This window comes from Odocoileus virginianus, chromosome 6 (assembly GCF_023699985.2).
Source record: "Odocoileus virginianus isolate 20LAN1187 ecotype Illinois chromosome 6, Ovbor_1.2, whole genome shotgun sequence".
Taxonomy (NCBI): Eukaryota; Metazoa; Chordata; class Mammalia; order Artiodactyla; family Cervidae; genus Odocoileus; species Odocoileus virginianus.
Genome location: NC_069679.1, coordinates 74,773,277 through 74,844,768, shown reverse-complemented (window position 1 = coordinate 74,844,768; position 71,492 = coordinate 74,773,277). Strand labels below are relative to the sequence as shown.

At 49.9% G+C, this 71,492-nt stretch overlaps 1 protein-coding gene across 1 annotated transcript; it reads right to left on the bottom strand.

The window, feature by feature from the left end:
• Positions 1 to 11,620: 11,620 nt before the first annotated feature.
• On the bottom strand, positions 11,621 to 66,851 carry ESRRB (estrogen related receptor beta). The gene is made up of 6 exons (XM_020892317.2): positions 66,449 to 66,851; positions 47,234 to 47,350; positions 28,577 to 28,687; positions 27,388 to 27,549; positions 17,701 to 17,970; positions 11,621 to 12,099 (listed from the first exon to the last, which is right to left on the bottom strand). Exons 1-6 carry the CDS (start codon positions 66,843 to 66,845, stop codon positions 11,855 to 11,857), a joined length of 1,302 nt encoding a protein of 433 aa, XP_020747976.1. The 5' UTR covers positions 66,846 to 66,851; the 3' UTR covers positions 11,621 to 11,854.
• Positions 66,852 to 71,492: the final 4,641 nt, after the last annotated feature.

The window sequence follows — 71,492 nt, the reverse complement described above, 5'->3', positions numbered from 1 at the left end:
TTTGTCCTTGAAGTTACACAAGCTGCATCTGGAGCATCACTTAGAAGACCACTGGTTGAGATAACAGATGGTGGGCTTGGGTTGAAGAGCCCCACCCCACCTCCAATCAGGCATTCAGTTTCCCCAGTTTTCCTGGGACAGAGTGATCAGGCACAGGGCATCCTCTCCACTCCCCAAGAAGGATTTAATTCCCTGTCCCTGAGCTTGGCATCTCCTTGTTTAGAGCTTGTCCTTCAATCGCCTGCAGCAGCATCCCACACCCTATAACCCCATCCAAGAGCAGCTAGCCCGGGGCAGGGGTGTGTGTGTCTGTGTGTCTGTGTGTGCACGCGTGCTGACTTAGCTCATCCCTACTTCTGGCCACAGACGTGGACCCACTCACCCACCCCTCCCACACCAGGGCTGAGCTCCCTCTCCCCGGGCACCTGATCGAGCCCCTCTCCTGGGTGGCAAGCTGTCACGCACCCTTGTGCTGCCCCCTCAGCCTGCCGTCACCGCGTGCACTCGATTAGGGGATCTGAGTGACTTACAGGGGCTCCTCTTCCCCAGGGTCGGTATTTGCATAGGGTGATGGATGTTGAGATGTCATCTAAACACATCTGCACTTTGCATTTTAAACAAAGCAATTTCCAGAGGAAGCTGGGGGAGCTTTGTCTCCTTCCAGGAACATTTCCTCTGAGTCAAATTCTCTCTCTCTTTTTTTTTTTTGGTGGTGGGGGGCAGTACTTTTCACATCTGTCCCAGGTCGCTTTCCTCTACTTGTCTCCTGTTTACTCCCCTCCCCCACCCCACTCTCCTGTAGTGACTGCGGTGTGGAGCAGGGGATTACTTGCATCATAGGATGCAGAGGACATAGGATGTAGGGCCAGGCAGGGACCACCCACCTCCTCCTCCGTGCCAGACACTGGCACCCACTCCCCATGTCCACACTGCAGGGGACCTGTGAACAGGAAAGTGACCTTAGACAGAACCAACCACATACCAGGCATGATTTGAGGGACACAAAATACCTGCTCCCCGCATCGCTGTCCACCTCCACCTCCCAGGATACCCTCAGATTCTCTGTGTTTAATTTGGGGACGTAAGATCCCTTCTGTCTAAGCTCTGACCTCTGATAGCATATAACCAAGGCTTTTCCTCTGATAAATGAGTCTACCCCTTCCATCCAGGGGACCTTTAGAATGATGATAGAAATATCCCTACAGTATTGGCCTATGAGGCTAGGCTGAATGTTTTCAAAGCCAAGCGGAAAATAACAAGGTATGAAGTTCCTGGAATTTTGTTCCTAGTAGTGTGGCTTCCCTTGGTGGCTCAGATGGTAAAGAATCTGCCTGCAAAGCAGAAGACCTGGGTTTGATCCCTGGGTCAGAAAGATCCCTTGGGGAAGGGAATGGCTACCCACTCAGTATTCTTGCCTGGAGAATTCTATAAAAAGAGGAGTCTGGAGGGTTACAGTCCATGGGGTCAAAAAGAGTCAAACATGACTGAGCGACTAACACAGGTTCACACACACACAATGCGGCCCCAGCTCAGTGACCTACAAGGGGCGTGATTTTGGGCAAGTCACTTAACTGGCATAGCAAGGCCCCCTCCAGAGGCCCCACTGCAATTGTACATGTGAGCTGCATGGCACAGAAGAAGCCTCCCTGTCCAGCTGGAAATATTGAATATTAGTGAGATGACCCGGATGGGCAGCAAGTTGGCCCTGGCAGGGGAAGGAGCAGACACCTGCTTCATGTGGCTTCTGTGAGGTCTTGTGGCTCCCTGATGTGGGAGAGATCAGGGAAAGGACACTTACTGAGGGCCTGCTCTGTGTCTGGCCCTTAAATAATTAGTCTGAAATACGGTGTGGTGGTTAAGAGGAGAGATTTTAATTGAACTAAATACAGTGAGAAGAAAAAAGTGAAAAGGACTCTTGAGAGTCCCTTGGACTGCAAGGAGATCCACCCAGTCCATCCTAAAGGAAATCACTCCTGAGTGTTCATTGGAAGGACTGATGCTGAAGCTGAAACTCCAATACTTTGGCCACCTGACACGAAGAGCTGACTCATTGGAAAAGACCCTGATGCTGGGAAAGATTGAGGGCAGGAGGAGACCGGATGACAGAAGATAAGATGGTTGGATGGCATCACCGACTCAGTGGACATGGGTTTGGGTGGACTCCGGGAGTTGGTGATGGACAGGGAGGCTTGGAGTGCTGTGGTTCACGGGGTCACAGAGTCAGACACGACTGAGCGACTGAACTGAACTGAACTGAACGGTGAAAAGTGAAAGTGAAAGTGACAGTCACTTAGTCGTGTCCAACTCTTTTCAACCCCATGGACTACACAGTCCATGGAATTCTCCAGGCCAGAATACTGGAGTGGGTAACCTTTCCCTTCTCCAGGGGATATTCCCAACCCAGGAATCAAACCCAGGTCTCCTGCCTTGTAGGTGGATTTTTTACCAGCTGAGCCACAAGAGAAGGCTCTAACTCAACACAGACTTGCATTCCACTCTGAGCTCTGTGACCTTATGTGAGTTGACAAAACTTTCTGAGCTTTAGTTACTCATAACGTGAAGACAGCAGTCTTCACGTCAAATACCCATCATGAGGAACAAACAGGATAATATGTGTAATTGTCTGGGATGCAGCTGGGGTCCCACGAAGAAGTAACCTATTAGCATCTTTACAGGGTATGGTAAGCTCCATTGTGCAGATGGAAAGGGAGGGGAGATGCCTAGCTGTGGCCACACTACCAGTGAGAGCAGAGCAGGGACTTCCGAGCCTAGGCCAGTCTGAATCCAAAGCCTGTGCTTCACGTCCATAACCGGTCCATGAGGACGGAAAGCTTGACCCACTGTCTGTAGATGGGAAAGACAGATCTGACAATGGCCCTTCTCTGCTTGGAACACTGCCAGACTTTCCCACTTGTTTTTGGATAGACAGCAGTGTCCTCAACTAGGCTGATGGTGCCACGTTCAATCTGGCCCCTCTGATTTCCAGCCTTCTCTCTTCTGCCCCTTTGCCACCAACTAACCAATCAATCCCTTATAGCTCAGTGGGTAAAGAATCTACCTGAAAGGCAGGAGACTCAGGTTCGATTCCTGGGTTGGGAAGATTCCCTGGAGAAGGAAATGGCAACCCACTCCAGTATTCTTGCCTGGAGAATCCCATGGGCAGAAGAGCCTGACAGGTTACAGCCCATGGGGTCTCAAGAGTTGGACATGACTCAATGACTAAACCAACCAACCAACCAATCAAATGGTCTTCTTCCAGTTTCTTGGGCAAGCTCAGAGCACATCAACGCCTCTCTGTATGTGTCTCTCTCCCGGAATGCTCTCCCCAACCTCACCTGGCTTCCCCCTCCCCTACAGGTCGCAGCCTCTACCTGCTCCTGGAGGATGGCTGCTTACACAAACCCTGCTCCTCCAAAGACCAGGTTGGTTGCCCTGTTACACATGCTCATATGCTGCTGAAAGTCTCCTGGATAAGATGCCCTCATAAACCACTAATTTGATGTCTATCTTCTCTGCTAAACCAGGGGTCCCCACCATACCCCAAAATCTAGTCCTATGCCAGGTGATGAATGAATGAGTAAAGAGAGGGAGCCAAAGTCACTATAATTTGTCAGGCCTCACTTAGAAAAGATGGTACATCCTGGATCAGAAAAGATTTGCCTTCTGGGTGTTCCCCTAAAACAGCCACCGCCTTTTGAGTCTGGAGGTGGGTCCTTGGAAGGGCACTTCCTGGGTCTGTGGAACCACAGTGTATACAGTGGAACCTCAGGGCAGCTTAAGGGGTCAGCTCGGATTCCAGGTAGCATCTGTTCTTTGGGGGTGAAGTGAATTTGCATCCGAGGCAAAATGAAGTATATGACATGGTGAGGTTTTCAGTCTTCCTCCACTGCACTCTGCCCATGCCCTCTGCTCAAGGAGAGACTTTGCTTGTTGGATCAGCTTCTAGCTCCTCTTTAGCTTGTGCAGGAAAGTGGAAAGAAACTGGAGAGGCTGAGATGATCTAGGTAACAAAGAGCTGAATCAGGGATGGGACAGCTGAGAAGGGGCACCCCGAAGGTTGAGTTAGGGGGAGCTGGGCTGGGACAGATTGCACATGAAAGACTTCCCTGAGCAGGTGTTACCTAAGAGAGAGAGAGATGAAAAAAGGTTTCTGATGAAGTTTTGCTGTGCGTTGATCATTTAACACCCTGCTAGTGGTGGTAAGGGTATGCCAAGGGTAAGACTAATGTCGCTTTTTAATTATTTGTGGTGGCTGGACTGTTGTTTCTTTGGAAGTGACCAAAGAACGGGCATTGAATGTGGTATTGTGTCTTTATTTGGAACATGTAATTTAATGAGTCTTGAGAGTAGGGCCCAGTGTAGTCTGTGTGGCCCGTGTGTTGCTCTGGAGTCTTCTCTCCTTTATGTCAGACCCTGGCTCAGCCTTGCTCCAAACTTGACTGTAGGGCTTGTCATGTGCGTCTGTGGGAGGAGGGGATGGGAGGCCCTTGTGATCCATCCTCTCCATAGGGGAGGTGGGAAGAGACTCTTCAGTAGCTGAGTGAGAGCCACAGTGCCCTGGCTTTGGCTTGTGACAGCTGCCAAGGGGATCTTTGCACCGATGAGCTAAGGACTGGGGCTGAGAAGTGGGGAAATGGTTGCAGAACTTCCTGGAAAAAATAAGTTGGAAAAAGGTCTCTAGAGACTCCTAACCCTTCCTCTTGTAGAGAAGATTTGGCTTCCAAACCATAACACATGGGACTTTGAATGGCTATGCCCCAGGTTCCCAGCCCATCCCAGGCCAGGGAAGGAAATGATAACAGAAAGCCCACAGAGCCAAACATGTAAGGACAGTCATGGGGAGGGTCACGTGGGGCCAAGAGGAAGAGAAGGTGAAGGCACCTACGTTCTCATTCTTAACATCCTTAAACAGGGGGCACATGGTCCACTACAAAGGCTCCCCACTGCTTCCAGACATGAAGCCATAGGTGCTATCTTTCTTTCCCCCAAAATGTTTGCATATAAATGGCAACCAGATCAGCCTGACTGCAGAAACCGCAGAGCTGAAGCCCTCTCTCCTCGCACCCCTAGACTGAGTCTGAGTAGGAACAGTTCACACAGAGTGTGGGATGCTTGCACCGGACAGACCTGTCGGGGCCAGAGCAAGACCAGGTGAGGGAGAGGTGGCATCTTGGGGCGGGAAGAGCTTGGGAATGACAGTTGACACCTCCAAATTCTGTTCCTTGCAACCATAGGGTTATTTCTTTTCCTGATAATGCCCAGAATATGTGTAAATCAGGGTTTCTCAACCTCAAGACTCTTGACATTTGGGGTCAGATTGTCCTTTGTAGTGGGCCTGGCCTGTGCAATGTGTGATGTCCAGCAGCATCCCTGGCTTGCACCCGAGATACCAGTAGTGCCCCCAGTGTGGCTAAAAAGATGTCTCCAGATATTGCCAGGTATACCCTTGGGGGCAAAATTGGCCCCATTTGTGAACTTCTAGTCTAAATGTTGAAGCTGAAACTCAAATATTTTGGCCACCTGATGCGAAGAGCTGACTCATTGGAAAAGACCCTGGTGCTGGGAAAGATTGAGGGCCAGAGGAGAAGGGGATGACAGAGGATGAGATGGTTGGATGGCATCACCAACTCAATGGACATGGGTTTGGGTAGATTCTGGCAGTTGGTGATGGACCAGGGAGGCCTGGCGTGCTGCAGTTCATGGGGTAGCAAAGAGTTGGATGCGACTGAGCGACTGAACTGAACTGAACTGAGTCTAAATCAAATCAAGCAGTCCATCACCCCACAGTTTTTGAGACTCAAGGGTGAGATTATAATTTAGGCTCATTTCTCACAGCTGTCAAGTAGGGGTACAAAATGGTAATTACTAAGCCCCTTCTGCTCCCCCAAATCTGTGTTTCTAAGATGAATTCTACTCTACTGCCTTTGAGGCTAGGTAGAGAGTAAAGGTGGCTGTTGGCTAGATGAAAGAAAGAGTTCATGGCTGGTGAAGATGGTCTGTGCTAATATCTGCTCCCTAGGGAGGGTCATTCTTTCTTCCCTATTTAGCCAACCCCAAACCTGGCACCTTCTTGATGTCGCTCCTGGATTGTCAATAGCCTCTCAGATTAACAGAGTTAATTCTCCCAGCCAGCCCCTAGAGTTGCCTTCACTGAGTATTCTCACCTCAGTGGATGACAACACTATGTTTCTAGTTGTTGGGGCTAGAATCTCTGAAATCACATATGTCCCCCTTTTCCCCTACACACTCCATATCCAGCATTATCACCAAATTCTGGTGGCTTCAAAACTGATCCAAGACCCAAGCACTTCTTAGCCCCTGCTCTTCCCCTACCCTGGTCTAAGCCGTGGTCACCCCACCTGTGGTCTCCTAATTGGTCTTCCTGCTTCCATCCTTGTCCTTCTCTGACCTGTCATCAACACATCAGCCAAAGGCTCCTGTTGAGATGAGATCATAGCGCTTCTTTAATCAAAATCTTCCACTTAAAGTGAAAGCCACACTTCCTGCGGCCTCAGACCCCCTGGTGATTTGTGCTCCCTCCCCCATGCCCCTCCCGTTCCTTCCACCACACTCGTTTTCCTGATGTTCACTGAGCACATCGGCATACTCCTACCTCAGGGCCTTTGTACGTGCCAGTCCCCCTGCTTCTGCAGGAAGAGTTCTGGAGAGTTCTTCCTACAGATGCCCACGTGACCCTCACCTCTCGACTTACTGTTCATCGAAACATTCTCAGTGAGGCTGCCCTGGCCACTCCTTCTAAAATGACATCCCCACTTTCTTTTCTTGTTCCATCACCGCTCCCCCCCACAGCCTGTCTTTTCCCCTCATGGAACTTATCACATTCTAACCAACTACATGACCTGGCTACTTTCTGTGCTCATTGTCTTTCTCTTCCCCCCACTAGACTGTGTGCACCATGAAGACAGAGATCATGCCTTTTCTCTTTACTGGGGGAGTTTCTTTGCCCAGAAAAGTGTCTGGCACAGAACAGACCCTCAGTAAATGTTTGTTGAATGAATGAATGACCCTCAGTTATGTTTTTTCCCCCTTTGATGCTTCAAATCCTTTGCTAACACATTGGGGATATTTGGGAGGACAAATGAAGAGAGATAAAGAAATGGATGAAAAAATGAGCTATTGGCTAGTCTATCACAATTATCTAGGCAAACCAAAGTACAGAAAATCTTAAAATATAGTCCAATGAAAATGTCTAATTTTTTATGACATTATATAATGTATAATTATATATATACCTATAATGTATAATGTAGCATGAATACCAGCTGTGTGTGTGGGACGGGCATGGGTATACATACATGTATACATGCCCCAAATGTAGGTAAATTGAGAATTTACCGAAAATAATCCACATTGGGTACTTCCACTTCCACAAATACTTATTTCATGCTCAAGACTTGCTAGGTGTTGAGTTCAGACTGCCATGTGCCTCCTCTCTTCCAAGAGCTTCAGGGAACGTGACTGCTCACTGAAAGTTGATCAGACCTTGAGCTGTCTAGGCATGTGGGTTCTGTGGGTATAATAGTTGGTTGGTTGCCTCCTAGACTTTCAAACCAACTCTTTTTGTGAGGCTGCTAGATTGATGTCTGGGACTGGCCCCACCCCAAGGTGGTCACAGTGAGGATAGGCACAAAATTCACTGGGATTCAGAATGAAGCCCAGATATTTTCCATGGTTGTAGGAAGATTTTTTCCTCTCTACTTATGATGCAAAATAAAAAGTTGGCAGTCTTCTTGTTACTATTAAAGAGGCTAGTTTGAAGACAAAGCATACAGACAGAAGAGGGCAGAACCAAGAGAATCGGAGGCATAGAGCCAGAGTCCTTTGACTTTGTGAACCTCGGGACCAAACCCTACCTGATGCCTGCCCCCATTTATAGATTTCACATCTATCCAATGCAGTGAGTCCTGTAAGCCCATATAAGCTGGGGTGTTTTTTACTCGCAACAAAAAGCATCCTGATATAGTCTTCTTGATTTCTTTCAGGCTCTTCCTTCTGCCTCTCACAGGACCTGAGTGTGTGCTGGTACAATACAAGGGCTTTCTGCACTGTCTGTGCCATGTGCATACACACACAGACGCACTTCAAAGTCCTAAGGCGATGGATTGTGTCTGGTTCACATACATCTGATGCTCCATTTTTCTGACACTAATGAAAATAATAAAGGGCCTCACTTTTATTGTTTCAAAGCCTGAAAAGAAGTAGAAGGGATTTTCAGACCGCTTAATTTACATCCCTGAATCTTGCTGCTTAACACATTTTATGCCCATTTGAACCCCCAGAGAACCCTAAGTCCTAGTTGGTTCTTCCGATGGCCTCTCCTAGCATCAGCCTGAGACCTGCGGGCAGTGCTGTCCAGGGGACAGCCCGCCAGCCAAGATAATGTGTTAAGAGACTCTCTTGATAGGCCGTTCCTTATTTATTAGATTCCAGATACATGGGACCAGGATGGAAAGACTCCTAGGGCATTCGGGAGGACACATACAGAGGTGGGAGTACGTACAGGGGGGTGACGCAATGAGGGACCGTCATTTTAAAAAATATATACATCTTAAGAAGCCATTCCAGCCACATTATCCTTATTAGAAAATAAAACAATCTCCACATAGTGCTTTTCTTTGGTGCTCTTCCGTGGGCATGGGCCTCTGTCCCCTCGCCACGACCCCCTCCGCCTTCTGTCTTCGAGGGGGTGGGGGGAGTCTGGAGGGAAGGGTGGCCCCTGACCCGGGGGCAGGTGCAGACTCTGGCTCTTCTACGGCCCTGCCATGGCCTCCCACCCAACATCCGGCTCTGGTCTTCCTAGTCGGTTCTTGCCCTGGGGAATCACTGAAGCTTCCTCTGTACCAAAACTGCGAGCCCTTATCAAGGTTCACACGTGCCAAAGCCAGTCTAGAATCTAGAGAGAAAGTGGGGACACGGGCACCAAACAAAACCCAGCCAATATCACCTTCTCCGTGTTTGGATTTTTTTTTTTCCATTTTATTTCTTGGTTCATTTCAATGACCTGTATCATGAGAGTACAACTGAGAAAGGCTATGTCCTCTTTACAGATTTTCCAGGAACAGTGGATTTGGGGGGAAACTTCAGTTTTGTTCTGTTTAGAGGGGATGGGGTGTCCTAAATTCTCCTCATTTCACATCCTCCGCTAAGTCACCCCCCCAACCTCCTCCCTACTTCCCAGGGAGGTCCCAAAAGCTGGCTAGGCTCCCAACTAAGAAGCTGGCCCATAAACTTCTCTGAATGCCAACGGATCCACCAAGTACACACCACGGCCTTCCCCACTGAACAGACTTCTGATCGTTCCTGGTACATTTCCTGTTGCCATGAGAGATTTTTAATATAAAAGCAGCAGCCACCTCAGTGGCACCAAGCCATCAGGACCATGGCCCCCCTTTTCCTATAAGGGGGCTCTAACGCTGGCACAGTGGCAGACGCATGGGCTCTGGCAAGGCAAAGCTGCCCTGTACATGCAACACCCGCCCACCACAAACCAATTGTTGCACTGTTAATCAGAGGTGCTTTTTCTAGAAAAGATGGACAGTGAAGACCAGCTGTGAACTAGCCCTTGCGGCGACTCACAGCTCAGGTCCTCACGCTCGAGCAGTGACCACCCTACACAGAACGGAGGTGATGAGATGCGACCCTCTGCTCCCTGCCTCCTTGAGCACACAACACAGCGAGAGGCTGGGGGAGGCTCCCACACAGCAGATCCCCATCTCTCCAGGCAGATGTCAAGGAATGGCCCCCAACAGCTAAGTAGGCCTGGATTTTACTCCTGGTCCCTCAGAGGTGCCTGTGCATTTATCTGCCCAGATCGGAGACTGCACAGGACGCTAGTAGCCACCCTGGATCATTCCAGTGTTGCCGGACAAGTGACTCTGGCCTTGAAAACCCCATAGGCAAAAAAGGGAGGGAGCATACTTCGCTGGTCTGTGAAGTCTCTTGGAACCCCTGACATTTTCTCCATGAAGGTATCTGAGAGCAGCGGATGGGATTTACCCAGCTCTCACACCTGGGGTGACCTTAGCACATCCTGGCAGAAGTTGTTCAGGAGCCGTGTCTGGGTGTGAAGAGGCAGAACCAGTGGTAGCTGCTTCCCTTGGAAGGCTGCGAGGCTGTGGAACAGGACTCCTGGTCCCCTGGTTCTGGGGCTGGGTGGGTGGGAACTGCCTACCTCTCAAAGTGGCGACAGGTCAGGGTAGAATGTGTGTGGACTCCCCAGGTGTCCCTGGCAGGACTGCTCCGATCCCTGCTTTAGAAGACAGCTGACTGGAAGGATGCTTGAAACTCCTTCAGCCATGGGAGGTCCTCTAAGCTGCTCTCAGCCAACCCCATGAGCCCCGGATGGTGTGTTCAAGGTGCCCTCCTCCCAATCCGAGTGGGTTATAATGAACTTCCATAGCCACTCACCGAAATGGGTGACCCACTCTTCCCATTCGGCCAGGACTGGAGGGTTTCCTGGGAAATAGATTCTCAATGCCAAAATGGGTCCTGGGCAAAGTGGGGTAGTTGGTACCTTATGTAGCAGCCTGATGGTCTGGTAGGGGTCATGTCCTGCCAGAAAGCTGGCATATAAGTGCACCTGGGGAGCTATTCTATACCTCCTTAGTCCAAGGATGGCAGGTGTAAACCCTCCTGTAGCACTGATTCATCCTGCCCTTTGGAAGGCAAGGGAGGGGGCATCCTGGTGTCCACCGATCAGGCAGCCTGCTGACCCCTGTGGAGCCCCTGTCTTCAGAGTTCCCTTGCCTGCTCATCTCTGCTTCTGGGCCTTTCTGTGCTCAGCAAAGCTTGGTCTGGGCCTCTCCCTAGCCCACCCGGGTCCTCCCAGAGCTGCCAGCCTATAATCAAGTGCCCAGGATGCCCTTGGAGGGGCCAGGTCCCTGCACATCCCTCAGCTCCCCAGGCCCACCTGCTCTGGACTGTCCCCAGCAAGCAGGAGAAGCCCGCAGAAGCGGGGGCGCTGGGCCATGGTGTCTTGGACCCTGCTCTGCTCTGAGCCAGCACCGTCCCCATCTGTGGGCCCTGAAGTCTTGGCTGGTGGAACCCGCAGTGGGGGTGAGCTCTGAGGTCGGGCAGGAAGTCGCAGTGGGGTTCCTGGGGATGGGGGGAGAGGGAGCGGGCCCTGGGGCAGCGGTGTCAGGCGGGAGGGGGGTGCACCAAGGGGGCGGGGTGGCCAGGAAAATCCATGAGCTCTGGAGGCTAGTCCCCAGATGGTGAGCTGGACTGGCCTAGGAGCCTAGGTGAAGGATAGAGGGAGGAAGCTGTATGGACTGTGGAAGGCGTGGGGCCTCCTGGGAGGCAGAACCTCAGAGTAGGCAGGCCCTCTGGAAGAAAGTACCTGCTTTCTGGGAGAGGAAAGCCCCCAAAAGTATACCCCCGCCTGAGTATGCCAGAGTCCTTGGCACTCATCACTGCCCGCCCAGGCCGTGGGTGGAGGCCGAGGGGTGGGGGGATGTCTGAGAGGTGGTTACAAAATGTGTGTGCTGCCTCTTGGTGATCAGGTGGGGAGATGGGGCCTTTCCTCCTGGGTGGCCTCCAGCCTCAGGGGGGAGTCAGCTCTGGCCCAGGCGGAGGGGAAAAAAAAAAAAAAAAAAACAAATGAAAAAAAAAAGCCAGTTACAGATGAACCCCGCACCTGCCTTCCCATCCCCGTACCCCCCCGCCCCTCCAGCACCCGGGACTCTGCACACAGCCAGGAGGCGAGGAGCCCCTTCCGCCGGGACGGCTCGCGGCCATGATACAGGACTTGAATGTTGAGGCTGGTGGCTGTGGAAGTGTTCGCGTCGGTCCATCCGTCTGTCCTTGGGCGGGAGTCCGTCCATGGGCCGGGCCGTCAGACCTTGGCCTCCAGCATCTCCAGGAAGAGTTTGTGCATGGGCACCTTGCCTTGCAGTTTGATGCTGTAGAAGTGCTGTACCGCCTTGGCGGCCGTCTGCCGGAGCAGGGGCAGCGTCAGCAGCAACTTGCCCGTCCTCCGCGGCTCCTCGTGGCGCTGGCTCAGCTCGTAGTCCTGCAGTGCCTCGTGCAGCAGGTCCTGCAGCTTCTGGACCGCCTCCAAATCCTCGATGTACATGGAATCTGCGGACACAGCGGGGTGGGCGTCAGCGGTGCAACTGCGGAGCGCAGCCCTGGGTGTAGGGGGCCCCCATCGCTGCTTTCAGAGCCTTCCAGACCCTCACTTTACAGACAAACCCAGGCTCAGAAAGGTTAAGCTGCCGGTCTGAAGTCTCACAGGCCAATGACAGAGCTGGGGTTCACACCCCAGGAGAGATCTGTGTCCACGGAGGACTTTTCTTAGAAAACCACCAGGAGGTGGCAGTGAAGGGTTTGAACATGAGCAGTGAAGGGTTTGCCCCAGAGGTGCCAGGGGGACTCTGGTGCCAAAGTGGTGGAATTGTGATCTTGCGCCCCTCACTTGCTAGCTCTGTGACTTTCAGCAAGTTGTTTCAGGTCTCTGCACCTCATTTCCTCATTTGTGAAAGCCCACATAATAGCTAGATCTACCTTGAGAGGCTAAATGAGTTAATACCCATCAAGGGCTTAAAATAGTACTTGTCACAACTATGGTACCATCATCACCATAACCATCACCCACCACCATCATCATCTTACACCATCACAATAGTCAGTTTATCACTACTGTCATATCATCACCACCACCATACCATCACCACATCATCACCACCATAAATGATCACCATCATCACCATCTTATCACCAACATCATCAACTTATCACCATCATGATCATCAGTTTATCACCACTGTCATATCTCCACCATCATCACCACCACCACCATAACCACCACCACCACCATCACCTCCATCACCACCACCATCACCTCCATCATCACCATCACCACCTTATCAGCTTATCAGTCATGTGATCAGTTATATCACCGCCATCATCACCATTATAGTCATCATCATGATTTTATTGTTACTTATGCCAGTAGGCACCAGCTCACGTCTTCAGTGCACTCACTAACCTTACAGAATAGTTGTTACAGTTATATGTACACAGATAAAGGGGCTGAATCCTGTGTCTGGGTGCCCTGGGGTGGGGCATATGGGGGAACTGAGATAGCGTGGAAGGGCACAAAGAGGGGAGATGCTATTGGGAGTTCTAGAAAATCCTGGGGAGGGCTTTGGACTCAGGCCATGAGTTTCAAATGAAATTTACCTAAATCGCGGAGGGGCAAGGAGGTGCCCATGGACAGCTGGGTTATAGTTGGGTCTGAGCCAAAGCAAAGTGGAGCCCACTTCCTGGCCTCAGGAAAAAGAACCCGCCTTCTTCTGACATTCCTTAAAGATATTGAGCCTCCACCTTGAACTGCAGCACCCAAGGCCTGTCCAAGGTGGGAGGGTAAGGGTGCATGTGGGTCAAGTGAACAGGAAGCTGGGGCTGGGTCACCAAGGAAGGCTGAGCAAGTTTCCTGAATTCCTCAAAAGAGCAGGACAATTCTTTGCATGCTGTGTTTGCTAATTTTTTTTTTCTTTCTATGCTGTGTTTGTTTAGCTACCAGACTGCTGCGGGCAGCTGTACCAACTAGCTGACCCCAGTGATTCCCTCTGACCTTGTGGCCCCTGCACTCAGCCCACGCCTCCACGAGTTCTGCCTCTTTTCTCTTGGGAGAACATCAATAGAATGAGGTGGGTGAGACTTTGGAGCCTTAGATGCTGTGTGACTTTGGCCAAGTTACTTAGGCTTTCTGAGATTGTTCCCTTGTCTGTGAAATGGAGCAAATGAGGGTGCATGCCTCCTAGATGAAGGCTAAATGATCTAGCATGTCGTCAGGCACTTCGTAAGTACCTAACAAACGTCGTTACTGTCATTACTTTGAGAGCTCAGAAGGCAGGAGATGCCCTTGCGGGACTGGCCTTATACCTAAGATTCCTGCACAGTGTTTGTTCCTTGTTGCTAAGGCACGGAGGACTCTCCTTTTGGCAACTGGGGAAGAAACTTGGCTCCATTCCTACCCTCTTGGCTGATTTCAGAGCATGGTCCCTGTAAGGTTGCGACCTGTCCATCCAGACACCATGCCTCCTGCCAGCTTCCTCTCCCCATCACCCCACCCTCCCCAAGGAGGCCAAAATTGGCAGCTGCCTTCGACCGAAAATGAAATAAAATAACATTGCAAGATTAATTTCTTTGCAATCTATCAGCGAGTCTGTATTGATGGCATTGATAAACTGTTAATTACAAAATCAATGGCTATGAATTTTTTTTCTGCTGTCAAGGAGCCTTAGAAAGGCCAGGAGGGGGTGAAAGATAGCCCGCTGGCTCCCAAGGGGCCGTGTTTTGGGGCAACAGCCTCTGAGGTGCTCTGGTCCACTTAACCTCAGCAGAGGCACCCATGGTGGCTTGCCTCCAGGACCACTCCAATGATCTCCTGGCCCATCTCTCCTCCAGCTACAATATCTGCCTGGATGACTTCCCCCTCACTGCTGGGGACAGGCCATGTCCCCAGAGGCTTTCAAGGCTTCCTATACCAACCCCATTTCACCCCACTCCCTTCACAGTCCTGGAGCTTTCAGTCTAACACCAACAGCTCTTTTAGCATAATCTCTCAACAGGCCTGTTCTTTCTCTGTTTCCTGCCTGCATCTGATCACTCCATGACTCAGCCAAGGTCGTGGGCATCACAAACTCCTCTCTTCCCACTTAGAGCTCTTGGATCTGCAGAGAGCTGCAGGATGGCCTGGTAAACACCACGGGGCTAAGAAGTCCAGGTTCCCAGCACTCTGTCGCTCACGACAAAGCATGTACGTAGGCAGAGCTTGATGCTAGCTGAAGTTCCTGATGGGCTCTATCAGTCCTTGCATGCATGCTCAGTCGCTTCAGTCATGTCTGACTCTGACCCCATGGACTGGAGCCCACCAGGCTCTCCTGTCCACGAGATTCTCCAGGCAAGAATACTAGAGTGGGTTGCCATGCCTTTCTTTCTCCAGGGTATCTTCCTGACCCAGGGATCGAACCCGGGTCTCCTGTATCTCCTGCACTGTAGGCAGATTCTTTACCACTGAGCTACCAGGGAAGCCCATCAGTCCTTAGGAGTTTCGTATTTGTGTGTGTGTGTGCGTGCGCATGCGTCTGTCTGTATGTATTGAGATCAAGACAAGAGCCGCTGGCAGAGCTGAATAGACCTCAGAGAGCCCTTGCAGTTTGTCCGTGGGGGGAGTGAGGTGACCGCTGAGCAGACTCCTGCCTCTTCACACTCTTCTCCCGGTCCGGGCAAGCGTGAGCTCCAGGTCTCTCTCATGAGAAGCGGTCAGGAGACTCCAACAACAAGGGTGTGCCCGTGGGGGTCTGGCCAGCCTTGCTGCGTCTCTCTGTGCTCCCGTGTTCTGCTCTTCCCGGTTTCCTCTCCTTCTCTGCCCACCCAAACCCCCAGCCCCTCTGTGACTGCTGACTACAATGCCTCCCTTTGAATAGGAGAGCGTGCGTGCAGGACTGTGAGGGTGTGAAACTTGGCTGTATGATATGTGATGACCGGAGATCTGTCTCCTGCATTTGTCAAAACGGATAGAACTGGACAATACAAAGAGTGCACTCTGCTGGCAACTCTGGACTTTTGTTAATAATGATGTATCAGCACTGGCTCATTAATTGTAACAAATTACCACACTAAGCCGGGATGTTAATAGTAGGGGAAAGGGTGCACAGGGCCTGGAGGACGTGGGTGGGCTGGTGTGTGGAACTCTATGGAACTCTACCTGATCAGTTACTCTGTCGGCCTGAAACTGTATGAAAAAAAGCCCCAATAGCATTAGCATTCTCTAACAAAGCCTACATTGCAATTTTGGAATCCTAAGGTGTGGGTAAATGGTCTCTACAGAGGTATGTAAAATGTTTAATTCTTATTTTGCATTTTTTTTTTTTTTTTTAATAAAAGGGATTTGAACTGCAGGGAAAAAAAAGCTTTCCTCTACTAGGTTGGGTTTCCTAGAAGCAGAGCCCGACACGGGATCAGGTGCATGGGATTTGCGGAGAGTGTGCTCTCAGGAGAAAGAAAGGTGGGAGGTAGGATAGCACAAGGGTAGGAGAAAGCAAGGTAGGGAGACAGCCTGGCTTGGTTCTGGTCCCACTCCAGGAGTCCAGCCTTTTGTTCTCCTGGGTGTGCCTGCCATTGGCTGAAGGTGTGTGTGAGTGTGTGTGTGTGTGTGTGTGTGTGGTGCAGGGAGTTGATGGAATCCTCCAAACAAGGCAGGTAAGGCTAGGTCTCTGGTGAAGGGAGAAGCCATGGGCTATTAGCAGCAAAATTCAGCAGCTGGGGCGCGGGTGTGTTAAGCTAGTGAGGGGGCGGTCTGAGTGGGGCACCAAGAGCAACCCCTGCATTCTCCACAAAGCCATTTGTTAGGGGGCCAGCTGTCCTGGTTTTCCAGGAACTGCTGTTTCTCAGGACATGGAACTTCCAGTGAAAGTGTGACAGCATCAAGCAAAGCAGCTGGTTATCCTGTCTGTACATCTGGAACCAGCTCTCCTTCTTCCATATACTGATAACACTTGTTTCCTCAAATATTAATAATAATGATAATTAATATTTATTGAACATTTCCTTTAGGCAAGGCACAGAGCTAAGTGCTTATTTTCAGTCGATCATTTAAAAAACAAAAGTGCTTACACACAGGACAGAAGGAAGGAAGGTTGCCACACTCCTACAAAGTATCAAAGCTAGAATTCAAACGTGGGTCCCATTTGAACTTGACTGAGACTTGAGCAATTGACTGCTGCATGCGCCCAGCAGCAGAATTAAGTGTCTGCATGCCTGACACTCTTTCTTTAGGACAGGAAGCCTCCCTTTCTCCTTCTGCAATCCCCACCCCAGCGCCCTGCACCTGGCCTGGTACCTGCAGAGGGTGGACACCTTCTAAATGTGGACACAGGTTACATTTAAGCTCCCAGATAGTCTAGTTCAGAAGTTGGTAGGTAGAGGCTAAAACAATTGGAGTGAGCCTCCTTTTTAATGCTAGGAAGGTTTTCTCTCTTGGGCCTGAGCAATTTGAGTAGGAGATTTAAGGAGTCTGTATAAGCTTGGTGTTGATTTTGGAATATGAGGACCTGGGCTTAGGTTCTAGGTTCAGTACTCTTCGACTGTGTGACCCTGGGCAATGTGCTTCATCTTTCCAAGCCCCCAGTTTCTCCATTTGTAAAGTGGGGTTAAAATGATAAGAGCGTTGCTTATAGGGTTGAATTGTAAGATGAAATCAGTTCATGGCTAATTGATTTAATAGGCTGACACTTATGTGTCAGGCATGTTGTAAGCATAATTTTATAGAAATAAATCCCTTCCACAGTCTTCTGGGTGGAATCTTCTGGACTGTTTATTATCTCCATTTTACTGATGAAGAAACTGAGGCACAGAGTGAAGTGAGGCACAGACTTGCCCAAGTGACTCTTAGCAACTGGGCTCTAGAATCTGTGCCCTTAACCCCTGTGTTGATCTGCAAGGCAAGGGCCCAGGGGAGGGCTTAGGAAAGACTCAACCAGTGCCAGCCTTCGTCACCACCTTTGCAACTCTGGGCCATCCCGTGCACAACCTTTGGTGGCAAGAAGCTCTAGCATCATCCTGCCACTCCTGCTCAGAGCCACCCTAATCGCTGGCCCCAGAGCTGTGTGTGCTCCCCTGGACACCAAGACCTCTCTGAGCTCCCCGTGGAGGCCCCACCCCCGCCCGTACCTGAGTTGGCCAGGGCCAGGGCCTTGAGCGTCACGAACTCCTCCTTCTCCACCTTGAGCTTCTTGTACCTGCGCACCAGCTGCAGGATGGCCCGGTAGAGTTCCAGCAGCCCCGCGAGGCGGGAGTGCTCCTCGTCCATGATGTAGTCCTCCGCGTACACCAGCTTGTCGTCGTAGGGCAGTGAGCGGTACACGATGCCCAGGATAAGGATCTCCATCCAGGCGCTCTGCAGCAGGCTCATCTGGTCCCCCAGCGAGAGGTTGGAGAAGCCTGCCAGGAGAGGGGGCCAGCAGGGTGGCAGCAGTCAGGTGGGCGGGTGGGGGGGGTGGCAGAGGAGGAGGGGGTCCTGCCCCTCCCTTTCACCTGCTGGACTCACGGTCCTTCCTCGGTGAATGGGTCAGACATGGAATTCATGGAAAAAACTTACATGACGAGAGCTCCGTCAATGTTGACAGTTGTTATTGTTCTTATCCTTGTTATTCTATGGTAGTTTTCAAATGTGCCAGGAGGCTTTTTGATTAACCAAAGGCACTTGTAATTTAAGGAGCCCCTGAATACATAGGATCAGGAGGTGGCAGGACGGGATCCCCTCCATGCTGAGAAGCTTCCAGATCCCCCTCTCTGTTCAAAGCAGGGGAGGCGTGGGGGTTTAGAGTGACAGCTGATCCCTCGGGTGGAGCCTCAGCTGTACAGAAACAAGGGGCCCAGCCCACGAAGGAGAAGCCACCTGCTCCCAGCCAGCGATCCCCTAGTGACCACAGCTGGGGCTGCTGAGTGCTCAGAGCCCTCGGAGTCAGGGGGGCTTCATCACTGGCAGCCTGTCCTCCCAGAAGTCAGCCCTGCTGGCCTGGCCATCACTCTTCACCTAACGATGTCCTAAGCAGTCCTGTATCCTGTGGGCTTGGATCATGGCCGTTTCCCCTTTGGAAAAGACCCTGATGCTGGGAAAGACTGAGGGCAGGAGGAGAAGGGGGCCACAGAGGATAAGATGGTTGGATGGCATCACCAAACATGAGTTTGAGCAAAGTCTGGGAGATAGTGAAGGACAGGGAAGCCTGGCGTGCTGCAGTCCAAGGGGTTGCAACAACAATGAGCATGGAGGCTGCGTCCAGAGTGAAAGAAGGTTGGGGGTGGGGAAAGCTCCAGAATTATGACACCGTCTTGTTCAGTGTGCTCTGGAGATTGCCTGGGCTTGAATCCCAATTCCTCATTTACTACCTGTAGGCTGACCTTGGAGGAGCTGTGCTACTTCCCCAAACCTCAGCTTCCTCATCTGTGAAATGGGTATAACAGTAGTGCCTGCCTCAGGGAGCCACTATGAGGTCTAAATGAGACAACAATTATGCAACATACATTTACTGAGCTCTTGCTATTATTAGTGATGAGATGAAAAGTCTTTATCTGCGAAATGAGAATGATACACTGGAACTGCGTTACATGTGCACTTAACTTAGGTGAAGTCAATTAACAATTTAAGAGAAAGAGAAAAACTAAAAGAAGGAAAGAAGGAAAAGAAGGGAGCAGCGAGGGAAGAAGAAAGCTTATTTTCAAATATCTTGATCACTAAACACAAGGCAATAACTTCCACCAGAAACTCAGGGGTGGATTCCAACACCAACTGCGCCAGACACACCAAAAAGGAAAGGTATACACAGGGTCATTGCACCCCGGGTCTGTCATGGACAACTGAGACTAAGCCATCTCCCCAGGGGTAACTCTGCTTATGGAGGACTCTTGCTGACCTAGAACCTCAGCCAGCTTAGATGCAGGGTTCTGGTTTGGGGTGACAGGAGAACAAAGAGAGCTGGCACGGAGGAAACACTTAGCACCGCGCCCCTCTACCCCCATCTGCCCCTGCCCCACCCCAGCCACACACACAGTCAGTGTTCAGCAAACCTGAGCCAGGAAGGCGGCGACGGCTGCAGCTGTTAACTCTCATGCCTCTTCTCCCCCACAGACTGGAGGCCCCGGGGCTCCCAAGCTTCCAGACTGGCCCACTGCCTTGGGTTTCCATGGAGTCTACCCCACCCTCATCTGCTGCCCCGGGTCTCTGAGAGCCACTGTCCCTCCTTATTTTCCAACCAGTGCAACCAGTGTTCAGCTTTAGGGGGTTCCCAGGGGATGAAGCCCCCTTCACTAGCAGGTCCCTCTTTCCCAGTGAACACCCTTCGTAGTCTGATCATTGTGGTTCACAGGCTGATCTATCACCCCCCGGGGCTGGGATCACCACCGAGCCGCTGGCACCCCCAGGTGACCGCCCACAGAGCTGGAGCGATTACACTGCGGCCACGGGGCCAGCGTGGATGGCTGCGCCTTCTCGGGGGGCAGGCTGTGGCACAGAGGGGTCGGGGTGTGTGCTGTCGTCTAGATCCCAGCGTGGGAGCAGAGGATGTGCGGCTGCCTGCAGTGGTGAGGAGAGCTGGGAGGTAATGAAAGAGATAGAAATGGACATCCAATTTCCCTTATCGAGCCTCTGAGCGGGAGAGGTCTGGGGCGACATTAATTAACAGATACCAATCAGCCAGCACGGGTGTGTGTGTGCGTGTGTGTGTGTGTGTGTGTGTTTATGCATGGACGTGTGGACTGCACTGGGGGTGCGGGTCTCAAGTCAGACAGACTGGGAGGGAAGATGTAGGAGGTGGACGGGGCGAAATTAATAGACAATTGAATTGGAAGGCGGCAGAGAAGGAGGGCGAGCTGGGCTTCTGGAAACGAAGGAGAAAAGACCTGTGCGAGCTTCATCACTAGGAGACCATGAGCTCTGCCCCTCTGTTCACCCCACAGATACTTACTGAGCACCTACTAAGTGCCAGACCCTGCTTTCATGAGCTCGGTCAAGAGGGAAAAACACACCCCGATGTGTGTCTTGTGAGGTTTAGAACTGTCAGAAGAGCTACCACAAGAGGAAAGGCTGAGGACACGCAAAGGGGAAGTCTGGCCCAAACAAGAGAGAGTCCGGGTGGCTTTACGGAAGAGGAGGCTTTGGGGCTGAGCTCTGAAAGGCGAGTGGGGTGTGTCTGCATGGATGGCTGTCACCTCTGGTTTCCTGGGAGCATGGTCACCCCCACTGCCAAGCACCTGGCCTGGGGCAGAGGGGCTCCACAAACCTTGCCAGCACAGAAGAGGGAACGGACAGACGCCACTGGGCCTCAACTCCTGGGAGACGAGAAAACGGCCAAGAGAACAGGGTCGGACCCTCTTAGTCCTCCAGGCAAGATTCTGGGTGGAGTTGCCTTTGCTGATCCCGTGTGAGTCAGAGGCAGGCCTGCAGGGCAGGGGGTGTGGTGGAGGTGTGGTGGGGGTGGGAGGGGATGAGTGCCTTGGGGACATCAGGTCACCACCTGAGGGTGCCTGGGGACCTGTGCACACACCCCCGGCTGGGGGTTTGAGGAGTGACTCAGCCCCTGACTCTCTGCCTCCTTCAGCTCCTTCAGAAGGAGCTGGAAATGGTGTTGAAAATCCAGGTGTACACACCAAAGTGCTGCCCCGCAGGCAGAGGCGGCTTCATGTTGCAGGGGTATGGGGAGGGGGAAGATAGATTCAATATTTTCTAATATTTGAAACAGTCCAAATATTTTCTAATGTTTGACCAAAGAAACACTAGAAGAAAAAAAGAGAAGTAAAAATGACCTCTGGGAGAAAGGAGGGGGAGCGGTGGGGATGGACCTAAGAGTTAGTTCTCCATACACATTTTTGCTTGGTTTGATTTGTATGTTGAAGAAGTAAGATTAAATTAACCGTAACATAAAAGGCATGCTCCTATCCACCTAGCCATCTCACTATTAGGAATTTCTCCTAGAAAGAGAAGTATGTATAAACATACAAATATACATGTGGAAGGGGTGTTTGCTAGATCCATTTGTAAGGACCCAAAGCAAACAAGCTTCATGCAACCAACATCCTTAAACAGAAATGTACTAAATGTAATTATTAGCTAGGTGAATGGTACATTAGAAGCCACTAGAGAGAACCATTTGTGTAGATGTGGAAAGATACCCATTGCCCAAGAAGGATGCAACTATTAAGGGTGCAGATGCCAGAGCCAGCCTGTCTGTTGGAATCCTAGCTCTGTTGACCCCCTGGCTGTGACCCTGGGCACATTTTTCTGTGCCTAAAATGGGAATAATAATTATACTTACTCCATGGGTTTGTTTGGGTTAAATGAGCTAATGCACAGACCACTTAGAAGAACACGTCTTAGCACATAGTAATTGCTACTAGTTGATATAACTAAGCGAACACAGCAGAATGTAAAGCAGTGTTACAGGATGAGTCATGGTGGGGAGGGAACACATACACAATGGCTATACACATACAACGGTGCTTAAGAAAGATGCAAATTCCTGAAGCGTTCCATATTTTTTTGGACTCTGTGGGAGAAGGCGAGGGTGGGATGTTTCGGGAGAACAGCATCGAAACATGTATATTATCTATGGTGAAACAGATCACCAGTCCAGGTTGGATGCATGAGACAAGTGCTTGGGGCTGGTGCACTGGGAAGACCCAGAGGGATCGGGTAGAGAGGGAGGTGGGAGGGGGGATCGGGATGGGGAATACATGTAAATCCAGGGCTGATTCATGTCAATATATGACAAAACCCACTACAATATTGTAAAGTAATTAGCCTCCAACCAATAAAAATAAATGAAAAAAAAAAAAGAAAGATGGGTATTTGGAATACATCACTTCCACTCCTCTGCCACCCCTTTACTGGAAGCAGTATTCTTTTATTAAACCCAAACAAAGGAGCTGAAGCTCTCCTCCCTGCCCTTGAGCAATGCACCCTTCACTTCTGCATTTCTGTGCTGGGCTGGGTCTGCCCCTCCATCAGGTGACCTGCGATACGGAGGCAGAGGGGGCTGCTAGGGGAGGCTGCGTGTGGCCCCGGGCCCCGGGGGCTGCCCACTCCCCCTCTCTTCCCATCTCTCCCACCTTGAGCTCTGCTGCCCCCCGGAAGGTTGCTTTATTTGCACCAACTGATCTAATAACATTCAGGCTCTTCCCAAGACCCCATCCCCCAGTGATTTGACAGCATGAGCTCCTAGAATTTAAAAAAAAAAAAAGAGCACATAATTTGTGGCAAGTGGAGTTCATAATCTGTTAATTTATTATCGTTTCTGTCGACCTGGAGGGCCATTAGCAGAGGTAATAAAGGGAGATATAATTATAGGATCTGAGGCCACTCCAGACACAGCTGCTGTCACTCGGCAGCCTATATTTCATCGGCCGCTGGCGTTCTCTCCCCAGGGTGAGCCAGACGGTGGCTACCTGGGCGCAGGGCCGCCCAGGGACCCTCTGTGAGGAGGCCTCTTGGGGGGCTCCCCTGCAGAAGCCGTGCACACATCAACCTGGGCCGGGCAGGGCCGGCTGGAGGGGGGAGGCTGTCTGACTGGGGCACCCTTGGGGCTGCCTGAGCAGGGAGGATAATAGTTAATAACATCTGGGGGTGGCAATTCATCAAGTGATACCGCTGCCTGTGCTGCCTCTTGCTCTCATCTCTCCCTCCCAGGGAACCAGAGGTGGACACTCCAAAGACTTGGGCTTGTCCTCTGGGCAACCTAATACTTGGAAAATTCAACTCAAGGGGAAAGCCTGTGTTAGGGATGGGCAACTTCAGACTGACTCAAACAAAAGAAGAGCTGCTATTCTGAAGGAATCCCAATCACCCCCAGCTACTCCACTGATAGCACCCTTGTAGAAGAGTGATGTTCAGAAACATCACTTCACGGAAAATAGATGGAGAAACAATGGAAACTGTAGCTCCAAAATCACTGCAGACTGTGACTGCAGCCATGAAATTAAAAGAAGCTTGCTCTTTGGAAAAATGCTATGACAAACCTAGACAGTGTATTAAAAAGCAGAGACATACTTTGCTGACAAAAGTCCATCTAGTCAAAGCTATGGTTTTTCCAGTAGTCATGTATGCATGTGAGAGTTGGACTGTAAAGAAAGCTGAGCGCCGAAGAATTGATGTTTCTAAACTGTGGTGTTGGAGAAGACTCTTGAGAGTCCCTTGGACAGCAAGGCGATCCAACCAGTCTATCCAAAAGGAAATCAGTCCTGAATATTCATTGGAAGGACTGATGCTGAAGCTGAAACTCCAGTACTTTGGCCACCTGATGCAAAGAGCTGACTCTTTGGAAAAGACCCTAATGCTGGGAAAGATTCAAGGCAGGAGGAGAAGGAGACGACGGAGGATGAGATGGTTGGATGGCATCATTGATTTGATGGACTCAAGTTTGAGGAAGCTCTGGGAGATGGTGAAAGACAGGGAAGCCTGGCGTGCTACAGTCCATGGAGTCACAAAAGGTCGGACACTGAACTGAACTGAACTGAAACTGAAACTGAACTATGGAGGAAACGCAGTGGGGGTGCTAGCAATGAGTTTGTGCTCAGATGACCCTTCCTTCTGGCTAAGCTGGTGACTCAGTGCCGCATGAGTATGTCTGCTTCCATGCACGGCACCTGATGCCCTTCTGGACTTTTCCTCCATAGCCACTGCCCATCAATCCTGAAGGCCCAGCTCAACTCATGTGCTGAAGCCCATGGCATCCTTCCTGCCTCTGTGTTCCATCCTGTGGTTTTTCCTGCTGCATTTGATAACTAAGCCTCTTCCTTCTCATGAGTGAGATACAGGAGGTGGGAGATGGGTGGGTAGAGAAGAAACAAGATTGGTCTTTGGGGGTAATTGTTGAAACAAGGTAATGAAGGTTCATCATACTATTTGGTCTACCCTACACCCTTGAAATTTTCCATGAAAAAAAATCTTTTTAAAATTATCTATATCATTCCCAAAGGAGACCCTTAGGGCAGAAATGAATCGGATTCTTTGGAGCTACAACTCCAAGCAAGAGAGCTTGTGCATGCATGCTTAATCGCTTTAGTCGTGTCTGACTTTGTGCAACCCTTTGGACTGTAGCCTGCCAGGCTCCTCTGTCCATGAGGATTCTCCAGGCAAGAATACCGGAATGGGTTGCTATGCCCTCCTCCCGGAGATCTTCCCGGCCCAGGAATCAAACCCGAGTCTCCTGCATTGGCATGTGGGTTCTTTACCACGAACGCCATCTGGGAATCCCTCAAGAGAGCTTACATACAGTTCATGTGCAATGTGTGCGCATGCTATTTCGCTTCAATAAATGCATGCAAAAGCAGATATGAAGCACCCTTTGTGTGCCAGGCTCTGGACCAGATGACACTGAGGCATGAGGTATGGTTTCCTGTGCTTAATTCAGGGCAGCGGCTTGGGCTCCTCTCCAGAACACTAATATGAGCCGATTTAAGAAGCCAGGCCTTCTGTCTGTCCAGGAACCAAGATGGACAGTTGATGACTCAAGGCCCAGGATGGGGCTCTGACTTGTATAAGTCTGCTCTCTTTCTCACTCTCTCTTTCTAAGGGCCAGTGAGCAGGTCTTCAGATAAGTTTTTCATCTAATCTGAGATGGGATTAAGTCAATTAGTTTAACTGTATCAGGCACTTGATTATGTCATCACCCTTAATATGAAGTTTACATGCAGTGGCAGGAGACCTTATTAATTAATTTTACCTTAAACACTAGAAGGTCAGGCCCAAATAATTCAGCATGCAAATGTATGCAAAATAAGCAAATTAGCATTTGAGACAGACAAATGAGCCCTATGTTTATTTTATTTTTTAATCAAAAAGAATTCAGCTTTGGACAAGGAGAAATGATGATGTGAAAGGAGGCTTTTAATACTATTAGCAACGACAACGACCATGGTCACGGTCTCTGCCATTTATCAAGCGCCCACTGTGTTGGAGGGCTGGGCTAAATGTGTCATAGCCTCCCAGCAACCCAAAGGAGTGGGGGGCTGTTATTCACAAGTGGGGACTCTGAAGCATAGAAAAAATAAAGCATCTCACACTGGGGTACCAAGTATCTCTCTCTAAGCCAGTTAGGACAGAGCTGGGAGGAGGGCCCAGGTCTGCCTGAATATTCAGCAACCATTCTGCTCTGCTCACTGCCCTCTTGGCTGGGCACTGGCAAGAGATGGAGCTGGGGGGTGGGAAGGAAAATGGGTGCAGGGGAGGCAGTGACTCCTGGTTCTGCTCCACCCCCTGGGAGGCACTGTGGGCACAAGGTGGTCAAAAAAGGAGGCAGTGACCTGCGGGTCCACCAGGAGCCACTCCTGAGCCATTGCTGCGATGCAGTTATCTGCTCAGCCTGGAAGAGGAGCATGTGATGGGAAGCGGGGTTGTGTGGGGTGGGGGTGGGGGGGCGTGCCCCATTTTGCCCTGGGTTAGTGGAGCAATCCAGGCTGAGGTGTCTTAAACAGTGGCCTGACCCTACATTGTTGCTGAATCAGCACAGGGCAGATTAAAAAACTACTGAGTGTGTAATCCCAAGAGGCTGAGCTCCTTAGTAAGGGCGCTCCAGCCCAGATCCCCAGGGAGCCCAGCCCTGAGTCCGGGAGTCCCTGCCAAAGGAATTCTAGGTTTCCTGCCAACGGCGATACCAGCACCATCTCTGAGCTGTTATCCGCCCGGAGGCTCACTCCTGTAAGTCATGCACATAGCATCTTACATAAGGACTTTCTGACCTGCCCCGATCAACTGTGGGCCTTGGCATCTGAGGTTTAGGACACCTTTGCTACAGAACCACGAATGCTGTATTCAGCTTTGAGAGCCAGTGGAAACACAAAAGGGATCTACAAGACGGGAAGATACACTGTCCCATGCCACATAGCCAGGAAGAGTCCGAGTCTACCATTGGCCACTGCCAGAGGGGAACAGGCTGTCTCCCCGACACTATGAGCCAAGCTGTCAGAATTCTAAAGGAGTAAACTGCGCAGACTTCAGAAAGCCCCTCAGCAAAGGTGTGATGCAGAGGATGTGGACATCTGTGTCTACATAAACAAATGATAAAAGTCAGCTCCCTCCTTTCATCCAGTTTGAAAAAGGCTGAAGGAGGGGCCCAGGGCCACAGGCAATGACAAGAAGTCTGGATCACCCAAAACCTGTTCATTACATATCTTCTCATGCCAGAAATGATCTTAAAATCATAGGATCCAAATTAAGAGACTGGCCTCCCTTAAGATCAGGCAAAAGGCAATAGCGAGCATACGGCTGACATCAAGGATGTATCAAAAGCATCCCACACACGCTCGCATTTCACATCAAGGATGTATCAAAAGCATCCCACACACGCTCGCATTTCCTCCCCAGGTCAAAGTGCATGAAGGAGGTCGTGCTGGCATTCCCTGTGTGCAGAAAGGTCAGGTGACCCGCCCTGGGTCACGCAGCTAGCAAGTTGCAGACCTAGAATTTGAACCCCAATCCGATTCCCAAGTCCACGTTCTTAACCACTCCACTTCACCAATAGGAAACAAGAGAGTCAATGCCTCTTCTGTTATTTCCCAGTATATGATCAATAAGGAGAAAACCCTGTTCTTTGGCCTTTAAGGATCCAAAGAACTTGCTTTGATTGTCACCTAATGTAGAAGCAATCATAGCCCCACTAGAATGCTAATCAGTTCAGGAGCATCACTGGACCTTCCAAACACCTTTTCACCTCCAATCCCACAAAGAGAAAGGATCCCAGAGAAGAATAGGCTTGCCAAGGTCCCACACGGCTCCTGGGTTCCAGGCTTCCATACATCAGAACCAGAGCCATGGGGAGCAGAGCTGCTAGCCTCTGCCTACACCCTCCCCCAGTCTGTGGGGCTCACCTGGGATGTGCTTGGCCCAGCCAATGATGACCACAAGCTCCCTGTCTGCCAGGTCACAGAGAGTGGTCAGAGCCTTGATGTCACCCTCTGGCATGCCGGGGGGAGGCATGGCGTAGAGTTTGTCTGGCTCAGCCACCAGCAGGTAGGAGACGATTTTAGTCACTGCAAAGACCAAAGGGAGAACGTAAATGCCTGGGAAAAGAGGAAGGAGGCCAAGGTGGAGCCTGAGATGGCTCTGGAAGGAGATTTGGGTCCCAGGGAGCCCTAGGAAAGTCAAACATGTCTAAACTCGACTTCCTCCCTTCCACCCTGCCTCCCGCCCTCCCTTTCTTCATTTTTCCTTATTTTTTTTTTTTTTAATTTTACTGATGTATAGTTGATTTACAATGCTGTGTTCATTTTTGCTATATAGCAAAGTGACCCAGTTTTATATACACACACATACACACACACACACACATATATACAAACACACACATTCTTTCTTATATTCTTTTCCATTATGGTTTATCCCAGGACATTGGCTGTAGTTCCTTGTGCTTGCAGTAAGACCTTGTCATCCACCCCCATTCGATGTGTAATAGTTTGCATCCCTACCAACCCCAAACTCCCAGCCCATCCTCCTCCCACACCCCCTCCCTTTCTGACTCCACAAAGTTGCTGGCAGTGATGATTTTGGCTGCTGGGAAATATCCCAACAAGGGAAGCTGCCTGGTGAATTCTCTTGAGAGGACCCTGATTCAGGTCCGGTGGGAGGTGAGGGGACATGTTCTGGAGATTGGAATCATGCTGCATTTAGAAAACCGTTCTGTAAATCCTCGTGGCTCAGATGGTAAAGAATTGGCCTGCAATGCAGGAGACCCAGGTTCCATCCCTGGGTTGGGACGATCCCCCAGAGAAGAGAATGGCAACCCACTCCTTTATTCTTGCCTGGAGAATGCCACGGACAGAGAGCCTGGTGGATTAGACTGAGCGACTAACACGTTCGCTTTCTGTAAATCCCATGGGCTTTCCCATCTTCTGAATGAAGCCTGACGCACCTGATACCAAGGACAGACCCTGCCACCCCTCTTCCGTGGTCCTCGGCGCCCCCATACCCCAGCGGTGCAAAGGCGGCATTTCCCCAAGGGAGCCCAGATGTTCCAGCAACAGAGGCTGGCAAAAGGGGCACAGACTGCCCTGAACTCACATGGCTTTTTAGCAGGAGGAGAAATCTGTAAGCTCAGGTACGGGCTGCTCTCTGAGTCCAGCCGTCGCTTGTATTTCTGGCGGCCTCCGCGCACTCGGTCGAGGCGCACACCTGTTGGAGAGGAAAAGAAGAAGGTCTCAGAGTTGTTCAACATCACCAGCGGTGTCAGCGCTGACTTCAGAGTACCAGCAATGGCTAAATCTTTCAGGGCTACACCCCTGATGGCTGTTTGCACCTTGCCCCATGGCCAGCCTCAGGCCAGGTGGTTGGACAAGCCTAAGATAATCATCTTCACAGTAATGACCCATCCAGGGTTTCCCCTAGGCCTGGTCCTGCCTTTCTGTCCTGAAATCTCTCCCAAGCAAACTTCAGCTCTTGAGTCTTTCTGTTTCCAGAAGGCAAAGCACAGCAAAAGCACTCCTCCAAGAGTTGGGGAAAGACGACGCATCATTTTAGATCTGCTATGAACCCAAGCAGGACTGAGTTAGCTTGCTGAGAGAGGAAAGAAACCCCTGCCATGGGTGACACTTCCAAAGAGCTAAAACAATGACTTTCAAACTTTTCACACAAGAAGCGTCTAGATGGTGGACATTCGTCACAAGTGTCAATTTCTGGATCCCACCCTCAGAAATTCTAGGGCTCAGTTCTAAAGTCTGTCTTCCACATAAATGCAGACATAAATGTCTTCTACACAAACCCCACCGATGGGAACCAGGTAGTCCTGGTCACACCTGGAACATCAGTGCCTAGAAGGATGTCAACAGCAAGTGCAAAAGCAGGTGTGGCCACACCACACTGACACCGATTTCCAGTGGAGTAAGACCCAATCCTAGGGAGACCCTTTATTGTCACTGAGTTCGTACCACCTTCAGGAAACCCACCCCACTCCTAGCCCCTGCATTCTGGATACACACATTGTTACCACTTGATACCCCCGCCAGCAGGCGGGGTGGACAGAACCTCCTGTGGGTTCCTCACCCGAGGGCACACACAACTACATGTAGCCCCCAACTTGCATGGCCTGCCCTAAAAAGATGGCTGGAGCCCATCGACTTAGCTCCAAGTGAGAACACCATAAGCAAAGCGGCTCTCCTTGCCTCACCACAAGATGGACCTTGACTGAAACATGCAAGAAGTCAAAGACAGAGTCCAAGGCCCCAGAGGATCAAGCTTGGTGGCTTCACCTTCTTGTCCTTTCCCCAAAGGTCAACAGCATCACAATACAGAGCTCCAGCCAGTTAGTCTTCAGGGCCCTGTCTTTCCTTGGCACTTCCTCCTGCCAGTCCTACCTTCTGCCATCTTCCTGGCCCACGGGGTGGGGTGTGCCAAGGGCCTGGAGGCTGCTGTAAGCCCACCCAGCCAGGCTGCCCTAGAGGGAATGTCTTTTGGGGGGGCCAGTCACTTGGCATTTCATCAGCAGTGTCCATTTTACCCCACAATTGGCGCTTTTGTACTTGATGCTGAACACGGCTGTAGTCAAGTTTGGTCCTTGTCTGACAATGAACTTCCCTTCTGTGCTGAGTGTCAGAATGGGTTGCAACTGGCCACCTTTGCAGTGGGTGCTCCAGGATCAGATGCTGAGATAACGCAGGCGGTTTATCTGGGAGGCAATCGCAGGGAGGAAGTCAATACGAGTGTGTTCCTGAGTGGATGACTGCTCTGGACAACCGGCTCAGCCTCACCGCGGACCCGGGGAGGCACCGTAGAACGCGCCTCAGCTACGGTGCTGGGGACAAGGGCCACTGGGGCATTTAGCCACTTCTCCCCCAGTCACTGGCAAGTCACAGGTCTGCATTGAGAAGGCTCTGGTGGCCAGAGAAAACCTTGGGCAGAGCCGCAGTCACGAGGTGGCAGGTTAGCACACACTCGATAGAACCCTACTCAGGTGTGTGCGGGGCACCGACCACTGCCTCCTTCTCAAAGGGTGGTCCCTGACCAGCAGCAGCAGTAGCAGGGCTTCTGCAAGCTCTCAGGGCTGGCCCCGGGCGGAAGCTGAGCTAGCATTTCAGCAGGGTGATTCGTGCGCACAGGAAGAGTTTGAGCTGGGCTGCACCACAGTCTCCTAGCAGACGTGGCTGAATAATCCACTTCCATCAGCACCTCGGGAACTTGAAGGGGCAGCCGAATCCCATTCAGCAAAAGACCGAGACCCGTGTGCCGATGGGACTCCGGCTCACCCCTCCCAGCCCCTTCTGGGAGGGCAGAAGGAGAAGGCACGTGAAGGCAGGAAGGATGGCGCCCCCGTACCATGAAGAGTCTTCCTGACCCTGTCCTGTGACCCAGCCTGAAAGCAGCTCAGCCCTGCCTACTTACCCCCGAGGAGAGTCCAGCCCTCCACCAGGCTTCTCAGCCTGGAAAGCTGGCAAGACCATGAGTGAAAACGCCAAGTAGCAGGCACAGAGGACCGTGAGGATCCCAGTTTCCTGAGCACCTACTATGTGCCAGGGTCTGACCTGGAGTCCAGAGTGGGGCCCTTCTCCACTTTACTGGCTTTCTCTGCTAGAAGCCAGTCTCATGAACTCCCCCCTCCCACTCTGGCTGCCTGATCCCAGACAGCTGTCAACAGGACAGGGAGCTGCTCAACAAGGGGAAAAGGAGGCACCTACCCCTCAGTGGGGCAAGGAGATGGGCATATGCCACCTCTGTCCCTGCCTCCCCATCTAATACACTCTATCCTCACACAGGGCCTGGCACATTGTGGGTGTCCAAGAAAATCTTGATACATGCACGAATGAACCTGCCTCCAACCCGCCCCCACCCCCAGTCCCCCATCCAGGCTGGGTGCTTCTTCCGGGGCTCCAGTAACACACTGGGATTCTCCTAATCAGGCACTCCTTAAGACCAGGGGCTGCTCACCGTCCTACTCCACGGGCTGCTGTGGTACCCGGTAAGTCACGTGGGTGCTTAGAAAATGGAGCTGTTACTAAGATCATCACCGTCATCATCATTAGTACTCTTCCCCCAAGTTGTGTGCAACCTTCCAGTAAATCACATTGACAATGAGAATGAGAACAGCCAATCTTAAGGCGGGCTTTCTGTATGTGTTGCTGTATTTAGTTCACAAGGTATACAGCAGGGGTTATTATCCCCATTTTACAAGATAAACTGAGGCTCACAGAGATTTAGTAATTTGCCCAATAAATGAACCAATACTCAAGCTCTTTGCCATTCCAGGGAATGACTTCCCAGGGCATGGCAGGTATAAACTCTCTAAATTTTCTCCTCTGGATCTTGACAGCACAATGGTCAATAGCTCCAATCAATAAATGTATTGATTATCAGGTTATTCTGTTTAAAAAAAAAAGGAGTCTGTAGGGTTTGATTATGCACAAATTGATATCTGGCATTGAGGTTTGTTTGATCTCTTTGCTTCCCATCTGCTTTTCCAAGTCGTGCTCAGCTCACAAACCCAAATCCCTCCAGCCCACAGGATCCAGTGATCAAGGTCCCAGGCCACCCAACCTCCTTACAGGTTGGGCAGCCTTGGCCAAATTGGCTCTCACGGCCTCGGTCCCAGTGTAGAGATGGAAGCTGTGGTTATACCAACTCTGCTCGCCGCATGTGGCTTTTGTGACAAAAGACAAAATAGTGGGAAAATGGCTGGTAAATTGGAAAGGGGTTCCAGTAGCCGAGCGAGGCCATCACTCCCACAGCTCTGTGTCCAGGCACTTCACATGCCACCTCCAACTCAACAGGCTCTTAGAGGACAGGGTCCCGTCTGCCCCAGTTCAGAGATCTCCCTTCCCCATAATACTGCCCCACAGTCAGGGTTTGTCAATGACCATTTAGGGTAGAGCTGTCCAGGGTCATAGACCCTGGCTGGGATTGGGCAGATGGGCCCCCCTCTAAATGAATAGCCCAAACCACCCCCAAAGGCAGTACATATCCTGGACGCACCTCTGAAGGCCCAGTCCAAGTATTATCTCTACTGGGAAACCTTTCCAGACTCCCCTGGCAGAGCTGACCATGCCATTCTTGGGCTCCCTTTGTCTTTTCTGTGTTACAGCCACCAAGGTCAAAACAACTCTTCACCACTGTACACCACGCGCCCATCTCCCTGGTGGATTGTGGGCAACTCCTGGACAAGGACTTTCATTTATCATTGCAGTCCCGGTTCAGCACCCAACTTGTGGGAGGCAATCAAGCGTCTGAGTAAAGTGATGTGCCCGTTAAAATGAAGCCTTTCCGACCAAAGAAACAAAAGACTGTCCAGGACTGATCCTTCCCCCAGCTTCCGTTTGTCTCTCCAGCCTCCAGAAATTCATTCTCTCAAGGCAACCCATTCCTCCTGAAAATTTCCCCTGGTATTGACCTAAATTCTGTCCCCAGATCACTTCCTACCCTGCATTCCGTCCCACAGGATTATCTCCCTTCCACAAGACAACCCTTTATGGACTTGAACATCCTTGGTCACCCTCCTTCCATAGCCAAGTGCCCTGTATTTCCTACATTTGTACAGTGTTTTCAGGCCGGTCACCTCCTCGCCTTCTATGCATTTGTCTTTATTGATGTGATCTGCTCTGCCCTGAGAAGGTTCAGCCCCTCAAGGGCAGAGACAGTGGACAGAGATCTGAATTCCTTGGCACTCAGCCTAAACAGACATTGGTCTATGTTTATACTTATTATCTGCCAATGTGTGTGTTTTTTCCCTTGACTCTGCTGCACATATTTAGTGAACAAGAAGCAGCTCCTTCCCAAGAGGTAATGGTATGGACTGAGTCCTCATCCAGAGAGATACAGCAGCATGTTGTATCATGAATCCTTTAGAGGTGGATCACCAAATTCTAACCTTTGGGTCTAGCAGACATTATTAGTTGTCTACCCAATTTTCATTTCATTTCCCCTTTTCCATGCTAACAGGATCCAGATTTTCTTCATAGACACAGTGAGCCCTAGCTAGTCCAAGCAATTTTGTTTCCCACATTCTCAGTCTCCCTGGTAACCAAGGCTGGTCATATGGCCTGGTTCTAGCCCATGGGATATAAGAGGAAGCCCATGGTGGGAGCTTCTGGGAATGGTTTTGCTTTTCTGATAAGAGAGACAGACATTGTTGGTGCAGCTCCTTTTGCCTTCCTTCTGCCCTGACCTGGAAGATGAAGCCTAGAGCTGTGGCAACCCCTTTGCACCCATGAAGCAGCCACGTGAAGACACCAAACACCAGAGAAGAAAGGCGGAGCCTGAGCCCCTGACTCTGTGACGCTGTGAGCCCCTGAGAAGTCTGTGCAATCACCCATCTCTGGACTTCTTCTTTGGTGGGGAAATCAATCTCATTTATTGATGCTTAAGCCACTAGCAGTCAAGTTCTCTGTAACTTGCAGCAAAAAGCAATTTTCACTGATAGGATGCGCAATTACTTTTTAAATTAGGATACTTAAGTCTTTACAAACAGCAAATGGAAAAAAAATAAAGCTGGGGATTTGAAACTGAAACGAGAGTAAACTCATTGTTTGTGGTCTTACATTAGTGAAATATCTAAAAGGCAGGCTCAGGGAGCATATTAAAATGCTAAGTAATTTACAGTTACTGTCTGGGATTATTAGATTGTATCATCTTATTGATACTTTCTGAATTTAAAAAGGCATCAATAATATTCTCAGGTAAAGTGTACCAGATCTCTAAATACTGTAATAAATACTTATCCTTTGCTTTAATGACTGTTCAGTACAGTTTAATCCCTTAACATGTGCAGGCCAAATTAAGTATTCATTAGTGTGTCATTTGAATACAAAAAAGATTGATAATTACTGGAATGCATGTACCATGAAGACTGAGGCCTTTAGCTGAGTCCAGGCCCAGATAAGAAGCTGTCCCCCTTCTTGGACAACATGTAACCCCCTTAAATCTAACAGACACAAATATAAGCTGAAGTTCACCTCTACTGACCAGTTGCTCCCTGGTGCTGGCCCTGCTCTAAGCGCTGCATGTGTATATTTCATTTAGGGATTGCAACAACCCTATGAGGGAGCTTCTATTATTATCCCATTTACAGATGAGAGAAAGTGAGTCACTTGCCAAAGCCTCATAGGAAGGACTGCGATCTGATGCCAGAGCCCAGGCGACTCTCGAAGGGCCCCGAGTCACTGGTGGTAGAAGAAGTCCAGCAGTGGGGGGGCCAGGGCCACACTGCACACCCCGGGGACCAGTCGCCTGGAATTCCATCTGAATGGTGCCCTGGAGCTATGCCTCCCAGGGCCCTGCAGTCTGTGTGGCCTCAGCAGAGAACAGACTCCCTCATTGCTGGTGGGGGAATCCTGCCTGGAGGCAGTTTGAGAACCACCGGCGTGTATCGGGCAGAAGACCCTGTCAGAGCCAGCTACACCTCCGCACCAGCAGCCTTCTGCGCTGGCTGTCCTCAGCTGGCTCCTCTAGTCCCACCTACTACCCAAGTCAGCCCTGCCCCATCGCCAGGGATCTCTGGTCTCTGGCTTCCTGCTGGGTTTGCAGTGCCTTGATCAGAGAGCTGGAAAGAGGGGTACTTAACCCTTACTCCCTTCCTGCTGGGCCCAAAGTGTAACTCTGACCACTAAGTACAAGCCCAGTTCTCTCTGGCTTCCTGGAGCAACTCATCTCTGGTCTCTTAAGGTTGAGATTATTAAATGCTCCCTGCTATTGCTAGTCTCAGAGTGTATCACCCCCTCTGGTTGGTTCCCCGGATCCCACCCTCCGCTCTGTAAGTAGTGCCTTCATAAAATCCTCTTTGGTGGCTCTGTGAGGGGACATCTGTTCCTGCCTGGCCCTAAGCAAGACAGCGGGGAGGTGGGCTGTGCTTGGTCACCCTTCCCCAGGAGCAGGGGGGGAAGACCATGTGAACAGAGTGAGCGAGCAGGTTCACACTGAGATGCTCCATTATAAAGTCTGGATGCAGGGACTTCCCTGGCGGTTCAGTGGTTAGGACTCCACGCTTCCATCGCAGGGAGCACAGGTTCGATCCCTAGTCAGGGAACTAAGATCCTGCAAGCTATGTGGTGTGGCCAAAAAACTGCCTGGCTGCAAAGAGCCAGGGGCCTACCCAGCTGCAACTTACTGCTTGGCCTGGAGACTGTGCTTGTTTTGAGAGTTGCAACTGTGTAGAGGCGCAGAGGGGTCTGTGCCTCTAAAAAGAGGAAGCATGGATCTTAGGGTCAGACCTGACTCTACCCCTTACTGCCTTAATGACCTTGAGCATGTTCTTCACCCCTCGGTGCCTCAACTCCTGCACTTGTAAAATGAGGATGACAGTAGCACTTACCTTTATTGTGGTGAAGATTAAATGAGTTAATGCACGTAAGGTACTTAAAATATTGTAGATGACACATAGGGAGTGCTCAATAAATGTTAGCTAATAGTAATATTATTAAAAATACTTTATCCTTGAAACTGTTACATATTGTGACTGTATCAAAGTAAATATTCTGGCTGTGATATTGAACTATAGTTTAGCAAGATGTTACCATTGGGAGAAACTGGGTAAAGGGTAAACATGAGATCTCTCTGCATTATTTCCTACAACTACATATGAATCTACAATTATATAAAAATAAAAAGATTAATTAAAAATTTGTTTAACTACTGGTGGAAATGCAACCCAGCAATTCCACTCCTAGGTCTGGACTCAAAAGAACTGAAATCAGGACTTTGAACAGATACTCATCTGTATATATTCTTGGTCACATTATTCACAGCAGCCAAAAGGCAGAAACAACACAAATATCCATTGATATGATGTGGTATTATACATACAATGGAATATTATTCAGTCATGAAAAAGGAATGAAGTTCTGATACTTGCTATGACATCGAGAAACTTTGAAAACATTATGCTAAGTGAGATAAGCCAGACACGAAAGGCGAGACGCTGTATGATTTCACTTATAAGAAATAACTGTAACAGATAAGAAGTAGCTTGGAGGATCCCAGGGGCCGGGGACAGAGAGAGGGGTGTTATTGTCATTTCTATTTGGGATGATGAAAAAGTGTTGGAAACATGTGGTGGTGATGGTCACAAAACACTGAATGTGCTTAATGCCAACTGTATGTAAAAATGTTTTTTCCCTTAAAAATCATTTTTAGGGAATTCCCTTGTGGTCCGGTGGTTAGGACTTGGCACTTTCACTGCTGTGGTCCAGGTTCAGTCCCTGGTTGGGGAACTAAGATTCCAGAAGCCAGATGGTATAGCAGAAAAAATTTTAAAAGGCTTTTAATAGGTGAATTTTGTTGTATATATTTTGCCACAATTAAAATAATGTAATATACCTAGAACGATTGAATTGTACACTTTACCTGGGTGAATTATATCTCAATATAGTAATCATACATAATTACTACCTGCTTTGAGGAACTGACTCATTTGAAAAGACCCTGATGCTGGGAAAAGATTGAAGGCAGGAGGAGAAGGGGATGACAAAGGATGAGATGGTTGGATGGCATCACCGACTCAATGGACATGAGCTTCAGTAAACTACGGGAGCTGGTGATGGACAGGGAGGCCTGACGTGCTGCAGTCCATGGGGGTCGCAAAGATTCGGACACAGCTGAGTGAATGAACTGAACTGAACTGATAGTAATTATGTCTCAAAATAGTAATATGCCCAGTACACAATAGGCGCTTAATAGGAATCTCTTTCCTTTCATCTGCCTAGGAAAGTGGCAGTGTCTGCCTTGAACTGCCAGCTCGCCTCATGGGAAGAGAGAGAAACACATCCCCTTAGTTCTAACTGCGGCTACTGCTGCTACGTCGCTTCAGTCGTGTCCGACTCTGTGCGACCCCATAGACAGCAGCCCACAAGGCTCCCCGTCCCTGGGATTCTCCAGGCAAGAACACTGGAGTGGGTTGCCATTTCCTTCTCCAATGCATGAAAATGAAAAGTAAAAGTGAAGTCGCTCAGTTGTGTCCAACTCTTCGCGACCCCATGGACTGCAGCCTACCAGGCTCCTCCATCCATGGGATTTTCCAGGCCAGAGTACTGGAGTGGGGTGCCATTGCCTTCTCCGTAGTTATAACTACTGTGAGTCAGATGTGTTAAACAAAACCTCTCAAGAAACCAAGATTCAGAGATGCAGAATACTGTGCCCAAGGGCACGCAGTGCCAACACAGGTACCCCCCTGAATGTGCTCAGCTGAGGCCACACAGTCCCCACCCCCCAGCAGCCTCATCACTGGGCTGGTCTCCCTACACTGGCAATGCCCAACCCCACTTCCCAGCTCAGGGCACAGAAAAGGGCGAAGAAGAGGCTGGGCTGCTCTGGGAAGAAACTGCTTGGAGGTGTCGGGGCTGGAGGGGAGGTTGGTAAGGGGGAGCTCCCCCAAGCCCCTGTCCCATCTGCTGACCTCTCCAACCCACCGCAGGCACGTCAGAGCAGCCAGAGCTGACGGCTGCTGCGCCCTAGATCAGATGTCCACTTGCTGACTTGATGTGATCAGGCTTCTGACTTTTTTCTTAATGGAAGTAAATAATTCCTGCTCCCCCCACCCCTCAACTCCCCGCTTTCTTCTCCAATGCCCTCCCTAAGCTGGCCAAGATCCCAGCCTTTCAGAAGTAAAAATAGCAGAGTATGGGCTGGGGGGTGGAGGGGCTGCAGTTTAAGTTTCTTTCTTTTATCCCAGGCACTAAAAATAACCAGGTAAAGCTGGGGAAAGCATGGCCCCGCACCTGGCCCACAGCCTGTCCCTGTGACAGGCACTGTGGATCACATTTCTCTTCCCACAGGAAATGCAGGCAGGGTTCTGAGCCGGAGTCTTCTCCAGTCCTGACACTGCAAACTTGTCATCGTCAAGACTCTTCTCTTCCCCCTAGAAATCCCCACCCACCCCGCTCCCACCCACACACACCCAACTGAACATCTTTGGTTTATTAATGATGTATACAACGCTGTGCAGTTTGCAAAGCTCTTTCCACATCTTGTTTGATCTGTGTCACAAAAGTGAGGGAGAGGCAATACGTGGTTATTACTATGCCCAAGTGAAAACCGAGGCTCAGAAAGGTCAGGTAACTCTCTCAGGGTCACACAGCCAGAAAAGGTCAGAGGGAGGATCTGAAGCTTGATCTCCAAGCCGGATCATCTTTGCTCTGAACTTGAGACCACCCATCCCGTGCGACCATCAGAATGTCCTGAGAGCCTCTGAACGACACAGAACCCCTTTCAAGGTTCTGAGTCAACTGGTTCTAAGTTAACAGGGGAGCTATACAGGAAAGGGTAATTTTGCAATCACTCCTCTAGTGACTCAGATTACCTACCAGGCCCGGGAAGCACTGCACTAAGCCTATTTTACACGGTGCTTTTGTCTAAGCAGTGTTCCTTCCAGAAGACTTAGGTGTTGACTCTACCTATATATAAGTTCTACTGAACTATAGCTGACCCATCTCCAGAAAGAGGAGCAACCCCCTCTAAAGGGCCCAGGGGCTGTGGGTCACGTGGACGTGCTGATGCCCACCTAGCAGCCTAGCAGAATGCCCTAAACACTCATCCACAGCCCCTGCACAATCTGGGCCCCCTTCAGCCACCTGTCCTGCAGGGGTTTCTGGGTGACAGGTGAGCTCACTTAGCTGTCTCTGGCAGCGCAGCTATCTTGGGCTGCCTTTTACCCTGATGTCATATCATAATACGAAGAGTGCCTGGCACTTGGCCCCCTTCAAGCTCAGAGAATGAAACCTTGCAGGTGGATAAACACACATGCCGCCCAGTACTCCAGGGCTTGTGCCAGCTGCTCCAGAGTGGGTAAGATGCTACTGGGTGATGAGGTCCTTGCCTTCTGCCTTTTAAAGAAGTGTCCACTCTCTGGCTGCTCTCTCCTCCAGACCCTTCCCACCCAGAGCACTATGTCCCCAAGGACATTTCAGCAAGGCTGAGTTATCCTTGCATTCCCAGCTACCAAGAAGTAAAACTGAACACCAAACCAGGAAAAGCTGTTTCAGCCCAGTCTCTCTTTGCAATCCCTTCCTCTTCTCCCCAGCTGAGGACAGGCTGTAGGCTACTGGTGGCTTCCCTGGTGGCTCAGATGGTAAAGCATCTGCCTACCTGGGGTTCAATAGGGGAGACCTGGGGTTTAATCCCTGGGTCGGGAAGCTCTCCTGGAGCAGGAAATGGCAACTCGCTCCAGGATCCTTGCCTAGAAAATCCCACGGACGGAGGAGCCTGGTAGCTACAGTCCATGGGGTCATAAAGAGTCAGATACGACTGAGCGACTTCACTTTCTTTCTAGGCTACTGGCCAAGGTATCTACAATGAGTTGGACTGGGCTTCTTAGAAGGAATTCCTGGGACTTCCCTGGTGACCTAGTGGTTAAGACTCTGCCATGCAATGCAGGGGACAAGGGTTTGACCCCTGGTTAGGGAACTAGGATTCCATGTGCTCTGGAGCAACCAAGCCCGCTCACTGCAACTACTGAGCTTGTGCACTCCGAAGCCTGAGCCACAACTAGAGAGTGTGCGTGCCACAGCTACTGAAGCCCAGGCGCGTTGGAGCCCACACGACAGAGCTAGAGAGCCCGTGAACCACAGTAAAAGATCCCACACGATGCAACGGCTATCTCACATACCACAGCCGAGACCCAACACAGCTAAATACATCTTTTAAAACAGAATGAATTCCTGTATAACCAAGGAGACTAGATTCCGCCCCCCCCCCCCCCCCCAGACCAACATGGGGAAGACAGATTAGGAATGCATCTTTATAGTAGCAGGTTAAGAAAATGTGTTTGTTTTTTTTTAAATTGACACAGAAGTGCAAGCCATAAAGGAAAAGACTGATACATCCAATTTACTAAAATCACTAACTTCTGTCCATCAAAGGACTCCATAAAGAGAAGAAAGCTATAAATGAGATTTTTATAATACCAACAAATGCAAAAATGACTAATGGACAGAATATATGGAAAAATTGGGGACAGGCTCAGATAAGCACCTCACGGAGCACAGCCCTGTGCTGGGAAACATTGAGGGCGGGAGGAGAAGGGGATGACAGTAGATGAGATGGTTGGATGGCATCACTGACTCAATGGACATGAGTTTGGGCAAGCTCCGGGAGATGGTAAAGGACAGGGAAGCCTAGTGTGCTGCAGTCTGTGGAGTCACAAAGAGTTGGACACAACTGTGCAACTGAACGACAAGAACAGCATATTGTCTATGGCTGTGTTCACATTACAACAGCAGAGTTAAACAGACAGAGACCTTTTGGCCCACAAAGCCAGATGTATGTATCCAGCTGACTCCTATAATACAGAAATGAAAATAAATGAATTACAGAACCACACAACTAGAAGCATTCATCTCAGAAATACTAACTAAAATAACCAAGATGCAGAAGAATATATATAGCATAACTTCATTTAAAACTAAAAACACGATATGATTCAAGATACAAACCTATGATAAAACTACAAAGAAAGGCAAGGAAAAATAATGTGAAATCAGGATAATAGTTGCCCTTGAAAGTAATGAATGCGGGCTCAGACACAGAGGGAACCTCAAAAGTAAAGGTAAAATTTTTTTCTTACACAGCATGGACAGTACCAGTATTTTCCCTACTTTACGTGTGTTTTTGGCCAATAACAATGCATGTCCTTTAAGATATGTTCTTTTCTTTTTCCATACTGACACAGTTTTAGTTGGACACATGGTAGTCCCAGCTAAAGACTACAATTCCCAGACATCCTAGCACAGATGTGTGGCCATGTGACTAGATTCCACCAATGGGTTGTAAATGGAAGGAACTTGTTCCAATCTGGCTCCTGCCATTGGGATGATTTGACGTAGGGTTTTCTTCCTTTTGGTTGTCTGGAGATGGGGATAACTGGGTCCACAAGTGGAAGCCACTTGCTAAGGATGGTAAAGCTACCTAAACAGTCCTGGATCACCCCTGACTCTCTCGACTATTTTATTTGATGAGAAAGAATTAAAATTTCATCTTGCTTAAGTCTGAGAATTTTGTTTTGAGGGAGGCAGTCTCTTTGTATAGAAGTTTAGACATAACTAACATAATATACTGTAAGTATTTTTCTGGATCTACTCAATGCTTACTTTTTATGGGACTGTTTTGCTTGTTTTTGTTTGTTTTTATTTTTAAAGTGGATGGATATAGTAAGTGCTGTCAACTCTTCAGGAAAGTTTTATTGAGAAAGGCAGCAGGGTAAGATAGCAATAGCTGAACAGAGATAAAGTTTGGATCAAAGTACAGTTGCGAAAGTGCAAGTCGCTCAGTTGTGTCCAACTCTTTGCAACCCCATGGGCTATACAGTCCACGGAATTCTCTAGGCCAGAATACTGGAGTGGGTAGCCTTTCCCTTCTCCAGGAGATCTTCCCAACCCAGGGATTGAACCCAGGTCTCCCACATTGCAGGGGGATTCTTTACCAGCTGAGCCACCATGGAAGCCCTAAGTACAGTTGTGGGTTTTTTAAATTAAATTTTGTTTCTGTGCTGATGAAAATGGTCCAGCAGTGAGGAAGGGTTTGATGGGGCTGGAAGCAGACATGATACTATAGGAGTGAAGTCCCTGATAAAGAGGAATGCAATTTAGAGCAGAGGTGGGGAGACTGACTTTTGATAGGAATAGAAATACCTCTAACAAGAGTGAAGATGGGAAGGTTTGTGGATTCAACAGCAGGAAGTTTAGAAATTCCCTACTTAACTGCTTCTATTTTCTTAAGCAAATATGAAGCAAGGTCATCAGCCAAGGAGCAGGGAGGGAGGGAGGCTATAGGAGATTCAAAACTGCCCTCTGGAACACAGAAGAAATCAATGATTTAGCACAGTGTGGAGTCTCTCAAATCAATGACTGACATCTTACTTTGTGGTACAACTCTAGGGGCTTTCCCTGGTGAATGGGGATGAATCAGGCACTATTAACATTTCCCTTTCACAGAGGAGGAGAGGGAGGCTTAAGAAGTAAATAACCCAAGGAATTGATAAATGTGCTACTGGGCTTTTACAGGGTCTGTATGACCATTGAACCTGTTATCAAATATCCAATGAGCCAAAGCCCTGAATGAACAGTAATAAGAGCTCAGCACAGACAAGACCATCTTCTGTGACTTCATTCAATCCACAGTTCGCAACCAGAATCATCAAGTCATCAAACCTGAGTGGCCCAAGGTGTGAGGCCACATGGGAAGATATTGGGAGCCATCAGCTAGCTGTGTGTGCCTGTGCATGTGTGCCTGTAGGGTGGAAAGTGGTTCAGGGCGATACAAACATCCATCAGAGTTCTTGGGCTCTAGTTCAAAACTGTTCTCTGAAGTGCTGAAGAGTTGTTTTGTTTCAGAACACTAATGTATTTTAGAAAAGAAAGAGAATTTTTAAAGGCAAGTCATCTCTCATCCTCTTTCTTCATTCATAGGGCCAGAGAAGTGGTATTTCTGGCATGGGCTAGAGGCAGGAGACTCTATAAATACAAAGCCATTAAACCCCATGCAGGGGGAACCTGATCGGGGCTGCCTTTTAATTTCCTGACATGAGTTGGCCACTAACCCAATTACCCAGAATCCCTGGAGGAGCCCTCTGCCTTCCCGACAAGCACAAAGAGACTGAGAGCGTATTGCATGGACGGCAGCCCAGCTTTCACGGAAATCAAATATCTTTTAGAAAACACTTGGGGAAAGGCAGGCCAGTGGCTGAGGGGAGGAGGAAATGGGGTGGGCCTGGGAGGCTGGGGGCCTGAGGGAGGCAAAGTGAGGTGAGGAGAAGGAGAAGTTTGCAGGGACAATCTGTGCAGGGTGATTTGCTGAATTTCCAGATGTGGGGGTGGGGTGCTATGAAATGCAGCAAAGGGTTTTCCAGGTTCTCTGGCTTAGGAGCCATCAGGCCACACCCTCGCCCATCAGGGGAGACTGTCTCCATGGTCCTCCCAAGGGAGCCCCTCTCATCCTCATTTTAGACCCCAGATGGGGTCCGCCCAAGGCAGATGCCACCTCCAAGACTCGCGCCAGCAAATCCAGGAAGAGAATCAGGGCAACTGGACACCAATATGCCCTGCCTAACACAGTGGTTAGATTGCCGAAAACTTGAGCACGAAACGTGATTATCTTTGAATCTAATACTGTTTTAATGTGCCAGGGAAGCTGACTTCTTAAAGCCAGCCCACAGCGGATCTTATTAAGGAGTTGTCCCATCTGGGCCTCACCTTGGCCTGGTGATGGAGAACAGGTTTCAGCATCAACACCCCTGCTCCACAGGTGAGGAAACAGGTGTGTGAGAAAAAACAGACATGGCAAGGACACCTCAGAGTCAGGAGTGGATGTGGGCACCAACTCCTAGCCCAGAGCAGATTTTGTATTCGGTTTCTTATAAAGAGAATCATTACCCTTTTCCCTGAAGACACAGATTTTCAAACACTGGGTTAAAGTGAGACAGACCCTTGGACATCACCTAGGTTCCACAGCTGAAGCTTCCAGAGCCAACAGCAGCCTCGAGGCAGAGGCTGAGCCAAAGAAAGCCCCACTTCTGACTTCCCTAGCAGGTGCTAGGTGCCCCCCCCCCCCAAATCATGTGGCAACCTCTCAGGTCATTTTACTTAAGAAAAGAAAGGCTGTAAAAGGCAATCAGAGCTGCTAGATAGAAGAGGGAAACGGGTGGGGAGGAGGGGGAAGGTGGCCTTCCATTCTCCACTTCCCCGGGCCCCTCCCCCAGAAGACCCAAGAGCCCAGAGCCTGGCTCCCCAGCACCCGAGGCCCACTATGGAGCCTTGAAGATGGCAGGCCATCTCGGGGAAGACTGGAGTTTGCATTTCAGGGTCAGGTCAGAGTCTGAAAGGAGACAGAGGGAGGCAGGGGTCTGCGCTGACTCTGGGAACCTGGGCTCCCTGCTCATGGTGGGGGCCAAGGTGGAGGGGGGTGGGGGACGGCACCCCCAAACTAAAGCAAGAGCCAGGGCAGCTGCCAAGAGCTACTGCCTGGCAGAGACCCAGGCTCAGCAATAAGGTACATTCCTCCTAAGGGGCCGGTCCCCGTGGAGCTCCTGATCCCAGCATCCTGCCAAGGCTCGGTACCGTGGGACGAGCTCAATGAGCTAAGTGGAAGCCTTGGAGCCTGTGTGTCACCTTCCCCCGCCAACTGTGGGGGCAGGGCAGGGCCGGGGAGGGGAGGGGAGCGTTCTAGGGTCCGAGCCTCCTCCTGGGGCCCAAGCTCCTGAGGGGCCTCGGGCCGGACCCCGGGAAGCTCACCTAACACATGCTCCCAGCTTCCGCCAGCAGCTTCAGACACCCACTCTGCATGTGATCTCAGGTCCATGCTCCCCCCACCCCCCAGCATCCCATGCCATCATCCTGGGGCACACAGCATCCGTCTCACTCCTCTTAAATGGCTGGGCTGCTGTTGTTGATGGATTGCGCCCTTGGCCATCTGCTTCCTGGCCTGTGTGGATCGCCCTCATCATTCCCCCTCTCTGGAGACCACTAGGAAGTACCCCAACTCTCTTCCCATCACGGAATAATCCCTAAAAAACCTCTGTTCAAGGGTTGCCAGGTGGTCCGGGGATTGAGCGGCCATCCCCACTTTTTCCTTATCTCTCCGTCCCTGGGACTGGCAGCCCACCCAAACCCTGACCTGTGCTGTGGGGAGGAGACACAGCAGAGCACGGGGAAGCTCCAGACCCTGGGCTCCGGGATGCACACCCCTCAAACCAGCGTGAGTCCTTACAGAACTCGGTTTTGTCCCCCTTCAAATTCTTCAGTATATTGACAGCAATCAGCTTCCTTCAGCTCCCAGCTCTTCAGATGCTGTGAAATATGCCTAGAAAGGCTATACACCCCACCCAGGAAAGGCTGCTGGACATTTGGTTCCCAGCTTGAGTCAGGATCCTCACACCAGCTTCCCAGAACATCCTTACAAACTTAAGAGCAAGGAGTCTCTCCAAGGCTGAGAAAGCCTCTGGTTGGTTCCTAGCAGGATGCAGGAGGGAAGTCAGGAGACCAGTGCTAAGGCACGCCTCTGCGGACATTTATTCACAGTTTCCTCATCTGTGAATCCCAAGATGCTCTGGAGGAGCAGAAAGAATCTGATGCAGAAATCAGGGGACCTGGTTCAGGCACTAGCTTGAGTCCCCCACCCCCCAACGGAGGGGTGGACCAAAATTGGGTAGAATCAAATAAATAGACAAGTCTTTCAGCAGGTCCAGTGCAGCCTCTTTCTAATCTAGGAAGAGGACTGACTTTTTGGTCGATTCCTCCACTCCCACTTTGCAGAGCAGCTGGCCTGTGAGTAAGAGTTGAGTGGCCTTCTCCATCTCAAAAGCTTTACATGAAGCAACAAGTAAGACATGCAGTTTAAAAGTTTAAAAGTTGATGAGACATGTCGACACCAGGGTTGTGGAAGAACTGCGCTGACCTGAGGTGAAGGAGGAGCCCAGATTGGAAGACAGAGGGAGGGATCCCCAATTTCCACATCACAACAGTGTCCAAGTCATCCTACTGACAAAGCACCTTAAATTTGGGCCCTCAAAGAGGCTGGGAGAAGGGCCTTGGGCTCCTCAAGGCTGGGCTGTAGAAGCCTCTCCCAGCGAGGGCCTGCATTCCAGTCCCCTTCCCTCCTAGCCCCTCAGGATCAGATCATCTGATCATCATCACACACTTTTTTTCCTGCCTCCTCCCTTTTCTGGAAGGATCCCAGGGCCCTACATCATAAAAGCTAATCTGTAAGAACTGTCCCCTTGAAAGCGGTGGAAGGAAAGAAACACACAGACGCACACACACACAGACACAGACACACACACACAGACACACACATCCCATTTCCAAGTATGCTACTCAGTGAGCGTCATCAGCCTGAGCAGGTGGACGGAGAAGGTGGTGGAGAGACCAAGAGCCATGCTGTCCTAATAATGAGAAGCACAGTCACTTTAAATTTTCTACTTGCCACCCTAAAGAAGGTTAAAAAGAAGCTGGTGATGTCAATGTCATAATATGTTTTGTTTAACCCAGTATACCCGGATTGTCATCATCTCAACACGTAATCATTTTAAAAATTATTACTGCCATATTTCACAGGCCTTTTTACCATCCTGGTAAGTCTTCGGAGTCTGGGGTGTGTTTTAGACTTAGAAAGCGTGGCTCGTGCTGCCGCGTTGGATGGCGCGGTGCTAGAGGAGAAAGAGGCACAGGACAGAGGAAGGAAAGGGGGAGGGCAGGGGACAGGGGCGGAGGAACACACTCGCCAGGTGACGGCCACGTCCGGGGCAGCTGCCGAAGCAGAAGCTGACCCTGGCAGGTGAAGAGCACGGACTAGTCATCCTTGGCCTTAAAGTCTCTGCACCCCCACACTACATAGGCCACTGAGCATCTCAAGCCTTCATTCCCCGGGAGGAGAGAGAGGGTGCTTGTTCCCGAGGAGAGCCTTTCCCAGCAGCACCAAGCCAGCTTTCTAAGGGCCAAGTGGGGCTGTGATTCCCCAGAGGACCCTTGGTGGAGAATTTCCAACCCCCTGCTTCCCAAACCCCACTCCCGAGGTTGTGGAGAGCTCTGCAGAGGCTGGGGGGCTGCACATCTGCCTGCAGGGTGGGTGAGATAGCAACCCCGGGGATGGGGCCTTCACCTGGGCTGCAGGGAGAGACCTGTGTCTGGGCGCTGCCCGGGGAGCGCGTCCAGGGCTTGCTGGCATCTCCCGGGGGGTCTGAGCCTCGCCAGGGAAAGGCGAGCTCGCCTGGGACCCGGGCCTCGGCTTGGCCCCGTGTGGCCAAAGGGGGGCTCTTACCTTCCTTCAACATCCCCACTTTGAGGCATTTCATGAAGCGACAGGCCTGGCAGGACTTGCGCCTCCGTTTCGTGATCTCACACTCGTTGGTGGCCGGGCAGCTGTACTCGATGTTGCCTGGAAGCAGACACAGAAGTGTTGCCGGGTGCATCCGGGCCCGCCGCTCCTACCCACCAGCCACAGGCTAGACGGGAATTCACTGACCAGCTCACCGCTCCCCCCCACCACCCCCGAGGTCCCCACGGAGCAATGGCTTTCAAAGGATGAAGTGCTCCGAGGCACTTTTCAGGGTGTTTCCACCTCTCTTAAACACAGAGACCCCAGGGCCAGAGGTCAGGTCAGCCAGGCAGTCACAGCTTTGAAGAGCAGTCACCTAGTTTCAAACAAGCTCAGCACAGATGTGAAGTTTCTTTTAATTAAAAAAAAATTTTTTTTGACACGCACGCAGTGCGCTATTTATTTATGGCTGCGCTGGGTCTCCATTGCTGCATGGGTTTCTCTAGTTGAGGCCAGCGGGGGCTACTCCCTAGTTGCGGTGCAGACTTCTCATGGCCGTGGGCGTGTGAGATGGCTTTCTCTTATTGCAGAGCACAGGCTCTAGGCCCATGGGCCTCAGTCGTTCTGGCGCATGGGCTCAGTAGTTGTAGCTCGCGGACTTAGGTGCTCCGCAGCACGTGGAATCCTCCTAGACCATGGCTTGAATCCATGTCCCCTGCACCGCCAGATGGACTGTCATCCACTATGTCACCAGGGAAGCCCTGGTCACCCACAGTCTTGAAGCCACCACGACCTGGGACCTCAAAACTCACTGAGCTGACGTTTTATCCAAGGCAGGGAAAGTTTATCCCACTGCTGACCGGCCCTCTGCCCTCCAGCCTGGGCCCCAACTCATGGGAAAAGCTTCTTGGCAGCTCTGAGCCCATAGGAGCCAGGGGCCTGCCTCCCACATCCCACGGCCGAGGCCCAGGCCACCCAGCTTGGCTGACCTTGAGAAAAATCACTTTTCTCTCTCTCACCGAGTCACAGTTTCCTCATCTGCAAAACAGTTGTAATAACTGCTAAATGAAGGATCAAGCAAGACCGTGGATGTAAACCTGCTTTAAAAATTGTAAAGCATGATTCAATGGAAGCTGGTGAATTTATAAGCACAGTTCCTCGCTGCAGAGGGAATTTGAGGTTAATTTTCCATGTCACCCCTTAAATGGGTGATAATGATGAGTTCCATGAACCTGGCCCCGTGCCGTGGAGGCTGCGAGCCCTGAAAAGACAAGGTGTGCTGTTCACGTCATCGCGATGGCCTGAAATCAGCTCCTGCCGCAAAGAAGCCAGGCAAGACAAACCTGCAGAAAGAACGACCTACCAAACACTCATAGCAATTCCATGAAATAGGTGCTCACACCATCCCCAGTTTACAGATGAGAAACTGGAGGTTTCCAGAGTGGTTCTGAGCCATGGAACTGTATAAGTCTTGCTCAAGATGAAAGTGAAAGTGTCTGACTCCTTCACGACCCCATGGACTGTAGCCTGCCAGGCTCCTCTGCCCATTGGGATTCTCCAGGCAAGACTACTGGAGTGGGTTGTCATTCCCTCCTCCAGGGGATCTTCCCGACCCGGGATTGAACCCTGGTCTCCCGCATTGCAGACAGACTCTTTACCTTCTGAGACAATCAACTGATTTTCAAATGCTCTGGGAAGGTCACTATTCCTCTTCCAGGCCTCTTCCCAGGAGGGCTGACAGCATGATTGTGAGAGGCTGCAGCTGCCTTTCTTCTTCTTATTATTATTTTTTTGCTCATCATGAATTTTTTGGCATCAGTTCTTATATTTATTTATTTTTTGGCCACTTCCCCTGACATGTAGGATCTTAGTTCCCCAACCAGGGATCCAACTCATGCTCCCTGGACTGGAAGCATGAAGTCTTAACCCCTGGGCCACCAGGGCAGTCTGTGGAGCTGCCTTTCTAATGTTGGGGTGCAGCCTCTGTCCTGAACACCCTCCCCAGTCCTCATTCATCTCACAAATGTGCACTGTGCAGCCGTAACAAGCCTCGAGGCCTAAGGAAAGGGGATGGGGCTGGAGACAGGCACGAGGAAGATACAGTATAGGATGGCGGGCCACGGGGGCCCGCAGGGGGCCGCGGGGGGGGCTGCAGTGGACCGCCAGGGGGGGCGCGGGGGCCCGCAGTGGACCGAAGAGCTGTTCTGTGTTTATTTTGCCTCCTCAGCACCCGTCCCCTTCCCAGTTGGTGCAGTCTGCTTGAGTCTGGTTTTCAGAGAACAGACTCTGAACTGGTACAAACCCTCTGTTCCCACCCCTACCCGGGTGCCACCTCCTCATGGAGCAGGGATAAGTAATGCCCATCATCACCACCTGCCAGAATCTTCCTCTGGAACCCAGCTTGCCCAGCAAAGAGCAGCCTCTGAAAGGCCACACCCAGCCCATGATAGGGCTTAAAAGGGCAACTCCCAGGCCTGCCTGTCCTCGGAATCTCCCACACATAACCCCTCCATTTTAGCAGTAATAAATAGCCACCTTTATTGTGCACCTACTATGTGCTCCCTCCATCCTCACGATGACCCTCTGGGACCCACCAGTGCCCCATTTCACAGATCAAGAAACTGAGACCCAGGGAGTGGACGTGAGCTACCCGAGGCCACACAGAGCCCCTGTGCCACCCCTGCACCCCACAAGGAGCTTGAGGACCTCAGACAGGCCCCTGCACCAACCCAGTAACTGAGGTGGTCTAGAGGAAGTGGGGACTGAGGTCTCAGTCTCCCCATGAGTCCCCTGTGTCATCCACTGTGACACGTTGCATTTGGAAACCACTTACTATTGGATTTTTGGAGAACAAGCATGAACCATTTCTACCACCAAAAAATGCTTTGAGTAATGACATTGAATGAGTGAAACTCGGTCAGCCGTGTCTGACTCTTAGCGACCCCATGGATTGTAACCCACCAGGTTCCTCCGTCCATGGGATTCTTCAGACAAGAATACTGGAGTGGGTTGCCATTTCCTTCTCCAGGGGATCTTCTCGACCCAGGGATTGAACCCAGGTCTCCTGCATTGTAGGCAGATTCATTATTGCCTGAGCCACCAGGGAAGCCCCCTCCCCCCCAAGTAATGACATTACTGAGTCCCAATTACAAGGTGCCTAATATACAGAGTACTCACCACAGCTCAGTGAGGACTCTGAGCCTCATTTCTCACCAGTAAGAAAACTGAAGCTCACAGATGTCTATTTGCGTGGAGCACCTTACAGATCCCTCTCATTCTTTTTTATTTTTTTTTTTGGCTCCAATATACAGCATGCGGGATCCCAGTTCCCCAACCAGGGATCGAACCTGTGCCCCCTGTATTGGAAGCATAAAATCTTAACTACTAGACCACCAGGGAAATCCCTCTCTTTCTCATTGTTAAGTCCAGCCAGCACCATCTTTCTGTGGGGAGGGGGTCCTGAGGTCATCCTCTGTGGAGGACAGGAGGTAAAGAGAAGAAAGGGCCTGCGTGCCCCTCCCTTCTATGACCTGACCCTAATCATCTCATAGGTAACTTGTGTAACTTCAGGGGAAATAATTTCAATATTCACATAAGCATGATAAACTTAAAAGAGAAACAGGGAAGGGATAAATTAGGAGCTTGGGAGGAACAGATAACAAACTGGTATATATAAAACAGATAACAAGGACCTGGGTATAGCCCAAAGGAATATATTCAATACCCTGTAATAACCTATAATGGAAAAGAATCTGAAAAAGGATATATTTATGTATAACAATCACTTTGCTGTATGGCAGAAATTAACACATTGTGAAAAAGACAGAAAGAAAGAAGGAAACCCCATACATAAGCCAATTATCTGTCCTGGCTTAGAAGGCTCTGCAGAATTTGTCCCTGGCCTCTAGCCCACTCCCCCACATCACCTCCAGCCTCACCTTCCCTACTGCTCTATGAGACTATCAGTTCCTGGATCTCAGGGACCTCCTAGGCCCCCAGGCCTTTGCGCCTTAGAACAAGCCCACCCTGTTCCTTCCACCTCCTTGCCTCACGCCCCGTGGGAAGGTGCTCCTTCTGTCCATCACCCGGATCACCACTGTCTCCTCCTCCCAGACCACTCCTCCCCATAGTCTCCGTGCTGGCACACAGTAGGCGTTATGAAGCGGCTGCAGTTCTGCTTTTCATATGCTGAATCTTTCACTTCCCAACAATGCTGCAAGTGAACACCTCCCCTTCCTAATAATGAAAAGGTTGAGGCTTTGGTTCTGCTTTGCTCCACTGGGCTGTGTGCTCATGGGGCCTGGGGCATGGGGACTCGGGCCACCTTGAGATGTCACTTCCAGGCAGCTAGGTGTTTGCATTTACTGGTCTCAGCCCCTCAGCCAGCCCTGTCAATCCCTTGAAGGACAGGTCTTGGGTTTCTCGGGGTTGTCACTCTAGCCTGGGGTCAATAAGTGTCTGTTGATTTGGTACCGGTGTACTCCCTTGACAAGAGACTAAGCATTAACAACAAGAACCTAGAGATGTTCTTGACCCTGTGTGTATGTGTGTGTGTGTGTGAGAGAGAGAGAGAGAGAGAAAGAGAGAAATCTAGTTTTATTTATTTATTTTTGTTCCCTTCAATTTGTTTTATGGCCCCAGCGGCTGGCTGCCAGCAAACCCAGGCTGGTGGCCTTGCCTTGTAATTTCGGTAAGTGCCTTCTCGATAAAGTGATGAGATTAATTCATCAGAATTCCTGTGGTCTCTGGAGGGCCGTCTAGGAGAGCACAGGAGCTGGGAGGGACACACATACACATACACACACACACACACACACACACACACTCACACTCACATACACACACTCATCATGGCTGAAGGGTGGCAGGGTTGGGGGTGGGCTCTCCCAGGACAGGGACACGGCCAGCATCTAGCATAAATTCAGCATTCTAACTTGGGAGTGTGCCCAGCATAGGCGCATGCAGACTCCACCTCCGGCAAAAATCACTCGACTTCTCTGGGCCCCAGTTTTCTCATCTGTCAAATGGGCACAGTATGTTCCCATCTCCTAAAGTCCTTTGGATTCAAGGACAGAAAGCACATCAAGGGCTTGGTGAAGTGCACACACTGGGCAGCAAGCAATCAAAGTGAACATGCTCATTTTTACATCCATCAGGGCTGTCAGGGTACATGTAGACAGAGGACTCCAGGGTGACCCCTTTCTGGGTGTCAGACCTGAGGCCAGCCGCCCACTCTGACAACTAGGAACATGAGGACCGGGTCTCCCGTGGATAGACCTCAGAGCTAATATTGTGTGTGTGCCTGTGGGAGGGAGACAGGAGCGATCTGGATTTTCAGTAAGACCTCGAGGTGAAGGGGGACCCTCCACTATCAACTCTCTTTGTGCCCAGGAGATGGAAAAGCCCAGGGGCAACCCCATCAGCTGTTCTTAAACAGTTGCAGAAAAGCGGGTAAGTCCTCTCCCAGGGCTCAGGGATGGGGGGCTGGAGGGCTTAGATAAACAGTTCTTGAGGAATTTATGGGCTCTGAGTCTGCTGGCTGACATCAGAGCCTGAATGGCCACCGTCTTCAGCTCTGGAGTGATGGGCTGGGCTGGTCCCACTCCCTCATTTATATGACTCCTGAGGGACAGAGATTATCCCTGCCATCTCGGCAGGGTCTTCAGCTCTCCACCCTTCCCTCCTCCTTGCCCTCCAGCTGATGATCTGATTCATGCCGCTGGCTTCAGCTGACGTAATTGGCAAGGACAAGGCAGCATCAAACTCTTACATCTACCTGCCTGCCGGATCCCTCCATCTGGAATTCCTGTGAATTTCTCATACTTCCTCCAGCTGAACCCATCCTCACCCAGACTTGCTCGTACTCTATCCCTTGTCTCAGCAAAGCCATCACTAAGCCACCTGCCACCTGGGTCAGAAACTGAGAGGGCATCATCGATGCATCTCTCTCTGTTAGGTCTAAGGTCTTTTTCATCCTACTTGCCTGATATTTCCTGCCTCGTTCCCCTTCTGCTGCAGCTCGCTTCCACGACCGTCACCTCTTGTCTCACCTTTAATGTACTTGCCTCCTTTTTTTGGTTGTGCCATTTGGCATATGGGCTCTTAGTTCCCCGACCAAGGACTGCACCTGTGCCCCCTCCAATGGAACTGCAGAGTCTTAACCACTGGACTGCCAGGGAAGCCCCTTCACTTGCCTCCTCTTATTTCCATGTCCTTTACAGTCTCTCTTTGGAGGAGGAAATGGCAACCCACTGCAGTATTTTTGCTGGAGAATTCCATGGACAGAGGAGCCCGGCGGGCTACAGTGCACGGGGTCGCAAAGAGTCAGACACGACTAAGCGACTATCACTCACTCACTTCCAGTCTCTCTACCCCCACACTGACCCTGGAGAGATGGTATTAACTTTCCTGTGCAAAATGCCTCACCGGACCTCTGGCTCATGACACGCACTGACACTTAATTCTGCAGGCCTTCCCAAGAGCCCAGTCAAGGGCAGTCAGGGAGTGAGAACTATCACCGAAGAATGAAGGAAGTATTTAAAGAGCACCACTGAAACCAAAGAAGCCAGAGGGGATTCCAGATAAGAAATAAGCCTTTTGTACCACAGGACCTCAAAAGCCTCAGGTGTTGAAAACACAGCAGAAGATGGAGGGAGGTTTAGGATTGAAAAAGGGAATTTGCTGGAAGTCTGTATTTAAGAATAAGAATGGTTGGCTGATTCATGTCAATGTATGACAAAAACCACTACAATATTGTGAAGTAATTAGCCTCCAACTAATTAAAAAAAAAAAAAAAAGAATGGTTGGATGGCATCACCGACTTGATGGACATGGGTTTGGGTAGACTCTGGGAGTTGGTGTTGGACAGGGAGGCATGGTGTGCTGCAGTCCATGGGGTGGCAAAGAGTCAGACACGACTGAGCGACTGAACTGAACTGTATTTAAAGAGCACCACTTCATGTGGCCACCAAGAATCTCCCCACAGCCTGCACAAGAGAAACCAACATAATCTCTAGAGATCATAAGCAAGAGAATCGAGACTCGGGAACATGAGGCTCAGCTGAGAGCAGAGGGAAGCTGAAGCTGAAAAGAGGATGACTGAATATTGCATACCAAACAGTGAGACTACTCAGCTTCACTGCCCAAGCCTACTTCCAGAATCCTAGCAGCCAGATGGACACTCCACCCACCACTCCCATCCTCCACCTCCTGCTCCCCAACCTGAAGATGGAAAGAAGAAACAGCATCAGAGGAAAGAGCAGCAGATAAAAATAAGCCAAAGGAGAACTCCTTCTATACTTTCTAATCCCTACTGGCCAAGGATTATCACTACATTTTGGGAAAGCCTTCACTATAAAAATTAACCAGAATGAGCAGCAGGAAAAGTATATGGAAAGAAACCAAGACAAGCAGAGTATTAAAACCTCTATAAGCAATTGTCAGTATACTATTGACTTGAGAAGGTAAAAACACTGTACTCAGGGATTCCCTGGAGAAGGAGATGGCAACCCACTCCAGTATTCTTGCCTGGAGAATCCCGTGGGCAGAGGAGCCTGGTGGGCTGCTGTCCATAGGGTCACACAGAGCTGGACATGACTGAAGCGACTTAGCATGCATGCATGCATGCACTGGAGAAGGAAGTGGCAACCCACTCCAGTATTCTTGCCTAGAGAATCCCGTGGACAGAGGAGCCTGGTGGGCTGCTGTCCATGGGGTCACATAGAGTTGGACATGACTGAAGCGACTTAGTTAGCAGCAGCAGCAGGGATTCCCAGGTGGCACAGTGGTAAAGAATCCACCTGCTGATCCACCTGCCAGGGGACACGGGTTCGATTCCTTGTCCAGAAAGATCCCAGATGCTGTGGAGCAACTAAGCCTGCATGCCACAAATTTTGAGCCTGTGCTCCCAACCACTGAAGCCTGAGCACTTCAGAGCTTGTGCTTGGCAACGAGAAGAGCCACTGCCATGAGAAGCCCAAGGTCCACAACCAGAGCAGAGACCGCACTCGCCAAAACTAGAGGAAAGCCCACACAGCAACAAAGACCCAGTACAGCTAAAAATAAATTGATTAATTTTAAAAAATACTGTGCTCATGAAACAAGAACAGCATGCAATAAAAAGAAAATATAAAATGGAGGTCATAGAAATTAAAAATACAAAAAATTTTGGACAGTAGGCTAGAAAAGATGTAGGAATTAGAAGATTGATCCTGGAAGCTCAATATCTAACTCTTAGAGTTTTCGAAAGAGCGGACAGTGGAGAGGAAGTTATTAATTATCAAGGGAGAAAGGGAGGGAGAGAAGGAGGGGAGGGATGAAAATGTTTAAGACCTAATGAATATATGTTTCTAGATGAAAAGACCTGCTGAGAGTCCAAGAATGAATGAAAAAAGAACTTGAGAAAATTATAGCGATGGAGAACAAATTAGTGACTGCAAGGTCAGGGAGGGGAGAAAAGGGAAGGTGATGTGCCTGTAAATAAAAGGGTAGTGCCAGGAACGCTGTGTAATGTAACTCTTTTGTATCTTGACTACATTGGTGGTCATAGGAATCTGCAGTGATAAAACTGCATAGAACACACATGCGCATACACACACTAGTAAGTACAACTAGTAAAATCTCAATATGGTTGATGTTTATCAATGCCAATTTCCTGCTTGTGATATCTTGCTATTAAATATATATAGTTATGTTACATAACCCATATACATTATGTCATACAGCTATGAACAGTTATGTATGGTACATACAGTTATGTAAGATGCTACCACTGGAAGAACTGGATGTACACAGGATCTCTCTGTATTATTCCTTATAACTGCATGGGAATCTACAGGTACCTCAAAACAAAAAATTATAATAACAATATTATTACAAAAGACCTACACACACAACATAGATTTTTTTTTTGTCATGGAAGACAAAAAGACATCCTAAAAACTTTCAGTGAGAGAGTAAATACAAGGATCCAACACAAAGGATCCGAATATAAAGGATCAAGAATAAGATTGGTCATCACATCTCAGACTACAAGAGGGAAAAACTCTCTGTGCCCACACAAATACACAGAACTCACGTGCATATTCACCACTCTTCTTTTCTACTTAGGATTCATCATCTGACTTTGTTTATTTAGGTTGGTTATTGTCACTCTGTTTGCTGCTATTTTCCAACACCTAGAACCATACCTGAGAAAGAGTGAGGCCTCATATACGCTTTCTAAGTGAATGAATCAAACTTCCTGACAACAACCCTAGAAGCTAGAAGACAGGGCAGCCATGGGGTCCAAATTCTGGGGAGAAATTAGCTTCAACTAGAATTTAATATATGGGTTGAAGGATTGAGTAAAGACATTTCCACACATCCAAGATGTCAACAATTTTACATGTGCTGTACCTTCTAGCATGAGCCCCCCCTCAAAAGGGAAGGGCCAAAAAGAGGAAGAGGCATGACCTGGAAAACAGAGGGTCCAACCAGGAAAAAAGTCAAGGGGACATTCAGGAAGAATCGGCAGTAGGCAAATAGATTTAACCAAAAAGTGTGATATAACCATATTCAGACAATGGGAAGATGGAGAAATGTGTGTGTGTTGGGAGGGTTTGTATAATGGAACTAACTCTTCATCTTCCATAACAGGAAGTCAAGAAAAAATGTGAAATTGCTAAGTCAGTAAGTAGAGATGTAAAGTCAAACTAGTAACTAAGAAGATGAAGGGCTGGAAGAAAGATTTTCTTAAATAGCTAACTTTAGATCACAGGGGAAGGGGAGAGAAGGGGTAGGGTCAGGGACTGTTATTTTTCACTATGAGTTACACTTTGAGTCTTTTTACACTATGTGCACACATTATTTGGATAGAAGTTAAAAATTAATTTAACATTAATTGTAAAATTAATTAAAGTTAATTGTAAAATTAATTGTAAAGATAAAATATAACCTCGAGGAAAAGCACATGAGGCACTTTATGGTCTGGCTACCTCTGACCAGTCCACGCTAACCTTGCTTCCACCTAGGTCCCAGTCTTTCATCTCCAGGAGACCACGCGGAGCTTCTGAGCCATCTCATACCTCCCTCCAGCTGAAACCCCTCCTGGTAAAGTCTTCCACATCCTTGGAGCCTCTGCACTCCCAGGGCCTTTTTTGGTGACACCCTCTTCTTTTCTGTTCCAGGCAGGTTTATATGCCCCTTCCTGTTCGCTCCCCAACAGGTCTCACCCATCACTCCCTTCCCCACCCGATCCCCAACTGAAAGCAACAGCTTAATGTTCCATCCTCAGGATTTTGCATGCTGTCCTCCCTTCTGAACTGTGTGCTTACTGGGGATCGAGACGGATAGGTCTTTTAATTCTGTACCTCAAGTACAGTGCCGGCCACCTGAAATACCTGTTAATCAAATGAATTTAAAGCAAGAGCCCCCATGCAGAGAAACCTAGAATTCAACGGTGACCTCCCAGTTGTCAAATGCAATCCCCTCCCCTGGGCCTTCTCTTCCTGAAGCAGCAGACGCCCATCACACCTCTTAAAACCCACTCCTCTGTTAGATTTCATCTCCCTTCTCTGCAGGGACTCTTGCAAGCCCTCTGAGCGCTTCTGTTTTTATTGCATAAAATCTAAGATGCTTTCAACAGTAAGATTGCACCATTGTTTTATATACCACCAAGAAAGACAGAGGAAACATCTGCCAATCAAAGTTTGGCTATGCTTCCTTGCCACTAGCATTTTCTTCTCCCCTCCCCCCCGCTTATTAAAAGAGCTCTCTGAGATTTAGGTTCAGATTTAATCATATAGCATTCTTGTGCATACATGAAAGGGAAAAGATAAGAAAAATAAATTGAAGATATTGCTAAAATTTCTCAGTGTGACTCTCCCGAATGAATAATTTTTGATCGAAGTCATTATTTTCATGTTTTTCCATGGAATTGTCATCTCTGCTAACAAAGGAGCAGATGATGCTGTGCTTTTCAAGTGTCCCTTGTTGTCTCGGGGCTTTCATTCCAGGTCACTGGCCCCTTTCGGCAAGTTTTTAAGCCGTCTGTGAAGGCAGTGACAACCACGCATCGTTGTCACATAGCAGACAGTAGTCGGCCCAATTCAGAGAAGTTATATGGTTCGGCAAGTTTTTAAGCCGTTTGTGAAGGCAGTGACAACCACGCATCGTTGTCACATAGCAGACAGTAGTCGGCCCAATTCAGAGAAGTTATATGGTGGGACGGCTTCCCAAGTGGCTCAGTGGTAAAGAATCCACCTGCCAATGCAGGAGATGCGGCTTCAAGCCCTGGGTCGGGAAGATCCTCTGGAGAAGGAAGTGGCAACCCACTCCAGTATTCTTGCTTGGGAAATCCTATGGACAGAGAAGCCTGGTGGGCTATGTCCATGGAGGTCGCGAAAGAGTCAGACACAACTGAGTGACTAAGCAACAACAAAGTAGGCTGTTAACTAGATCTCTTAACTGGACTATTAAAATCTCCTCTTAACTGGTTTGCCTGACCTTAAACTCTCCCATTTCATTGCCAGAATTACCTTTCTAAAAGGAGATGTGATTAATTCCCTGCTCAGAAATCTTCAATGGCTTCTCATTGCCAAATATAAATAACAAAGAACAAATCCTATTTATTTAATACCAGGCACTAAGCTGTCATATACCAGACACTAAGGTACACACTGTACTTGCATGTCTCATTTAATTTCTACAAGAATATTCTAGAAGCAGGAGGTATTTATTAGCCCCATTAATCCCATTTTATTGAAAAGAAAATTAAGGCCCAAAGAAACTCAATAACTTATCCAAGTTGACACCACTAAGAAATTGTAAAGTTGGGAGTCTAAACTAACTGAAGCAGCTCACGCCAAAGTATTCCTCTGTCCTCTTCCCTCACGCAACTTGTGAAGCCCTTTGACATCCGGTCCCACGCTCTGTTCCAGCCCCTCACACACTCACTTCCTGAGCAGAGGGCACTCAACTCCCGTGGGCCTGTTTTGCTGTTCTTTCTGCCAAGCACGTTCACTCTTCACTCCTGCTTAGTTGCCCCTTCCTCTGGGAAGTCCTCCCTGCTCTGTGTGGCGGACTTTCACCCTGTGTCTCACCTGACTTTCCCCCTGGCTGTGCCTCTGAAAAGAGGATCTGTGATTGTTCTTCCTGGCACTCCCCCAGTGCCTTGCAGATAGTAACATTTTTGTGGGTTTAATTGATTCTTTTTGTGCACATGAGGAAACCCTGGCCAGAGCACCCCAGGCCCTGCTCAAGGTCAGCTGCTGGCTGGCAAGTATCAGGCCTAGGACAGCACCCCACTTCCAGCGCCTACTTACTCCTGGCTTTTTCTTTGCATCCTTGTCATAGTCTCTTTCCCCTGGGATCACAGGCCTCCTTCTCCAGGACAAAAGGCCTGGCTGCCATCCAAGGCAGGATAACGCATCAATCACCCCCTGCCCAGTCTCCTCGGGGAGTTTCCTTCCAGGCTTGCATCTGGGCCCCAGGTGAACAGAGGAAGCTTGGTTCCAGGGCCTCTTTCTTGTTCCTTCCCATCTTAAGGAGCTGCTCCAGGAGCCTCCTGGTGACCTGAAAAGTTGGCCACGTGCCCTGGGAATGAAGGGAGGGGGACAGGGTGGTCGTACCCTCTGCACAGCCCTCGTGGCCAAGCAGCGTGTGTTGTCAATGGCTTCCACTCCTTCTAGAAGGAGATTCAAATGTGACTCTCACCAGGCCCCAAGACTATGTCCGCCTCTCAGCCTCTTCTCCTTCCACTTGGCCTTTGCTCACTCACAACAGCCACAGTGGCCCTCCTCCTGGTCTGAAACAAGCCTGCTGTTTCCTGTGCCTGGAATGCTGGCTCCAGGATTCAAGTCACCTTCTTAATGTGGCCTTACCTAATCCTCTTAAATTAGACCCCCTCTCTCAGCCACCTTGGACTTCCCCAGTAGCTCAGATGGTAGAGAACCTGCCTGCAATGCAGGAGACCTGGGTTTGATCCCTGGGTTGGGAAGATCCCCTGGAGAAGGAAATAGCAACCCGCTCCAGTATCCTTGCCTGGAGAATCTCACGGACAGAGGAGCCTGGTGGGCTACAGTCCATGGGGTCGCGAAGAGGAGGACACAACTGAGCGACTAACACTCAGCCCCCTTAACTCTCATCACTGGCTTTTCTCTTGCGCGGCGCTTGTCTGGGTCTGTCATTTTGCTTCTTTATTTGTTATCGTATTTACTGTCTGCCTTACCCTTACCTAGAATACAAGTCCACAGAGGCGGACCCATGGCTCTGTCTTCAGCTCTTGGCACAAGGGTTTCGACTCCGTAAAGTGTCACGAAAGAACCGAACAACTGCTTCACAAGCTTCGATGTAAGGCAGGAGGTCCCCTCAAACACTGCTCTTTAGAAAATAGCAAGTTGCTTTCTATCTGGGTCTTTGTGACGTGTCTCTCATATCAGAGGTGCTGTGCCAGTCACTTCATATTGAATAATGGCAATTCGAGGAGACCCATTGCCCTGAGAAGACCCCAATCAAGGCCTGTCACCCAACTGAATCAGTAACAAAGGCAGGAAGAAATTTAAAACAAATTTAGTAATCCCCAATAGCAAACACCGGGACTCGAAAGCAGTATAGTACCTGATATGTTGTGGAAACCATAATTGTAAATTGACCCAACTACTTTTTTGCATGCTAAGTCACTTCAGTTGTGTCCAACTCTTTGCAACCCCATGGACTGTAGCCAGCCAGGCTCCTCTGTTCGTGGGATTCTCCAGGCAAGAAAACTGGAGTGGGTTGCTGAACCCTCCTCTAGGGGATCTTCCCAACCCAGGGATCAAACCTGTATCTCTTACGTCTCCTGCGTTGGCAGGTGAGTTCTTTACCACTAGTAATACCTGGGAAGCCCTAACTATACAAGTATGTAAACAACAAAGACTTACTACCTAGCACAGAGAACTATACTCAATATAATCACCTATAGTGGGAAAGAATCCAAAAAAGAATATATGTGTTTAACTGAATCATTTTGCTGTACACTTGAGACTAACACAACATCGTAAATTAACCATATTTCAATTTTTAAAAACTGACACAACTGAAAAAGAACTATCCTAATGATCTAGGAAACGTACTTAGGGCTCCAAATAGAAATTTGAGAGATAGCAGCATATCCAGGCTCACAAAACCTCCCATAACAGAGACGGATGTGTGTGAAACAGAGATGGAAGGCAGTGTGCTCTGAAACACCACGCTAAGCAACTCGACTCAGAAAGTGGCTCTGGAGAAGGCAAAGACACTTTGATCAAAGAGTCATGTGAAACTTTGGCTTAACCCTGACTTTTGAAAAAAGAAAAGGTTTTTCAAAACATAATACAGGGTCTTATAGAATGTGAGTGAAAATATGCAAGTATAACAAACAAGCATGCTTATAACTAAACATGTGACTATTTTATCTAGATCCTAAAGGTTTAGTTATATTAATTAGCCAAGCGTCTTTGGTTTGCCCTTGGGAAAATGATAGATCACTTTGGGGATCGCCTTCTACTCAGACACATTGAGAAATTCCTACGGGCCAGGTACTGTGGAAGGGCATGGGGCTCGGTGGAAAAATCAAGATCAATGTAATGCCACCCCTCAGGAGATCCCGGGAAAGCAGACGAGCGACGGCAGTGACGGTGCAGTGGAGGAAGTATTATCCATATGCAGAAGCTTCACAGGAGGGGCAACCAGCGAAACAGAAGGCAGGGTCCCTGCTGAGAGGGTCAGGGCTTGGGGGTACAGCTTGGCATGGACCCCTACGTGGTCCCTCAAAAGGCCCCCCTCATCACTGCAGTACTCATGACAAAGGTTTTCACTACTGTGGGTCAGTACCACAGCCCAGAAACCTGTCTGGGTCAGCCACAGAAAAGGGCTCCATCTCTGACAGGATGACTCACATTGTCCAAATTCAGGGACCTGATGGATAAGCCTGGGGATGCCAGCACACTCAAGGATGAGGAAAACGTGATCTGTCCAGCCAGCATTCTGCCTAACCATCAAGTTCACTGCGAGCAGAAGACCTGGGAGGGACATAATGCCAAAGGGCAGGGGGTTGTAAGTTTGTTTTTCCTGCAAAAAGCCAGAAAAATGTAAACCCTTTATGCTTTGTGGCCTGAACGTCCGACTACTACTCCACCAAAGCACCAATACAGAGACAATTTGTAAACAGATAGGTGTGGCCCTGTTCTAAGACAACTTGATTTACAAAAGCAGGAAGCTGCCTGCAAACTGTACTTTGCCCACCTCTCCCGTCCCCTTCCCCCATCCCCACAGAGGCAGCCCCCAGCACGGGGCTGAGTACTGGGAGCCCACACGCAGGGACTGCTCAATAAATATTTGTAGGCAGGGAATGGGATTCTGAGGGCTTTCTCCTTAAGTCTCTTGTGACTCCTTGGTTCCCATAAATTTCTTCTCCTATTAGCGTAACCACTGAATAGAGCAGATGGAAGGAATCTAAAGAGGGAAGGGAGGCTGGAGGTTGTGAGCTTAGCATGACTTTCAGAGCTGTCCTGGCATTTACTTTGCAAATGGATTATTATTGCATGTGACTAAAGGCCTTTTTCAAAAAGCCCTGAATATCCTCCTTAACTGGGGAGGTGCTTAGGAGACTATGCCCTGGGCTGGAAGCCTAAGGCAATGCCTGTAGCCTCACGTGCTCTAAGCATTTGATTCCAGCATCTTGAGGGCAGGTACTCTGTGTCTTTCCCTGAAGCACCTTACTCAGGAAAGTAAAGAAAAGTGAAGTCGTGTCCAGCTCTTCGTGACCCTATGGACTATAGCCCACCAGGCTCCTATGTCCCTGGGGATTCTCCAGGCAAGAATACTGGAGTGGGTTGCCATTTCCTTCTCCAGGGGATCTTCCTGACCCAGGGATCGAACCTGGGTCTCCCACATTGCAGACAGACTCTTTATCCTCTGAGCCACCAGGGAAGCCCCTTACTCAGGGCAGGGACTCAGTTAATGCTCTCTTGGTTCTAAGCTCATCTCTGGGGTTGTCCAATTGTAGGTAATTTGTTTCCTCTTTATAATTTTTCCCATTTTCTCCAAATTTCCTACAACTATTATGCTCAGAGACAACAAAATCAAAATCTTTGTTAGAACAAAATCAAAGAATTGATAAAATAACCAGAGCAATCCATCAGCTTTAGATGGATAGTCCCTGTTCCAGACAGATATGTCTTTCTGGTTGTAAATGAATAACTTTTCTTGTGACTAAGAAAAGGGACCAGAGCAGGCCAGTTCCAATGGCACTAAATGCTGCTGTTTGTCTTTGGGCTTCTAGGAAAAGATCGTTATCCTATTCGTGGGAGCAAATAATGAAGACTATTTACAAATCCTTCCTGTGGGCCCTTACTGAGAATGTTCTCAGCACCCAGGTTGCTGTCGAGGGTGTAGCATGATTCTTGAGTCATGGTGTCTTGATTCTTGGTGTCTTGAGACACCAGCCTCTGCTTTCAGAAAATTTGATCCAGAATTCTCCAGCACATTAAAGAACAAGGAGAGAAGAAAATGTAATTGTTTCTTAAAAGGCAATTTTTCAAAAACTGACCTTCAGGAGTCTCAAATAGTGGCAATCTTACCAAGATTACTTCCCAATTTGAGAAAAAAAACACTCCTCTTTCAGTGGCTTAAACTGTTTTAAACATCTCATGTTTATCCGTCCAATATCCAATGATATTGATTGGATATGGAACTGGGGGATTTCAAGCCTGGTTGAGACTTAGAACTGCACACAGTGTTCTTCACATCTAGAAGTTCCAGGGCCTCTTCCCAGGGCTAGCAGGGATCAGCATACATCCATTCACGGTGCTGAAGGCTAGCGGGGGGCCGGACAGAAAAGGGCTCCATCAGTATTTGCTGAGAGAAGTTGGTACCATGCTCCTTCTAGGAAAGGTACAGGGAACTGGGGCCTGGGGTTCTAGGAAACCTTACTTTTTTTACTGTTTTGTTCTTTTGTACTATTTGAATATTTGCCATATTTATATTTTTAAAGGGTCATTTAAAGCTAAATTGGTTTCCCTGGTGGCTCAGACGGTAAAGCGACTGCCTGCAGTGCGGGAGACCCGGGTTCGATTCCTGGGTGGGAAGATCCCCTGGAGAAGGAAATGGCAACCCACTCCAGTACTCTTGCCTGGAAAATTCCATGAACTGAGGAGCCTGGTAGGCTACAGTCCATGGGGTCACAAAGAGTCGGACACGACTGAGCAACTTCACTTTAAAATGGTTTAAATCCTGCTAAGTTAAAACAATAATTGTACTCCTTAATGAGATTACAAAAACCTGCTTTGTAAGATAAAACAGATTATGTCTGTTGTCTAAGTAACAGTGTCTTAAAGTGAAAGAAAGTGAAAGTGAAGTCGTTCAGTCGTGACCGACTCTTTGTGACCCTGTGGATGGTAGGCCACCAGGCTCCTCTGTCCATGGGATTTTCCAGGCAAGAGTACTGGAGTGGGTTGCCATTTCCTTCTCCAGGGGAATCTTCCTGACCCAGGGATTGAACCCGGGTCTCCCGCATTGCAGGCAGATGCTTTAGCCTCTGAGCCACCAGGGAAGCCCATAGTGTCTTAAGGAATACTGCAAAAGTGAAACTAATAATTGCAGACATTTATTTAGTGCTGCCAGGCCAAAACATGAATGCTTTATATATATATATATATATATAAAAACACATCATATATATTGCATTATTTACATATGTGCTTTATATATATATGTAATGCATCATATATAATGCATTATATATATATAATGTACATACAATGCATTATATATATATATATAGTATATAATTAAGCCTCTTTTTAACAGCTCTATGTGAGGTAGCCATGACACCATCTCACCTCTCCTGGGAGCAAACTATAGCAGAGAGAAACTGAGGCAGCCTCCAAGGGCACTGAGCAGTAAGGTAAGGGATGGAGCTGGGCGACCCAGAAGCCCACCCAGCAGTTGGACAGGTCAGCACACTGTTTCAACTAACACATAAAACTGGAAACACCCTAGGACCCTTGATTAGTTTAATAAGTAACTTCTCACAAGAAATTTAAGCAAATATTCGTTGAGTGAACAAACCAAGAATCATCCATGGAAACTCAGCCTGTCTCTTCCAAAAGAGAAATAGGGGAGGGGGAAAGGGAGGATACCCTCAGACCGCCAGGCAGGGCAGGGACAGGAAAGCACCCCTGAGTTTTCTCTAGTCTGGTTTGCAGTCTCTGTCCCCAGGGGACAGCATCTGCTCATCTCAGTGACCCCCACAAGCAGGGCTTTTGGTCTATCCTAGCATCAGGCTGGCACTTAGTAGGAACTCACAGATGTCAATGGGATGCATGAAGCCAGGGCTCTACCTGTGAGCTACTGTAGTAAGAATCTTTGCTACCATGCGCAGCCATCATTATCCCCAATTTACCCAGGACTGACCTCTCAGAGAGCACTGGAGGGCTCTTTCCCACCCATTGAGAGAGGCAGCCACCCCATGGCCGTCAGAACATGACTCAGCCAATATGCACACGCTCTGTGAAAAGCCCTCATAGATGGGCCATTCAGGGATGGGACAGGATGAGCGGCCATGGGGAGATTCCCTTTGCTCTTCCCCGACTGTTTAAAGATAAAGAGAGTAGTCATAGTCCACTTGTGCAATTACAAAGTGAAAGTGAAGTTGCTCAGTCGAGTCCAACTCTTTGCGACCCCATGGACTGTGGCCTACCAGGCTCCTCCATCCAGGGGCTTTTCCAGGCCAGAATACTGGAGTGGGTTGCCATTTCCTTCTCCAGGAGATGTTCCTATCCCAGGGATTGAACCCAGATATCCCACACTGTAGGCAGACGCTTTACTGTCTGAACCACCAGCAAACAAAATGAGAGACCCATTACAGCTCCAGAGGTCTGGAACTGCAGGGCAAATAGGGCTGCTAACATTTTTCCCCCTAGAATCAGCTCTTTAGGGTCACACATTTGAGAATGTTTCCCATCCTAGGCACACCGAGGCATTCGTGCAGATCTTCCGGGGTCCCCTAAGGGGGTGAATGCCATTTCAACAACAGTCTGGGAGTTAGAGCCCATGTCCAGAATCCCAGGATGAGAAGCTACAGGAGACGGAAAGGAGAGCCTCTGGAACCTGGCATTCAGAGGCGCCCAGACCTGCGCCAGCAGCTCGCTCTGGGGGATCACTGGCTCCCTGCCGGACCGCACCCCCACCCCTCCCCTGGCCCGCCCGGCGGCCCCGCACCTTGGATGGTCCTCTTGAAGAAAGCCTTGCAGGCCTCGCAGGATGCCACGCCGTAGTGGTAGCCGGAGGCGATGTCCCCGCACACGAGGCACAGGCGCTTGGGGATGGCGTTGAGCATGTACTCGCACTTGATGGCCGAGTCCTCCATGAGGCCGCCGGCACAGTCCTCGTAGCCCTTGCGGCACGGGGTGCCTCCCAGCCCGGCGCCGGCGAACATGGGCGGCGAGTCCAGACCGTTGGCGTGGGCGCCCAGAGCTAGACCGAAACCGCCGCTGGCGTCCGACGAGCCGCTGGGGCTGTGGTGGCTGAGGGCATCGATCCCCGAGGACGGGCTGGACGGCTCGGTCTTGATGAAGGAGCCGCAGCTGGAGCCCAGGTGCCGATCGTCTGCGGACATCCTGTTCAGCAGCCTGGGGACACAGAAAGCAGGAGTCAGCTGGAGAGGGTGCGGTGAGTGTGACGTCCCCAGGAATTAGCTTTGGGCTCCGGGCACTGGGCGGGTGGGGTGGCTGGGAGGGGCCTTATGCTAAGGTATTGGTGAGATAAAATGCTGGCGGGGGTGGGGGAGAGGTCGATTGGGCTGGGGGAAAAAAAAAAAACGGCACAGGCCAGAGTGAGTTTCTGGCATTAGCCCCCAGAACCTTCTGAGTCCTCAAAATGAAAACTATGTTTGATCAATAAACTTCAGATGAGGCACCCCACCCCTCTGCAAACTGCTGGCCTAAAGGGTGACAAAACGTGGTAACCTTCAGCCAAAATATCTGGCCAACCTTCCCACGCAACAGTAATAGATTTGAAAGTCCGAAGGTGACAGCGCTCAGACCAGACACCCTCAGAACCACGACCCGAAGACCCACTTCACCTGACCACCTCCCCAGCCCCACCCCAGGGCAGCAGGTAACCCAACCTTGGAGCTTCCCATGAAGGCCACCATCACTGAGACTGGGACCAGATGTGCCAAGTCACCTGGCCAGGGCAAGAGGCAGGGCTTGTGGCCAAGGCATCAGCCAAATTGGCCGCCGTCTGGGGACCCCCTCTGGCCGGGGCACATCTGGAGGGTGGCCCCCAGGCCCCCTCTCTCATTCCCCTCTGTCACCCCAGAAGAGGTTAGCCTCCCCCTCAAGAGACCGTGCCTCCATCATGCAACATGAGGGGGCCCTCCAACCCCGACTCTGAGCATCACCCCGCTGATTCTTAACCTTAAGTTTCCACCTCTAAGCACCCCTGCCTCACTGCAGAGTCAAAGGAGCAAGAACAGCAAGGCCGGATCACCACGAAGGGTCAGAAAACATTTCCCATAGGGAAAACCCCTCCTCCCAGAACCGCGATGGGTGGATGAGAAGGCAGACAAAATAGGACTCCCGGGACCAGGGGAGGGGCTTCTCTCCCAGGTGAGCAAGAAGAGTGAAGGGCAGGGAAGTGCACTCAGGGAAGTCCAGCCTCAGCCCACACTCCAGAGCTCTGGGCCAGGCAGGCCCTGGAGTCAGGAGGCTGGGTCATCTGTCCACCTGTCCATGTCCTGGCCTGGCCGGGTGGAGGTACAGAGGAGGCCGTGGCGGATGCCTGAGCAGCAAGCGGAAGTTAAGAAGGAAAGGTCCTGGAGAATGAAGGGGGCTGGAGAAGGTGGGAGTTCAGCCCTGTTCATGCCAAGATGGCCCTGGCTGGGAAGAAGGGAGAGTCCTCGCATTGGAGGAGCCGGGAGTCCCAGTGCTGGAGTCCTGCCTCCAATGATGCTCAGAGGCAGCCCCCTGTTTTCTGAGCAGCTCAGTGAAGAAAGCATTGGTCTCCACATGGGGAAGGGGCTCTCCTATCACACCCACAAAGCCCACCCTCACAACACAACCTTGGCCACACTTACCCACACCACCCAAGGCAATCACGATGGGGAGTGGCCTCCCCTGTCCCCAGTCCCACCAATGACTTCATAGTCACTGCCCCTCCCAGGGGGCTGTCCCATCCATCTACACTTGAACGTGTCCGGAGGCATTGCCCCGCAGACAGTTCTAATCAGAAGTTGGGAGCTCTTTCTGATAAGAAGGATAAAAGATCCCTAAGAGGCTCCTACTGTCGAGAAGTTTATTATCTACTGGAATGTAGTGTTTGGAGATAGAGGCTCCTGGGTCTCTCTGGTTTCAAACTGAATATTCCTGAGTCTTCTGAGACACCTCTTCTGCTAGCCCCAAGTTTCCCTTATATCGGCAGAGGGCACCCCATTGGAAGTCTCCTCTGTTTTTTTTTACACCTCTGACAGGTGCCCTCTCATGTCCCAGGCTCCACATGGTCACCTACCTCCCATTCATCCTTCAGCAGGTCCCTGGCGTGTCCTTAGGAAACGCCATTGGCCTGAGCAGGCACAGAGGTGCCTGTGCGTTCACTCCCTACTATGCCCTTGCGCTGGGCCTGCAGGGAGAGTGGACTAGGCGCTATTACATTTATAATCCCCTCCCACTGCGGCTTTGTTGTTCAGACGCTAAGTCATGTCTGACTTTTCAACCCCATGGACTACAGCACTCCAGGCTTCCCTGTCCTTTGCTATCCCAAAGTTTGCTCAAACTTATATCCATTGAGTCAGTGATGCCATCCAACCATCTCATCCTCTGTCACCCTCTTCGCCTCCTGCCCTCAATCTTCCCCAGCATCAGGGTCTTTTCCTATGAGTCAGCCTTTCGCATCAAGTGGCCAAAGTTTTGGAGCTTCAGCTTCAGCATCAGTCCTCCCAATGAATACTTAGTGTTGATTTCCTTTAGGATTGACTAGTTTGATCTCCTTGCTGTCCAAGGGACTCTCAAGAGTCTTCTCCAGCACCATAGTTCAAAAGCATCAATTCTTCAGTGTTCAGCCTTCTTTATGATCCAACCCTCACATCCGTACATGACTACTGGAAAAACCATAGCTTTGACTATATGGACCTTTGTTGGCAAAGTGACATCTCTGCTTTTAGGGTGCTGTCGAGGGCGGTCATAGCTTTTTTCCCAAGGAGCAAGCGTTAGGGATCTGCAGTCCCCAGGAACATCCCCGGCCTGCTGTGACAAACACTGTAGGATGAGTCAGCTCCCAGACCCAAGCCCTCCTCCCTCAGGCTTGCGAGTGCCCCAGAGGTTTTGGAAGACACCCTTGAGGTCAGCAGTAATAATCGCAACTGCTATTTAGTGAGCACGTATTATGTACCACCCACTTCAGATCTGTCCCTCGGGTGTACAAGAAGCTCGTGCCCGAGGGAAGCAGTTGGAGAGCCCTACAGCTACGTCCAGTTAACAATTTTCCAACCGTCTTCCCCAACCTCACGGCTCAGCCAGCCCTGACGGACACACAGGCCAGGCAGTGGTTTCATGCCCTAAGCCTTGGTTTTCCCTCCTAGCCCTCTCCTTGAAGGCTTCAAGGTGCACAAAGCATGCTTTAGCGGGCTGAACAGCCAAGACGCACCCTGTCCAGGCTGTCGCCTCCAGGCCCTGGCCAAGTGACTCTAGGACTGAAAAGGAAGCAAACTTGCCCCTCACCTCAGAGTTGGCACAGAAATCCAGCTGCTAATTTAGTGCCTGGGCTCCAGCAGAGAGTCTGATGATTTCATTCCTGCAGGCTTCTCGTTTCGGTGACCATTATTTTGGCCTGAGTAGAATGTCTATTCCAAGAAGCATCAACACATACTCAGGGCACCAGGGTGCCAAGGGCTGATCAGATAGGAGGACATGCCCAGCACAGCTCATGATGTCAAGAAGCACATCCTCTCACCGGAAGGACAGATACTAAACAAACACACGTGTGCAGAGCGCAAGGCAGAGGGTGCGGTGGGGAACGGTACACTAACAGGGGCTCACCCACCATGCCCCTCAGATCTGGTTTCATGCATTCACTCATTCATTTGTATTTGCATTCATTTTCCCTCCAGGAAACCTGCCCCCTCCCCCCACCCATCCTTAACCTCTGAACATCCCTCTTGAATTCAAAAGCAAAATGTCAAGACAAAGGGAAAGAAAAGAGCCAAGAAGTAGTGGCCAGAGGAGCTGAGAAGAGAGAGTGAGCTGTGGACGTGAAGACAGCCATGGAGAAGGGGGTAGAGCAGGTCAGGCGCAGCCGCAAAGTCAGGGGAAGTCAGGAGTGCACGTGTGTGTCCCCTTCAGTGAGCAGTCAGGAGGTGGCTGGTGACGTCCCCAGGGCAGTGTCCTGGCACGAGCAGGGGTGGGAGCCATACAGCCAGGGCTGCAGGAGGCACTGAAGGCAGACAATCTTTCTGGAAGCCCGGGCAGAGGAGAGGGTAGAGGTGAGGGCTTCCTTGCACACCTTACACAACACCATCCACTTGAATCAGGGCTGGTGGAGGCAGAGAAGGAATGTTTTTGTTGTTATTGGCGGTAATTTATCTGCTTCTTTGATGAGGAGGAGGTGTGTCAAGAACGTAAGGAACTTAAGAAATTTAAAAATTACTTTCCAGTTTGCCCGAAGCCACCCTGATCCCACCGACTGACCCAATATAATTATCCACCACTCCCCTTGTCTCCCCAGAGGAGACAATGAATTCTATGGTTATTCCAGGTTACGTCCTAATGGTGAAGAGCAAATCAAGATGGAGAGGTTGAGATAACCAAAGATGAGGGTCAGCTTTTCTCAAATTCTGGTCCAGCCTTCATCAGAGTCAGCCAAGGTGCTGGTTGAACAGGTAGCTTCCTGGACCTGACCCCATGTTGTTGCTTAGTTGACAAGCCATATCCGACTCTTCTGCGACGCCATGAACTATAGCCCTCCAGGCTCCTCTGTCCACGGGATTTCCCAGTGAAGAATACTGGGATGGGTTACCATTTCCTTCTCCTGGGCATCTTCCTGAACCAGTGATCGAATCTGTGTCTCCTGAATTGGCAGGGGGATTTTTTTTTTTACCATTGAGCCACCCGGGAAGCCCAGTCATATTTTGAACATTCATCCCTGTAGGTGGGGCCCAGAAATCTGCAGTTTTGGTTCTGTGTGTTGGTTTGTTTTTAGCACCCCAGCTGTGATTCTCAGGGGAGTTAAGTTTGAAACCTACAGGAATAACACAGGCGGTCAGGGAACC

Coding starts and splice junctions, on each gene's coding strand:
- ESRRB (XM_020892317.2), bottom strand. CDS start 66,845: ATGTCCGCAGACGATCGGCACCTGGGCTCCAGCTGCGGCTCCTTCATC. Junction 47,351..66,448: donor CTTCAAGAGGACCATCCAAG/GTGCGGGGCCGC, acceptor GTCTGCTTCCAG/GCAACATCGAGTACAGCTGC. Junction 12,100..17,700: donor CCTGGCCCTGGCCAACTCAG/GTACGGGCGGGG, acceptor CTGTGTCCGCAG/ATTCCATGTACATCGAGGAT.